The sequence below is a fragment of the Aquila chrysaetos genome, chromosome 21, assembly GCF_900496995.4.
Source record: "Aquila chrysaetos chrysaetos chromosome 21, bAquChr1.4, whole genome shotgun sequence".
Lineage (NCBI taxonomy): Eukaryota > Metazoa > Chordata > Aves > Accipitriformes > Accipitridae > Aquila > Aquila chrysaetos.
Genome location: NC_044024.1, coordinates 12,041,434 through 12,111,020, shown reverse-complemented (window position 1 = coordinate 12,111,020; position 69,587 = coordinate 12,041,434). Strand labels below are relative to the sequence as shown.

At 54.8% G+C, this 69,587-nt stretch overlaps 1 protein-coding gene across 1 annotated transcript; it reads left to right on the top strand.

Moving 5' to 3' along the window:
* Positions 1 to 33,135: 33,135 nt before the first annotated feature.
* On the top strand, positions 33,136 to 66,337 carry FRMPD3 (FERM and PDZ domain containing 3). The gene is made up of 15 exons (XM_029996560.2): positions 33,136 to 33,179; positions 34,137 to 34,299; positions 34,547 to 34,649; positions 35,032 to 35,077; positions 36,357 to 36,461; positions 37,526 to 37,633; positions 38,183 to 38,314; positions 38,861 to 38,980; positions 39,125 to 39,261; positions 40,079 to 40,202; positions 40,910 to 40,999; positions 42,528 to 42,707; positions 53,983 to 54,127; positions 60,954 to 61,775; positions 62,591 to 66,337. Exons 1-15 carry the CDS (start codon positions 33,153 to 33,155, stop codon positions 65,455 to 65,457), a joined length of 5,169 nt encoding a protein of 1,722 aa, XP_029852420.1. The 5' UTR covers positions 33,136 to 33,152; the 3' UTR covers positions 65,458 to 66,337.
* The last annotated feature ends 3,250 nt before the right edge of the window (positions 66,338 to 69,587 follow it).

The window sequence follows — 69,587 nt, the reverse complement described above, 5'->3', positions numbered from 1 at the left end:
ATACTAAAATCTAGAAAACCATTTGAGCTTTGTTATAGCTTCTCAATCTTCATTCTAGAAATATTTTTTAAAAGTTCTTTTCATAGCTGTATCTGTAAAGGGCCAAAAAAATGCCAACAGGTTTAAAATAGCCATGTAAAGGAGACAATTATATGTCAACAGACAGCCTTCAGAAGGTGCATATTGTGTTCAAACAAGGAAAATAGGAGAGGACATAAATTTGTGTGAGGTAGATGTAAACCTCTAGGACGAGACAAGTTTTAAGGTGGGACATGCTGAAAGCATAAAAACATGTAATGAAGGCTATACAAATGTCATTAGAAGGAAGGCAGCCAGTGCTGTGCTGGCTTGTTGGGTTTCTGTGGCTGCGAAAAGCTCTGAGATAGGGGCATCGCATAAACCCCAAATTAATTTCTTTACAGCAGTATCTGCCATGGAGGATGTTGGAAAAATTCACATACTGTGCCCTTTCCTATGGCAGATAAATCTGAAGAACTCTCTTAAACTGAAATGTCAAAAGAGGGTTTTGGAAAAATACTGGTGAAATGGAGAGCAAGGGATTGCCCAGATCAGGCAGGATTTCCCTAAGGGCTCTGGAGGAAGAGCAGCATGGAGCTACTGAGCTACCAATGGGGCCGAGTACCCTGCTGCTGAGATGAGCGCTGGTATTATACAAATGGGAGACAGCAAGTGTGACTGCAGTTTTTGTAAAAGCTTAGAGCCAGGAAACTATAGACAAGTCCAACTTCTGTACAGAGCAAGTGGGTTGCTTGAAGCTCTGATAAAGAACAGAACGGGGAGATTTGGAAAATGATATAATGGAAGCCAGTCAGATTTTCAAAGGAGGGATTCGTGGCTTGCAAATCTGTTAACATCCTTTCTTGAGGATGTTAGCCAGCTAATAGTGTCCTTGAATTCCCCAAATCCATGGTAACCTCCCTCCCAGCCCTCGTTTCCCAATCTTTTCACAAGAAATGCACACAAACCTCCTTTTGTGCATTGATAACATAGTTTCCTTAAGAGCTTTTGTTGATTTTTTTTTTTCCCCCCCAGATGGAGAGGGATGTTACCATGGAGTTACCTGTGGGCAAGCAGACAATCCCATGCATTTGGAAAAGAGGACGAAGAGTAAGGTGTCAATGTTTGCACATCGTACATAAGGTCTAAAGGTAATAACAATTAAAACAAAAAGCTAACGGAGCGCTGCAGAAGGGGCTCGTGACGTTGAGTGAGCGGATGACAAAATGGCAAGTGGCATTCGAGGAAAGTGCCACGGGCAGAGGGGCTTGCAGGCGGAGCAGGGCAGGCACAGCGGTGGCCCTGAAACGGGCTGGTGCTCGGGAAAGGAGCCTCCGCCGCCGCGGTCGGGTGCCCGGGCAGGCTGGCTTAGCACCCAGCAGCGGTGGGAAAGGCACCCAGGCTGCTCGGAAGGGGAGCAGGAGCCGAGCGGAGGTCTGCGGTGATCGCCTGCCGCTCTGCCTGCAGGCCTGCCTCCAGCGGTGCGGGGCTGGAGCGGGGAGAGCCCGCAGCAGGGACCGCAGAGGTGCTTCGGCTGGAGATGGAGCTGGCGGCGGGCGGCGTGAGGAGGTGGGCGAGGGGCTCCTCCGGTGACCGCTGATGGAGTCCCGGTGCCCACCGAAGGTGACCGTCCAGGCGCGTCCGGAAGGGAGAGGGGGGCACTGCCCGCCGGCTCCCCCGGCGGGGCGGGCGGAGGCGGGCGGACCCCGCAGCCCCCCTTTGGGGGGCTGCGGGGTCCGCCCGCCTCCGCCCGCCCCGCGCCCCGCCCCGCGCCGCCGCCGCCGCCCGCCCGCCCGCCCTCGCCCCGCAGAGCCGCGCACAGCGCCCGCCGCCGCCGGCCGGCCGGGGGGGGGGGACGGGGAGCACCGGACCGGGCCGGCATGGCGGGGGCGGGCGCTGCGGGGCGGAGGCAGCAGAGGCGGCGGGCCCCGGCTGAGCGCTGAGGGCGGCGGCGGCGGGCCATGGGGGCGGCGGCGGCGGGGGGCTGCGGGTGCCCTGCCCTGCCCGCCCGCCGCGCCGCGCCGCCCGCCGCGCCGCCCGCCTGAGGCTGCGGGGGGGTTTACGGAGGGAGCGGCGGCGGCGGAACCCAGGTGAGCCCTCGTCCCGGGGCTGGGGGGGGGGAGCGGGGTGCCTGCCGGGGTGCTGCGGGGCACGGCGGCAGGGAGACCCGTCGGTGTTGCGCTCCGTCGGGGGCGCTGCCAGTTCGCGGGAGTTGGCCGGCTTCCCCCGGGGATGCGCTGGCTGGAGCAAGGTGATTGCGAGGAGGCAGGAGGCCTGCCGGCTCCTCCCCGGCACTTCCCAGCACCCTGATGCCCGGCGGCTCCGTGTTTCCCACGGCGTGTCGGGAGGGATGCCCGGCTCCCCGGGCTCTGGGCGCCCAGAAGCCGCCGATAGCGCGGAGGTGCTGGAGCCGGGCTCTGCCTCGTCCTCCTGCGAGAACCCAGGCCGCAGGGTCAGCTGGAGACGTGCGTGTGGCCTTCTGCAGGCGCCAGGGTAGTGATGGGGTGTCCCCTTCCCTGCCGTCCCGCTGCCCTGTCTCCCTGTCACAGCCTCGGTGCCCCCCGGATGGTGTATCTGCGGGAGGTGCGCGCCTCGATGCACGGGAGGAGGAATCTGGTTTGGGGGCTCGCGTGGTCTGAATCGAATCAGTGGTGCTGAGCACTGCTCTCACCTGAGACGGCTTTCCCCATCCCAGGGCCACCAGGCAGGACAAGGCTGCGCAGAGAAAGTGAGGTGCAAGGCAGGGAGCTCCACCGCTGCCCCCCAGGTCACCTTGGCATGCTCCTGGGTGGCAGCGTTCCGTTATCGTGGCAGTTGCCATCACAGATCGTGGCTGATTGAGCTGAAAGAACAGAGATGAATGCACTTGGCTCCTGGCTTGGGGCTTGTTTGGGTTTTTTTCCTCATTTCCCTGTTCTAGAGTGATTTGGATGGGATGAGTTTTCCTCCTTGTCAGCAGCAGGACTGGTAGAGAGACATGGCTTGCTTTTGGGGAAGAGCGATCTGAAAACATTTGCATCTTTTTCTTCTTTCGTGACAACCAGTGAGCTGTGTGCCACCTTCCACCTTCCTGTGCCTCAGTTTCCCCAGGTCTACAAGGGAAGGGTGGAGGGGAGAAAAGCTGGTTTGCACCAGGGTGGGCTGGGATGTGTGTTCTTATGCATGAGAACCTCGCCTGGCACAAGACTGCCTCGAGGGCAAGAGCGGTTCTGGGTCAGGCCCAAGGGAGGCTGAGCCTGTGGCCCGTCTCTGGGTGGAGGCAGGTGCTAAGGGCAGGGGAGGGCTGGCACTGCCTCTGTTCTCGGCAGAGACCCGGGCAGGGTGCTTCCCTCTGTTTAGCAGCCCTCGATACTCATCCATGTCCCTGCGTGAGCGGCTGGCATCCATGTCGTCCTGCAGCAAGGAGTTCATGCCACACCTGAGCAGCAAACAAAACCCCATTTTTTTCACAATCTTTTTCTATAATTTTTTTTTTTTTTTTTTTTTTTTTTTTTTAAGAAGGGACTGCTCGACATCCCCTCTGGTCATCGCCTGCCCAGACAGTGCCCTCTCCCTGTGCCTTTGAGCACTGGCGTGTGGCTGAGCCTGCAGCCTCCTGCTCTCCAGCTGCTTGCTGAGGACCTACCTGCTGCCGTGCTCACCCCCTCGCCGCGATACTGAACTTTCCCTTGCATTTACTGACACACTCTCTGCCTCCTTTCAGTGTGGCTACCGCCACGCAGCCGCCGGAGCAGTGGGGACCAGCCGGTGCTCGTGTCTGTGAACAGCTGCCGGCTGGAGCTGGCGTGCGATGGTGCAAGGCTGCGGTGGGGTGGGGAGCGGGCTCTGGGGGCTGCGTGCACTGAGGAGTGCCTGGTGCTTGGTGAGGGCATCGGTCGAGAGCAGCTGAGCTCTTCAGGCTGTGTGATGCTGCTGCAGGAGCCCACGGGGGAAAGCAGGCCCCCTCGGCACCCTGGCATGGGTCCATCTCCAGTAGCGTGGCTGCTCTCCTAGTTTGGCAGTTCAATGTGCCGACTGCCCGCTCAATTGGCATGGCAACAGCCACCATTGTGCTGCAGCACCACTTCGAAGCCCCAACTTAAGCACTGTTGTGGGCAATTGCTGCAGGATCCACCCATGAAGGGGGAACAGGGTGCTGCTGGCTGGGTGGTCCAGTGTGGGTAGCACCGAGCTGCTGGCACCCCATGGTCGGAGCACGTCTGCCTCTTTCCAGGGCTTCGGCACTGCTGGCACCAAGGGCTGTCCCTGCAGCAGCCCCGGCTGTTGTGGCTTGTCCTGGTGTGAAGTCCCTGATCCTGTCCCGGGGGCCAATGCCACTGGCTGCCAGCAGCTGACTCGGTTTCCCAGGAGGCTTTCCCAGCGCGGGGGAATTGGGATCATTAGTTAAGGAAGGGCCTGTGGAGCAGATGCAAAACCACATCCTCTCTGTACAGTGGCAGGTGGGCGGAGCACACTGGGGATGCAACTGAAGCGGGCTGAGGCTTGGTCCCTCTGTAAGCCGAGGAGCAGGGTGCTGGAGATAAGCTCAGGGAAGGGAAGGGGTGCCACCCATGGAGTTAGGGTGGATAGGGACCCGTTGGCTTCAAGCTTCATGGGGCAGGAGGGCAGCCTGACGCTTGCAGTGAACAATGGTGTGCTTGTAGTGAGCTCTGGAGCTCATTTCTGTCATGAAGTAAGCTAGTTCGATCTTTGAACTGAAGCCTAAAAGCATAAAGCCCAGTCTAGTGCAGAAGTCCCCAAGTGGGCAGCAGTTGGGAGATAAGGCAGTGTTTGCACCAGCCACCTTTGTGTTTTGCTTCACCGCCTGATCTTATGGGACCTGACCTGCACACTGCGCGTGAGTGGGAAGCAGGGCTCTGGGACTTGCCTGCGGGTCTGCAGAGTTGGGATTTTGCCTCCAATCGCAGCCCTGTGATACCAAGAAGATTCTTTTATGGTTTGCTTGGCAGCTGTTCCCTGGCACTCTAGGGCAGAGCCTCAAGTCCTCACGTCTTCCTTAGCACTGGTCCTTCCCCCCTCCCACTGAAATCAGCAGCAAGTCTCTCTCTTCATTCGTACCTGTGAGTTCAGTGTCATTTCCCAGGGCAGCTCCAGCCCACAGGCACCACATTTCTGTAGTGAAAAAGTGTTTATATAATCATCAAGTTGGCTGCTGCCTTGAGGAGCCTCCAGCCTGGCTGGAACAAGGCTCAGATCATCTAGGGGTCTTCCACCGAATAAGCCCCCCGCCCATCGCTGGAGCCTGGGGCAGCAGGACTGCTCCCCTCTCTCCTGCTGTGGGACAGAAAGCAGCCCAAATGTCCTGGGGCTGAGATGTTTTTTGATGCCGCCTTCCCCTCCCAGGGCTCAACCACGGCATTGCTGGGTGATATCTCAGAGTCTGCGATGGGAGGAAGGAGATGAGCTGTTGTAGTGGGGCCTTTTGCTCCCTGGCAGAGCAGGGCTTGTTTGGATGTGCTCCTGTCCATCCAGCACCCATCCACAGCACCGGTGCTGTTGGGTTGCTCTGGCTTTGAAATTGGGGGACAGAGACATGGATCCACATCAGCCAGGAAGAAATGCTTGGGAACATGGAAGGAAATGTGGCACCATCCATCCTCAAGTTGTGCAGCTCGGGGAAGTGGTGGCCTTGGGCACTGCGGGCTGGAAGATGCCCCTGGGTTGTTGAAGGACACGTTTTTTTCCAATTGATCCAGCCTACCTAAAACAGAGTCTTTCTTCTTCTGTGGCTCCTGTTGGGAGTCTGTTCAGATCCTTGCTGCTTGGAGGGCTGGAAATCTCTGATCTGGCTGAGTATTACCTCTGGGCAGTGCAGTGGCAGTCTGTTGGTGTGGCAGTGCTGTCCTTTGGGTTCAGCAGTGCTTTCCCTTGTCGTTCTCCCTCGAATGCTTGTAAGGGATGGCTCTCCTCCACAGCGGGGAGAGGGATGGCTCCTTCACAGTCTTCCCGTGCGAGGCTGGGTGAGCTCTGCTCATCCCCTGCTCTGAGCTGTTCTGGTGGGAGTTGTCCTTTCCCAAAAATGGAGGGCCAGAGATGGGTTGGGGGAGGCCCTACATGCATCACAGCAGAGACTTCTGCAGCCAGGACAGAGACATGGTGGCCAGGAGCCGCCTTTGAGGGCTTGGCAGACAACAAGCCCCATCAACCCACTCAAAGTGATGATCAAAATACCAAGGCTGGGTCTGGGATGGTAGAGGGGTTTCAAATCTGGCACAGCCACAGCTGGACTCAGGGAATATAATGTCCAGTTTTAATTCGTGCATGGCATGAGGGCTCACATGCATTCACAGATGCGCCTTTTCTTCCCCAGGGGTGCATGGATCCTCAGCTGTGTAACAATCGGCATGTCTCTGCCTAGCCATACCTTGTGGTCTCTGCTGGATTTAAAGAGACCAAGGCTCTGGTCTCAGGTCACAGAGGAGTTTGGCAGTGGAGTTGCGTCCCCCTTAGAAGATGAGTCCCTGGACAGTCCCATCCTGTTGTAACCCAGAGACAGATGGCCCAATCCATCCCTGGCCCAATCCATCTCCGCATGCACAGCCTGAGCACGCAGGACTGATGCTTAGTGACGTTGGGAACACTTCAGAGCTCCCTCGCTGTTCTCTGTATCTCTCATTCAAATTAATCAGGAGCTGGCCTCAGCAGCCAGTCAATAGTGAGATTTATCTCTTAAATAGCTTTATTGATTGCCTGGGAAGCCTGTTTTTGTATTGATAGATACGTACACATGCAGACAAGCCCCGTGCCAGGTCCCGGTGGTGAAAGGTACAGTGTAATGTGTGGAGATGGCTTGTCGCAGGTGGGGATGTGTGTGTGTGTCCACGTGAGGGAGATGCAGCTCCCGATTAGAAAGCAAGGTGAGGCACCCCAGGGTCTTTGGGTACGAACCCTTTCACATCTGTCCAGCATTATTGTGCTGCCTTGACCACTCTTCAGCTTCTGCCCCTTTCTTCCTAATACATGACGTTGCGATGCAAACACCTCTGCCAGCTTGCATTGCCTCTTCATTTACAGGTAGGATAGGATGCTGTATCCTTCCTTAGGAGAAGACGTGCAGACATCTGCCCACAAATTGCGTGGTCTCCTCAAAGGTCACTGACCCTGCAGGGATTCTTCACGTGGGAGACTTGGGATAGATGTGCAAAACAAAGTCTGCCGTAGTATTGCCTGGAGTGGCTGGTTAGAGAGGAGGATGGATGAGATGGGCTGGACCCATCCTGCCAGGGAGGGTTTTACTTTGTGCCGCTCCCCGGGCTGGCAGTGCGGGCCGTGAGCCGACGCATGCGGGAAGCACGGTGGGATATGGCTCAGCTCCGAGCAGGTGGAGCCGTGGGAGTGTGACAGGGGAGACGGCTCGCTGCTGTGTCTGCTCGGGGAAAGGCAAAGTGTGCTGCCACTCTCGAGCCGTCTCCCTCCAGGTAACGGGGAGCGGGTGGAGGAGGGCTCCCATGGGCTGTGGGGACTTTGCCGGCTTCATCTCCTCAGGGCTGAGAGTGGCTCTTGTCCCTCGGAGGTGGCAGAATGCTTGCAGCAGCTGGAGTCATGGCACTCTGCTCAAGGTTCCCGTTGCCTAGCTGCCTGCACTGCACGCGCCTTTGTAGAGCAGGCAGCACGGTGTGCAGGCAGCCCCTAATGCGGGGGGAAGCGGGTGTCGGTAGCGCTGTAGGAGAGGGGCCAGGCACTGGAGCTGAGTGTGAACCAAGCTGTTGTCCTTTTGGTTTTGGGCAGCACTGCTAGACTCTCCCTGAAGCAGCAGCGTGTGCTGGGAGCCTGGCTGCTCTGTCCTCCAGGGTCGTGGAGCACAGCCAAGGTGCAGTGATGCTCGTGAGAGGAATTGCAAAACCTCCTGCCAGGTTTGCCGTAGCAAAGTTCAGACTGTGGCCGTTTTGCATTGGTGCGGCAGAGCCCTGCTCCCCAGCCTTGCCGGGGGCTGGGAGCCCTGCGGCTGCCACAGCAGCAAGCCTTGCTTGCCTCACCATGCGTGCTAACTCACGCTCGCTCTGTGTGGCATGACAGAGCGTGGCCCCATGTCCCGTACCTTGTGTCCAGCCTTGCTTCGGACTGCGCTGCCTGATGCTGTGCTCTCTCCTGGGATTAGCTAAGGCTGAGGAAAGTGTCAGCTGCGTTGGCACAGGCAGCTGAAATGGCACAGATGATCCGTAAGGTTGGATCGCCGAAGCCCGGCGGATAGGGGCTTGGAAGACCTGTGCGTGTGTGTCACTGTTTAGCTAATCAATGGGCATGGGAAGTTCTTGGGTGCTGTCATGCCTATGTGTACGTGCATATATATAAGTGTGTGTATATGTGTATGTGTGTGTATATATATATATATGTGTGTAGCACTATAGCATCTTGCTACTGTTTGGACCCCGTAAGTGTTTTTCTAGACAATGCCTGCCCGCAGCGAGCGCCCGGTCGCCTGATCTTAGCAAGCCAATCTATGCAGGGATCTCGGGAAAGAACAGTTGGGGTTTTATGAAGCTAGCATAATTTACAGCTAAAATAGCACACCAGAAATATGTCCAATCCAATCTCCTTTGTAATCTTGTTTTCATTTAAGCCTCCAGGGTGGTGATGGGGGGAGTAAGGAAAGCAAACTGCAAAGGGAGTTTATTACCCGTGCCAGGGAGTTTTGCGTGATGCTCTGTACCAAATGACCTCAATTTGCAGAGGTTAAAGCTGGCTGTGGTGCTCCCTGGCTTGAAGGGGTGTCTCCTGCCCATGCTGGGGGCCTTGGCTGCAAATCCTTTTGCAGATGGCTACATGGTGTGCTCGGTACCATCCATGCCATGGAGCTGTCCCGATGCCTGTTCCCGCGACTGGGCCGAAAAAGCAACAGCAATGCATCAGTGACCATCATGTTTGTGTTGGCTTGGCCTGCTCACCAGGAAAAGGAATGAAATTATCTCGCTGCTGCTGCCTTTGCAGGTTGCATTTCTCTTTAGTTTTCAAACCACATATTGTCCCAGATCTCCTGCCAATAGCAGGGAGCGAACTGATAATGCAGCTGCTATTAATAAAGCAGCGTTGTTACATATTCATATCAATCAGTCTTCTAATTCCACAATATTTATTAAAAAAAAAAAGGGCAGTGCTTCACCGAGGCAATGGAGGAAAGCGTCAGGTGGGATGGTGCTGGAGATGGGTTTCACCAGTGTTGGCAGAACCTGCTCCCTTCACATTTCTTCTGTTGGGGATTCCCACACTGAGCTGGCCCTGGAGTCCTCACCCACTGCCCCCTCAGCCTTCCTTCTCCCCGGCAGCGCTGAGCTAACAGGTGGGATCCCAAAGGCAGTTGCGGGATCCCCAGAGCACCAGCACCATGAGGAAACGGGAGCGGTGCGAGACGGGGGAGCACTGAATCCAGGCGGGTGGGTTGGCAGGAATGGCTTGGTGCTCTTCTCCATTTTATATAGAAATTTTCACATATTATGTAAATTAAAAAGCAAAGTATGGAAAATCTGGGTATAAATCTGGGATGTGTATATGTTTGTACCGCCATTAGAGAGGAAAGCATACCACAGAATCCTGGCCAATGGATAAATATGCTTACTCTGCCATTCCTGCAATAAAATATGCTTTTTGCCATGCTACAATATAAAAAAAAGTACTGTCTCCAAAACTGTAGCATTTTATGGTAAACCATAAATTGGAAGAGATACCTAATTATTCATAGAGTATTACAGAGGTGTCGGTAAATGACTTCACCATTAAGGCCGCATTGAGACTTGCTTGTTAAGCAAAACTCTCTCTCACTTCTTAATGATTGAATTCGATGTCCAGACTTGGCCAAATAAATCTTGCGAGGCTGAGTACGTTTTCTGTGAACGCTAGTCTGGAAACTCGCCCTTACCCTCTGGCTGGGAACGTTTTGAAACACAGCCGTGGGATCTCCGAGTCCTCCAACAAGCCCCATGGTCCCCGAACCTTTCCTGGCTCTCTCATCCCCAGTGCATTTCGGAGCTGCTCCCATCTCATTTCTGCTTCCTCCAGCTCCCAACGCATGCCAGGAAAGGGAGCATGGTTGTTCTGCGGGGTTCCCAGCACTGGCAGCCCCGGGAAGCGGGCTGGCGTCGAGCCCTCCCGACAGCGGCTTTTGGTCGCTGCAGCAAACAGTTTCCAAGCAACTCGGAGGCTGCTGGTCTAAAAGGACTCTTGATAGAGGCATGTAATATTAACTATAACTGGAGTTATTAAAAGGAGCAATGCTAAAAACAATGCGGGAAGGGCAGCCGACGCGGTGTAGCCAGTATCCTTCTGCCATCACTCATAACATAAGTGCTTTAACAAATCTGGAGGCATGTCTCAGCTGAAATGCCTATAGAGGCCCGGCAAGACTGCAGGCAGCTCTGGTTCCCAGCCTGCTCCTACGAGTGCTGCGGGCGGGCTGGGTACAGGGCACTGCTGTCCTGCCAGCTCTTCAGCTGGGTGCTGGGACAGATGCAGAGAATGCAAAAGATGTGGTCCCTACCCCAAAGAACTTTTGTCTCCAGCCTCCATCCAGCTTTGGGACCTTTTTTGAGCAGATCTGTTCCCTGGCGTTGCCCGGCTGTGGCATAGCCTACAGCAAGTGCTCTGCTCATCTGGGAACAGGTGGGAGAAGGCCAAGGGGTGCATCAGATGGGTCCGTCTCCCTGTGTGGATATCCAGCCTCAGTCCATGCCCTGCTGTGTGTTTCTTCTCTGGAGGCTTAACTGCTTCTTTCAGGTCATATTTCCTTGCTCTTCTCTTTATTTCCACTGTTTCGACGCTCCCTTGCATCCTGCACCCTGTTCTGTCACGGTCTGCAGCCACCTTTGAGCATCCATCCCCCTCTCTTCATCTTTGTTGTTGCTTACTCCTGTTGACTTTGGGCTGCAATGGAGGGGCTTGCCCGTGCGAAGACCGTGGACTGGTCAGTACTGAGAATTACCACGCAGCACTGCGTTCAGGTGGAGAGAGCAGCAGGAAGGCACTGTCCACGGGCACCTGAAGCAATCTGTTCCTCCATGGGGAATGGTTTGGAGGCTGCTCTCTCCATTCCTTTACAAGCACGAGCTGGAAATGCTCCTCCTGCTGCTGCCCACGGTCCAGGGAGGCTGATGCGGTGCTGGTGGGAGGTCGGCAGGAGTGTGCTGCCATCCGAGTGTACAACCAGCCCGCCTTGGCTGTCACATCCTTCCTCCCAGCTGCTGGGGTTGGACCCAGGTCTCTCTGGGGAAGACTTGAGATGGTGTCTGGGTGGTTATCTACCAGGGCTGGCTGCTCTCCAGCAGCATCCCAGGGGCAGACAGAGGTCCCAGCACTGCACTCTGGCCAGGGACTGGGAGTGATCTAGCAGCCCTTTGTTGTATGAGTGATGGGTGTCTCTAAGTGGGCTGGCAGCAAAAATCCCCAGACATCTCCAGAGGACCAAGATGGTGCCTGGAAAAGTTCAGATACAACCCAGGGGGATCTTACTGCCTGGATGCCTGAGCTGTTTTTCCTGAGGGCAGCGAAAATACAGGCTGCAGCTTGTTGGCGTGGGGAGGTGGGTGGTGTGTGGGCAGCTGAGCAGTTTGGGTGTCGGCAGAAAGCCCCTGTAGCTTTGCTGTATGTTCACAGGAGGAGGCACAGCAGGAACTCTGCCTTCATCCCTGTCAGCAAAAGCATGGGGAGGAGTGCCAGGACACTTCCCTGGGCCCAGCTGGCATCAGTGGGAGAGGCCAGCAGCATCAGCAGGGCTCCTTCCAGGTCTTCTGAGCTCCCAGGAGCCTGAGCCTGAGGGAGGAGAGACCCCATGGCAGGGCTCACCAGGATGTGAGCTCTGATCCCCAAAGCTAAGCCCTTTCTTTGGCAGAGCGAGTGAGTGTGGCTGGGAGGTGACAGGCAGCCAAGAACAAGTCCACCTTGTCCACACCTGAGGTTGGAGCTATGATCCCACCAGACAGACCTGCACACTCCTCCATAGGCCATCTCTGGTGTGAAGCCACACAGTGCCAGCATGCCGGAGCAGTGTCCTGCTCTTACAGCACTGGCAATGCTGGGGGGAAGGACAGTGGTGGAGCAGCCTGTGGGATGCTGAAGCAGGCAAGAGTGGAGTGCTGGATGGGAGGGAGGAGAAAGCAGGGCACTGCCACCCAGTCACTTGGTCCCCAGCATAGTGTAGCAGTCGAGGCCAGGCTTGTTCCACCTGAAGTGGGTAGAAACTGAGGTTAGTCCTGCTGGGTGGACTGACACCTCCAGCAAGCCCCTTGCTCCCCCAGCAGAGCACAGGATGCTTGATTTTGGGAGTTATGAGTTAGAGCTAATTGAGAGAAGTCAGGAGCTATATCAGTAGCAGGTGGGATTACTGGTGTCACAGGGGTTCTGCAGAGCACCTGTGCTGTTTGCTGTGGTTATATGTAGCAGGAGGCATCTGGCTTTCCTCACGTTGTCCACAAATTTAACTTTCTGTCTTTCCTGAGGTACTATGAGCTCAGGATGGGGGGGAGATAAGGAGGAGGTGGGTTTTTTTGCTGATCAAAAATCCAACACATACGTTGTTGTGACAAATACTGGCATTGCAGGAGTGCCAAGAGGCCAAACACGGCTTTCTGTGGTGGAGGAGACCTGCCCAAGGACAAGGTAGGGTTGGGAAGTGGCTGGGCAGCCAGGCAGGGGCTTGCAGAGCAGCTGGTGGTGAGATCCATCTCTCCCTGGGCATGGGAAGAAACTCCTGGATTCTGGAAATATCATTGGGGCATTCAAATCCAGAGATGGATTTGAAGAGGCAGCTGCTGTCGTGGTCCAAGTGGGCAAAGTCCCGGTCCTCAGGCAGGCATTTCACCATGGAAATGGAAAAGGCTCAGCTGACTTTGCAGCTCTTCCTGATGCTGGCTTGGGTTGGGCTCTGTCCTGCTGCCTGAGCCCCTGGGGCAGTTACGTGCACCAGGGCAGCAGCTGGAGGAGCCACGTACCTCCTGGGCAAGCGATGCCACTGGTCTACATGTGGCACCACCTGTGTATGCGATAGCTGCACCAGGCTGTTCGCAAACAGGCTGTGCTGGAAAGGTGCCCAAAGAGGGGCTGTGACAAGAGGAGGGAGGGCAGGGTCTTCCTGCAGGACCAGGAGCACAAAGAGCTGCCTTGTGGCGTGGCGTCCCACATGCCAGGACAGCCGGGCCATCGGGAGCAGCCGAGGAGGGGACTGGCTGTTTGCTGCAGTCCAGCATCTCCTCCAGTGCTCCAGGGCGGGTGGGGACCCAGATTTTGCAAAGTCCACTTCATGGGTCCCCTCCACCCTGGAGCACCGGAGGAGATGCTTAACTATCTCTGGCCAGCCAGTGCTGGCAGCAGGAGTGGGTCACTGGTGCTGCCCACGGAGACACTCGCACTGGGGATTTGCTCCTGCCGCTGGCTGCAGGAGGGGATGCTGGGCTGCCGGACCAGCACGGCAGTGCCTGCGCTGCTACCATAAATCTGCCTGGCATTGGTGCGTGGGGACGATGCAAAGAGCATTCCTGCTGACTTATGGCTTCTTTGCTCCGTGGGGATAGGAAATACCATCGTGTGGCTGGCTCTGCTGGCATTTACTGCATCATGAGTCGTCCTTCCTCCCTGTGCAACATCAGTGGGACTTGGCGAGTGACTACTGCCAGGCAGGTGAGTGTGCATGGGGCAGGGGCCGGTGTGCCGGGAGCTCAGACCCACGTGAGGGTCTGGTGGCTCCAGTGACGTTGTGAGAAGCAGTTGTTCCTGCTCAGGGATGCTGCATGGTTATGGCATGGCGGTATCGTATCAGCTGTCCCTGTTAGACCCACCTTGCACCGGGGGAAATGTGGTGGCCAGGCATGAAATGGTGCCACCGCTGCTGTGCTGCCTGATGGCCCCTGTCTCATGCGTCACCCTCCATCCTTCCAAATCAGCACTTGATCCTTCCAAAGCTGCCATGCTTGCAAGGCTGAAACAGCTGTCAGGGTCCTCCACCGCCACCAAGGATGGCACCACGCTTCTGGCCCGCTCTGCTCTCAGCAGCAGGGTAGCCATGCTCACCCTTGTGGCTCTGGCACCAGCTACGCAGTCTGCTCGAGGGCTTGGGGTTGCAAAATTGACCCACCGTGTCAGCGGATGAGGCTGGAAGAAACCTACAGCAGAGGAGCATGGCCAGGGCTGTGCAGCGGTGGGTGGCATGCTGAGCCTTGCTCCTCTCCCTCTCGAGCCAGTAACGTCAGGCCTTGGGAACACCATTGCCTCTGTGCCAGGGAGCATGTGCTGAGGCAGGGCAGTGTCTGCCCATTGAATCAAGACTCACCGGTGCCCCCTTAGCCCTCCCCTAACCAGCCTCCTGCCTGCTGTGGTGGCCGCTGCTGTCCCAGCCCATCCTGAGTAGCCCACAGTATTTTTCCCCAACCCCATGCTCTTGTTGCCTCTCTCAACACCTCCGCTCCACGCAAAGCCGACACTGGCAAGTCCGACCCATCACACCACAGCAGTGAATGCCAGCTGCCCAGGAGCGCTCATGGGGGGAATGGGAAGCAGTGGGGTGCCCCGCTCTGTACCCAGCTTGGGGCATCCCAGCAGCAGCACCTTAATCTCTTCTCTGTCTCCACACGCTGGGTCTCAGTGGCCAGGTGTCTTCTCCTTCTGTGCCTTGGTTTCCTTATTCTTCCAAGGGGAGCACCAGCAACAGCTCTGAATTGCTTTGGGAGGGAAGGGAAATGCGAGTGCTGTCTCTGTCTGTGGTGTGACGGTCAGTGGGCTGTGGTGGCCTCCTAAAGCCCCTCTGCCCGAGAAGGCCCCTTGCCGCCTCTCAGTACTTTGAAGAGACATGATGGAGCTTTTGGCTAAACGAATTTTCATTCTCTGTGGCTCTTTTCTTTCCTACTCAGCATTCAGGCAGCATCATTTTGGTAACCAAGGTATTTGCATAATTTGTATTTTGTGGTAATTGCTCCCTTTCAGAAGAGGTGCTTATCATCCCATCAGTTTTGGGGGAGCTTGTGCTCTTTGAGGCCAGGTGAGGATGTGATCCCCAAAGGGGGGTGGCTGGGCTGCTGCCCTGTGACTCGGGTGATGCCTCCCCCAGGGCGGAGAGGCTCAGGGGAGCCTTTCGCCCATGGGCTTCTGCACCATCAGTGATCTCCTGCTGCAAGTCCCTTCCTCGCCTCGTGCCCTCACCTCGTGCCCTTACCTCGTGCCCTCAGTTTCCCTTTAGCCCCAGAGCCTCCAAGCTGGGGGGGTGGGGGGCAGATTTTCTCACACCGCATGCCTCCATGCAGCCGGACACGGGGTCTCCGTCTCTGCAGGAGCTGCCCTCCCAGGGCTGCTCCCTCTCTCCCTGATGCCGTGGAATGGGAAAGCAGCTTCTGGGAAATGCTTTGCAGTGCTTTAGCAGCTACCAGAGCGCAGAGCAGGGCGGGAGGCGTGGGGCTGTCACCCAGCCGCGGGAGGTGCTGCTCCATGGGAACAGACTGGCTTTCTGCCCCGTGCCACCGTGGCGTGGCACCTGGTGGAGTGGGGGGTCTCGGGGGGCGAGCGGTGGCCGGTGCCTGCCGTGCCCGCGTGCCGCCCTCACCCGCCCGGCAGCGTGACTCACTCCCCAAGCGGCAGCTCCCACGCGGCAGCGTATCGTTTCCAAGAGACATGGGAGATGTCTCTGAATGGCGACAGCTGAGCGGGGAGCCCGAGTCCTTGTCCCTGGAGCCTGGGTAGGGCATGCGTGTTCCCTTGCCACCAAGGAGAGACGGGAAGCGGCTGGCTGGGGGGCAGGACCCCTGCACCTGGGGTGGCAAACCAGGCGGCCTGTGTTGGAGTGGAAAAGCAGCAAAGCCTAGTCTTGCCCAGCGTTGGCAAAGGTTGGAAAGGCCATGAGGAGGCTGCTACTTGCCGGCTGGGATGTGGCAGTGAGCAAGGGAAATGCCTGGCTCCGAGGGCTCAGCCATCCACAATCCCGGAGAAGGAGAGGCAGGCAGCCAGCTCTCCGCGGGCTTGCAAGCTGGCTCTGGGGTTTGCTGCCCATTAAGCGGGGGAAGCAGAGCCTATTCTGGTCTTGAATTATTTCTGTGGCTTGCTCTTGTGTAGCCCATGTGTGCTGTCCACAAGTCCTGGGATGCCTGTGGGTCTGGGACAGGCAGCAATGCAGAAACCAGCCTGGCCCACGGTGCAGAGGTTAAACCATCCCTGCACTCTCTGACTGCAAAAGAAAATCCAGCGCGTCCTCTTCCAGGCGCCCAGGTGGCGTTGGTGCTGCCTGACCTGACTGCTAAGCAGGGGCTGAGGTTTCTTGCAGCACCGATTTCAGTGTGTGCTGAGCCGTGCCATTCCCCATCCTTCTCTGGGTGGGAGCAGGGCGCTGCGTCTGTCCCTGCTGCCCTGCACCAGCATTGCTCCCAGCATGGCTCTGCCATGCAAACTCAGCTCCTCTTTATTGCCTGCTTTACCCTCCAGGCCTTGCTTCTGTGCTGCCATCAGCCAGGTAGTGGAAGCTGCTCCTGCTCCGGCACCGATCATCTCCCTGGCTGTATTAAGTCTCAGTTTATCTGTATAAAATGTCATTTATCTTCCTAAAGGCTAGCAGGTAATTCTGTAATCACCATCCCTCCTATGGTGCTGGTCTCTCCTCTCCCCCTGCTAGTTCGATATCCTCTTCAGGTTTAATCCCCTGGGAGTTTACATTGTCTTTGCAGTCCCCAAGGAACGATGCTGCTAAATCCGGATCCCAGTGCCAGTCTCTCTGGGAAGCCCTTAATTCCCTTTCCCATTAGTAGGATGCCCAGTTAACAACCCCTCCTGGCTCCTCCTGGTCCTTCTCCCCGCAGAAGTGCTCCGGCTGCGGGGCCTGGCTGCATGGGGCACAGGGGCTTGGCTGTGGTGGGGTCCGTGCCCTCTCCTCCTGGCAGCTCTCACCTGGCCCCAGCGCACGGCTCTGGCGGAGGGTCCCCCCATCGCCAGGCAGCCAAACCCAGGGCCAGGTGAGCCTGGGGTGCTGGACGCTGCGGCGGTGTTTGCCCCACACCCTGCAGACGCCCAGCTTTGATTCCTTACAGGGGGAAGCGGGTGATACCTCTCGCATGAGGTAGGGCTTCAAAGTACTTGGCACCCAACGCCTTGCCTCAGAGACCCCATGGACCCCATGGAGGTTTCTCTCTGCAGCCCCCCGGGAGGCGGCTCATTACCATCTCACAAGCAGAGTAGGTGGTGGGACACGGGGTGGGGGGAGGCTGCCCTGGGAGCATCTCACAGGCTGTGAGCTCTCATGGGCAGAGGATCCTTTCTTCAGGTTAGACAGAGGATGCTTTGAAGTGGTCCGTGCTCCGCTGGTAAAAACCAAAGAGTGCTTTCCTTTTTTTTTAACTCCCTTTAATGGGAATTGTATTCTGTGCGTGGAGCAGCTGGTAATTCTCCTCATGGCTGCTGCTGCATCACCTCCAAGCAGCTCTCGTGAGACTCCTCTTTCTACTGGCTGTACAGAGAACTCGAGCAGAAGAGCCTTGGGTCTGCTCCTGCTGTAACCGTACTGATTAGAGAGATGTTTCTGAGAAGGTGTTAGATACCTGGTCCTGCATGGGGTGGGGGCACAGAGAAGAGACCTTGCGAGCAGCATCCCCACCCCGTTGGCTGCAGTCATCAACCTGGGGTTCTGTACGATTGCAGACAACACAGCACAGCATGTGCCTCACTGATGCTTAACAGCAATAAAATGCTGATTTTTTTTTTTTCTTTTTTTAAAGTGGTTTTCCCTAGTCAAAATCGTCTAGTCCCAGAGGGGACCCAGGCCTGAGCTGGGAGAGGGAAGGGAGTGTTCTGCAGGGAGTTGGGGCCATCCCGGAGCTGTGGGTTCCTCCAGGGATGAAGAAAGACCTTGTGGCTGTGGGAGAGAAGCTGGATGCTCTGGTCTCAGCTCTCATCCCTTGGCTCTGTAAGAGGAGGATGCCGGGGTTTGCTTTGTCTCAGCTCTTCAGAGGAGATCTCTTTATGGCAATGCCTTCCCTTGCTACCTGTTCACACAGGATGAGATCCAAGTTAGACAGTCTCCGCTAACACTGATACTAATAACTTGCCTGTGTTTACCTGCCTCCGGCAATATTCTTGCAAATGAGGTGTCAGCAGGGATGCTGGCACATGTGAGCTGCTGTGTGGGGGTTTTACGGGACCAATAAAGCAAGACTGGGGCGTGTGGTCAGGAGGAATCACACTGGCATCCAGCCAGAGAGCCAGTGGCATGTGGGGAAGGTCCATCTCCCAGGCCGATTTGAGATGACAGCGTCTCATCACTTGCTCCTTCACCTGGCGCTTGTTCAACAGAGGGTCCTTGTGGAAGTGGCTAGAATTCACATGTGCCTGCTCCTGCAGGCTCCTCTGCTGAGAAAGTGGCAGTTTATTACCCCAGCTTCAGTGCAGGTTGCTTCCCCAGGAATCACTCTGCTTGGCATGACAAGCAAAGGTCAGGTATAACACCTGTGGGTCTCCTAATCCCTGTGTGATTTGGCTGCAGAGCCTTGCTCCTGCCTGTCCATGAAGGAGCTGGGCCAGATAAGTCTCCGATCTCCCAGTCCCACACAGGGTGCAAGCAACGCCCCCAGCCACAGCTCCAAGGAAACTAGGAAGCATCTCTCAGTCAATAATGCTACGTCTCTGCCTCAGTGGCCCTAGGCGTTATTTGGAAACTGCCCCTAGACCCTAAGCCTCTTATTGCCTGTAGCCTCTGATATACCTTGACCACTATGTCTGCAGCAGCAGGACTGGCAGGGCCATAAGAAGGTGACCAAGGACTTGGGAGCATCTCATCTCTGTCCTGCAAATTTGCAGTACCACCTGTCGTTACCGAAAGCACTGCTGTGTAATCCAGCCCAATGTGTGAACGGGCTGGCGGCAAGCCATGCCTCCGGGAAATCTACTCCTCCTTCCTCTGCTGTGGGTGCTGGCTCCAGGATTTGCAGATGCTCTGGGTCAGAGGGTTTTGTCTCTCCTCCTTTTTAATTACAATGAGGATAACTGGTTTTGTGGTTGAGCACAAGTGCGGGAAGCCTGTGAGGTGTCATTCCTCCCCAGCACCCATGCAGCTCCCTGCCAGCAGTCAGGGGTGACCAGAGGCTCCTCTCCCCCTGCAGCTCGGAGGAGCTGGCTAGCTGAGTGCCGGAGCGCTGCCAGAGCATCCCAGTGTGTTCAGCAAGGGTCTGTGCTAGCCACCTTCCCCTGGAGCCAGGCAGGCTGCCTGCTCCCTTCCAACCTCATTGCGACCCCTTCCCATGCTTGCAAAGAGCCCGTTATCATGCCTAGTTAACAGGCAGGGGGAGAGGCTGGTTTGTATGGATTTAGCACCGAGACAGGTGGGCCTGGAGCCCAGCTCCTCTTTCCTGAGGTCTTGCATGCACCTCCCTCCCAGGGCACCTCTGCCCGGTGGGTAGCTTTCTGAGTCTGAAGAGTTTGGGGGGGCTGTTACTGATCTTCTCCCAGGGTGCCCTTTGGGTTGGTGGCTTTCCTTCCAGCCATCCTGGTGGCCTTCCATCCTTTGTGCTTCACTGCTTAGAGCTATTATGAAAAACATTCCCCTCCCATGAGGGCTTGGCCACCACTGTAGTCATCGCTGAACTCCAGGGCAGGAGCTGAACCCCCAACCTGTCTCTTCCCACCCCCTGCCCCAGGAGCCCCCCAGATTTCCCAGATGCATGTCCATCCTAGCCCCAGGACAGAGCTTGTAGCTCCTGTCTCCCTGTGACAATGAGCTGCTGGCAGCCAGGAGGTATTAAGGACCAACTGGCTCATCTGCTGAGAGCGTTTGATTGTTGTTGTTATCATTTTGATTACCTTTTTTATAGGCTACCAGAAGAATTTTAATCTGGACAGTGAAGTAGGAAATGGGAGAAGCTGTGCCTGGAGCTTGCTGAGGAGGCAGCAGGGGCTCTTTGTCCACGTCTCTGGGAGGTGATTTTGATGTTCTCAGCCAAACTAGGAGTGTCAGGGAGAGGCGTTCCTGGCCTGGCCTCATGGGACTGCAGCTGCCCCTTGTGTTATCCATGGACCAGCTGGTGCCCAAACAGCCCGTGATGCTTAACCCTGGCCTCACAGCTGCCTGGAGCTGGTCGCTGCCTCAAAGCATTGATCCGAGCAGGCAGAGGAAGGGGCGGCAAGCTCCCAAGGCCAAGCTTCAGCTCTCCCTCCCATTTCTTGTGACTTAGGACAAAGTAATCTGATGTGTTCCCGCGAGCGGCTATGAATTGTCATTCACCAAAAGTGCCAAGGTGACAGCTGTGGAGAGCATGGGCAGTGGTTTTGCTTGCAGATGAGAAGCAGCATAGATCCTGGCTCTGCGATGCTCTCCAGATGCTAAAACAGCCGGTGTGAATGGGCAAGGCAGTTTAGGGAGTTGTCGCTGCCGTGCTGGGCTGTGCCACCTCTCCACTGAGGCTTGGCCACTGCCTGGCAGCAGGTTCGACCTGCCGCAAAATGGGTTTGTTTCAACACCCCTTGGTGAAAGTAAAGTAGTGGTGCTGTAGGCAGATCTGTTTACTTCACACTGGAGTGGCTTGGGGGCACAGACAGGGGCAGATAGCAATTGGCAAGGGAGAGGATGGGGGTGAGGAGCGGGGCTGTGTACCAGGGGACTCCGCCAGCCCCACCGAGGCTGGCATGGGGAGGTGTCTTGCCCCATCCCGAGCCCTCTGTGCCACCACCAGCTTCCTCACTGGGCACATGTTTCTGGAGGGCTGTTGCAGTGTGGGTGTGAGGTGGCCCAGGGCTGTCACACGGGACCTCCATCACTCCCCCTGCTGTACTCACAACCCCGGCCCCCTGCCCTGCTGTGCCAGCCTCAGCTCCAGGTGCTCGAGTGGCAGCCAGTTGGTTGTTTCAGCCTGATCCCATCGGTCCATCATGGTCTGCAAAGCCCATGGGCAGCAGACTGTGGGCATCCCCCTGCAGAAGAGATGCAAGAGGCCAGGTGACAAAAGCGGTGGCCGGTACCCCTTGGCTAGGCGGCTGCCCAGAGAGGTAATGGAGGGGAAGCAGCATTCCCACACGCTGGGGGCTCTGGGTGCTGCAGCATAGCAGAGGTGCCACAGCCCTGGGGTAGTGCAGGTTGCAGGGTGCTGTGCGGTAATGTGTTGCAGCTAATGCTGTGTGACAGTTTGACAGGCCCTCCTGGGACAGCCGGAGCTGACATGCCATCTTCAGAGCTGTCACTCTTTGGCTTCCGCACTACAGCATTTATTGTAAACAGGCAGCGTGGGTAACTGTTTCCCCAGTGTATAAGGAGTGAGAAGGGCTGTGGTTTTATTTGCATGTCCTCAGGAGGATGCTCAGCCCTGTGTTAATTGGCACTGGGCTGTATCCTCCAGAGATGGAGCTGGCTGGTGGGAGGGTGGAGAGGAGGGGGGTCTAACATTCCCCTGGTCTGAGGAGGTGATGCTGAGCAACTCCCTTAGAAGATTCAAGGCTCTGGTAGGAGCTGAGCATTGCTATGCCCTGCTCTGGGGCTCGCCCCCACCCAGCCCCAGCGAGGGGTTTTGCACCCACTTGGGCAAGCCACAGCTGCCACAGCATATGGTGCTCACGGTGCCATGGCTGGGGACCGGGTGGGAATGGCATCAGCTCCTTGGGGCTGGGGTAGCCACTGACCCCTGCCAGGCTCAGGGAGCTGCTTTAGGAAGGAAGGGGCTAAAGATGCTCATGTGGGGGCTCACCCAGAGAAGGCACTTGAGGCAGCTCCTGCCCAGCCCCACAGTTAACCCTGGAGCTGGATGTGGAGTTTCACATGTAAAACACAGGAGCAGAAGGACATATTGCTGCCTTCCCCAGCCCCCTGAACTTGACCCAGGATGTAAGCAGCATCCTGTACGGACCGCTGTCCCCCTGGCAGGAGTTCTGGGGCACGAGGTGCCATCACAGACCACCACCCTGGGGGGATGCCTACGGTCCCGTGCCTTCCATTTCTCTGCTGCACTGGGTGCTCTAGATGCTTTCCAAGAGCAGTGAGGCTCCCAGTGCTCAAACCCTTTCACTCTCGTAGAGAAACAAACTGGGAACATGTATGGCAAAGCAGAGTTACCGGCATGTCTGGAGAGGCAGGGAGCTGGAACAAGACAGGCTCTGACAGCTGCTTTCAGGACGTCTGCAAGAGACTGAGCAACATGTCAGCCACGCATAGCTCATCCTGCAGAGCATCAACCCCTGTTTTGCCCGGCTGCCTTTTGGCACGCACAGCCTGTCCACGTCCCAGGAGCTGCCTCGCTCTACCTGTCCTGGCTGTGAAATGCATTTGGGGTGGGCACTGGGGCAGCAGCTGTGGGCTGCTCCCTCGTGGGACAGTGGCTGAGCAATGGGGACGCACTGGTCCCGGCGGTGAGGCTGGGAAGTAGCATGTGTTTCCAGGCTGAGTCATGCTGAGGACTGTGTCTTGTTCCTTGTTAAGAGTCCAGATACAATATTTGCTTGGCAGAAGTCAGCTCATCATCCACCTCTGCCCACCTGTCTGTCTGTCCATCCATTTCTCCCAGCTCCTTCACATAGCAGCAGAGTAGCATCTGTAGGGAAGAAAAAAAAAAAAACTCCACCTGGAAGATTTGGGTTACTCTGCAGGGCTGTAAGGTTGGAAAAGCAAAAGCTGGTGCTTGCTATGCAGAGCACGGAGCCAGCATGCCGGGCAAGCAGGTACTTACTCAGCTGCAGCTGCGAGGGCCGGCTTTGTACTGGGGTGGGGGCTTGCATCCATGGGAGGGGGGAGATGACGCTACCAAGGCCAGAAGGGGAGCAGAGGAGATTGAGACAGGCTGAGCTCCTGGGTGGGACTCGCCGTCCCCCATGCCATCTGGCCAGCCAGGCAATCGGAGCTGCGGAAGGGGACAGGGCACCCGCACTGCTCTGTCCCCCCCTCGCCACGTCTTTGCTCAGCTGCTCTGTGCCTAGGTTATTTTAGCTTTGATTCAGTTCTGAAATTGCTTTGGCTGAAACTCTGTCTCTATTGTTTTCAGTCTGCAGGAGCATCATTGAACGTGTCAAAAAGATAAATTGGAGAAAAAAGAGAAAAGAAAAAAAAGAGGAGAGCAGTGCAGTTGGTGGGGAGAGCCGTGCCGGTTGTGGTCTCCCAGGGCAGCTGGCTGCTTCAAGCACATGCTCCCTACCCAGAGGCAGCTCCTTGCCCTGCTGCCCAGCTCCCTCCCCACAGCTCTGTCCCCTTCTCTGCAGAGCTGAGACACCCTTCTGGATGTCCCCCTTCCCTTCTGCTGGAGGGGTTTTCCCCTGGGCAAAGCTCATTTAGACTTAGCATCTGCCCTGTGCAAGCCTGGTCTGGGAGCAGCAGGAGTGATGGGAGCACAGCCTCTGAGACCTGCTCTCTGTACTTGCCCTGGCTGGGGCTGAGACGCCAAGTCCAGCCCAGTGGACAGTGAGCTAAAGCCCCTGTAGATCAGCTGAGAGCACCATAGCAGGGCTCTGGAGACGAACAGAAAAGAGGTAGGAGGGAGCGAGACAAACCCAAGCAGGACAGACAGCGAGAGGGGTCCTGGGCCCTGGGCGGGGGCTCCGGGCAGACCTGTGTGCGTCCCCAGGGGTTTTACTCGCTGGTGGGCTTGTGCATGTCTCAGGGTACGACATGCTAATACACCTGGTCCAGGGTCCATGGAGCTGGGGAATGTCTGTGCAATGCAGACCGAGTCTGCATGGGTTGGCTTGGGCTCCAGCCCAGGCTCTCTAAGGAGTTCAGGGGACCCCTGTCCCAACCGTTCGAAGAGGGTTCAGGCTTCTGCATCCCTGGAAGGATCAGGCCTGAGCAATGAGGTTTGGGGGTTATCTGTCCATTTGGGGTTATCAGTCAATGCTGGAAGACATGGCACCGTCTAAGGGCTCCTGGAGCCAGTGCTGGGGATGCGGCATTGAACAGCTCGGGGCAGGTTGCTCTCATAATGCCTTCGCCACTGCTAATGCGATCAGCCTCCTTCAGGACACAGCTGTAAGGGGAACCCCTGCCCTGAGGGCTCATTAACTGCCAGGCAGAGAACGACCATGTTCCCAGGGGCATCGGGAGGGTTATATCCCACCGAGGCACCGGGACCCCTGGTTTGGCTCCTGGGAAAGGTGCTCGCGGCGAGTTATGGGAGGTTGAAGAGGCAGTAGTTAGTGCTGCTGGGGACACTGGGGCAAATGAATAGCCTATTAAATAAAATGTCAGCCAGAAACAGATAAGAACTGGCATTGCATTTGCAGCCTGCACTTTACAAAATGAATCTCCTTGTGCGTGGTTGATTTGCATATTCAAAACAGGCCACGGTGGAGGGGCTCTCCTTCTGAACCCGCTGACACCAAGGTCTAAATTGTGTAAATTTGCTTATCCAAATGCTCCTCTAAATGACTGGAACAATCTAACGACATAATCCATTGCCAGAGGAGATGGGTTTTCAGAGCCTAAGCCCCTTTGTTTCTGGAAACGACGTCAACTTGTGTGTGAGAAATGAAGCCGAGAAATTGCCGGCGAGCACTGAGCTGAGTCCTGTGCTGGGGCAAGTGAAACTGTTCCCTGCCCCAGTTGCCTTTCACACCTGAAATGGGGAAGATTGATCTGTGTGAAAACTTCAGGAGGCAAATACTGAGCAGATCCCATTGAGTAAGGCTGGTTTCAAATAGAAACTGATTTGCCTGGGCTGATCAAGCTAATTACTACAGCAGAAACTCAGGAAATCATCAGATTCTTACGCAGCAGGACTGCTGAGGTCTGCTGCTATGAAGCTTGGTGCGTAGATGCCTGCCAGCATTACCGTGCCTTCAGCAGTAGCCACACGGGCATCTCCATCAGGAGCCGTGCATGGGACGTGGCAGGCGTGCTGGCTCTATTTGAGGTGGTCGCTGCTTGCCTGCCAGCAGCAGCCTGAGCTTTTGCTCCCCCTCATCTGACAGGGGAGGCAAACTCATGACATCAATAATTTATAAATCATTTAGTCTGGTTTAGAAACCTGTTGGGGTGTTTCTCTGCATTACCGATGCTTTCCAAAGGCCGTGGTATGTGCAGAGCCTGACGGCTCCACGGAGCAGTGCCTGCTGGCATGGGCAGAGCCAAGCCGCTGGCAGTGGGGGGCACCCACACAGCACATGGGTAATGAGCATCTTGCTCTTGCTGGTAATTTGGTCCCATCTGGTACGCCGGGGACGGAAAGGCTGCGCTGGCATCTGCGCTGCTGCTTCTGCCAGAGCCGGGCAAGTGCGACCTTGGGTGCTGCCTGGAAGCCGTGGCAGAACACAGGGGCCGTGTGCCAGTGGGCAGGCAGCTGAGTGGGTGACCGGCAGGGATTTGTGCCGTGGGCAAGCGGTATCTCTTTGGTAGCATTTGGCCTGGTGGAAGGGAGGTCCCTTGGGCGTTCCCAGCACTCCTGCCTGTGTCCCGCAAGGGACTGTGTGTGCACGCATCCCATAGGAATCCCAGGTGCCTGTGTCCCGTGGGGGACCATATGTGTGCACATCCCAGAGGAGACCATGCATGCCTGCATCCCACAGGGAAGCATGTTTGTGTGCATCCCACAGGGACACGCGTGTCAGGTCATGCCACCGCAGGAGCAGCTCCGCATCCCCATGCCCGCACCATTTCCCCAGGCGAGCACCTTCAGGTGACTTGTGGGTGAGGAGGCGTGTGGCTGGTGAGATGCACATCTCCTGTCGACAAACAGAGAGACGCCGTCTCCCGAGGCTGCTGGTTCAGTGCAACGTTTGTACACACGTGTAGAAAACAGAGTACGTGTGGGCGGGTATGCTTCTAAATATAGGCTTGGCTACCTGGGAAGTGTGCTGCACTCGCAAGCCCACTCGCTGCAGCTTGCAGAGTCCCTTCCTCGCCCTGCACCCCCGGGAGCACACTGGCACAGGCAGCAGAGCTCGGAGCAGGTTATAAAGAGATTATAAAGAAGTATAAATTAAGCCTCTCTGGTAGAAATGCTGGCAGCCCCAGGCTGAAACATCGCGCTCAAAGGCTCCCTCTGCTCTTTTGCTTTTTTCTTTTTTTAATGGTTTTGCCTTTATCTGGCATCAGCTCAAGAGCTTTACTGAGCCTCAGAGCATGGAAAGGGGTCCCAGAAAAAGCAGGGGTGGAGGGGCATCCAGTGATGCTGTGTTTGTCAACTCCCTTAAGCGGGTTCCTGTGTAACTCTGGTGAAGGCTGGTGACAATATCGGTGGCTTGGTAGGACAGTCCTCACTGCCACACAGGCAGGCTCGTGGGCCAGCTGTCATGGCTTGCGGGACCTTCTCGCCAATGTTGTGCTGCCAGAAATGCTCCAGGGTTTGCCACCTCTACATCAAGGTGAGCTCTCGCCCTGGAATGACTGGCAGGGCTGAGCCGTGGGTTGCTGGACCACACTGGGAGGTGCTGGGTGAGTTCACTGGGTCCAACTCACGCTCCCTCTGCACCCAGGGGCTGTCACGTAGCCATCTGGGCTGGGAATATTGCTGTTGTTTCTGCGTCCTCTGTTGGCATCCCTTCCCCCAGGCCACTTGCCTGCTCTGCGCTGCACTGGGTGGAGATAGCAGTCCCGAAACCTCCAGCAAGTCATCAGCTGAGCAAATTGCTCTCTGTAAATCCAGAGTGAAAGTCCTGGGATTCGTGAGGGCCCAAAGGAAAGTGCTTGATTGGATTTTCAAGCCTCTTTCTGCGGCACTGGGAGAGAGGGGTTGTCAGCCTCCCTGAATCTTCTTCACTGTCGCCTTGGAGGGGTTGCAGACTGTGCCCTCTCGCTAATGGGATGTAAAGGTTCTGTAACTCTCCCCCCCTTATTTAACTCCGCTCTGGACTTTGTATGCAGCAATAAACTTCTCCTGCAAATCCTTGGGAGCAAGGTGGGCAGCTACGGGGTCCCTCACCTGGTGCCCAGGCAGGCATGGAGGGAACTGTGCTCCTCCTGCCTCGCCGCCAAAGAGGAGCCGCCACACCATGCAGCAACCAGAGCCTGTCCCTGAGGACCACGAGGCTCTAGGGACACGCTGTGTGCATTTGGGGTCTCTTGAGTGAAAGGCTCGGTTTGAGTTCAAGCTGCCCATGCCAGCATGAGAGGGGCAGGAGTGCCTGGGGCTGGCACCCGTCGCCCGGTGTAAGCCCCCTCCTCCCCATGGAGCCCAGAGTGTTCGTCTCCAGTACCGCCAGAAAGCAAAGTTAATACAACATGAAGGTCTCCCAGGTTAAAATCAGAACTCAGGAGCTGAGTGGTTCAATCAGCAGCGGTAACTGAGTGGCAGAGAGCGGCCAGGCTTTGGTGGCGACATGGTGTCACTCCAAACCCCCATTACGCAGCTGAAGTGTCACACAAATAAGGGAGAAGAGTGCTGCAAATTTTATTCCATTGCTCCTTATCTCTGATTAATCCTCTTACATGTTCATCTCATTTTAGCCCAGTGTTGACTGTCTGTTTACTGTATTTCTATAGTCCTCGCAGAGATAAAAATCCCTCCGAGTCTGTAACGTCTTCCCCAGCGCTGCCCTGGCTGGGCAACAGGGGCTCCTGCCTGCTGACACCGGTGGAGCGCCGCGGAGGAGAGGACCAAGGTAATGTGCCCGTGGTCACCGCGGCAGATGGTAGCAGAGGAGGGGCTGGAAACCAGTTTCTCCCAGACCTTAGATTAGTGCCCAGCCACTTGGGCATCCCTGAAGGGAAAGACAAACACCCTAAAAAAATTGTCCCATGGCGTGGCTTTGCAGCCCATGCTCAGGGCATGTGCTTAATGCACTGGAGAGGAGACAGGCTTTCCTCTCACCATCCCTCTCCCATTGCAGGCAGATTTGTTAGAGCCCTGCAAGGGAAGCCCTGCCTGTCCCAAGTGCCTCTCCTCCAGCCCAGGCTCTCCAGCTCAGCTCGGTTTTGCCGGCAGCCCCGGGGTAGCAGCTCCCGTGCCTGCTGCTGGGTGAGGCAGGAGCACAAGCCTTCTGGGCCTGACCCTGTTGCTAAAGGATTTTGCTTTGATCTTCTTCTCGGCAAGGTGCTTCTTCAGCTGGGGAGAACAGAAACCCTTTAAACGGCCAAAAATTGTAGGGAAAATTGGAGGAGAAAATGGTGGGAACCCCCAGGTAAAAAGAGTTTGCATTTATAGAACAGTGTCTGTAACAGCAAGGAAATCCGCACAAATGAGGCAACCGGCTGTCTTTGGGGGCATTCAGACAGGATGCACAGCACCCCAGCATGTCCCCAGTTTGTGCGGGCAAGGCCAGGCTGTGTGTGCGGATACCCTGGAGGTCTTCATCATCTCACGCTCAGCATCCTTCACTCCCGCAGGTACCCGATGCCCCGCAGCGCTGCTGCCGAGCGCCTGCCTTGGAGCCCTGCTGCCTCCTGAGGGTACCTGGCAGCACGCTCGGGCACGTGCAAGCGGGGTCCCATCTCTGCCACGCTCACACATGCCTTGGGGAGCCCATGCCAGTGGCCTGACACACGCAGGTGGGTATGCACCCCATCGGTGTGCCGGAGAGGTGGGCTCAGGTCCTCTCTCCTGCTGAGTATTGAGGGAGAGGGCTCATCCCAATCAGACTCTTCTTGGTGTAAATTATCCCAGGATTTGGCAAGCTATAGCATGGGAATTTTGGAGGGCTCTGGCTTGAGTAGCTGAAAATTGCTTTTCAAACCCGGTTGAATTTACAGCCTCCCCAGCATCCTGTGGTGGCAAGCTCTAGGCATTAATTGGCTCTTGGGTGGCAAAGTCCTGCCTTTTCCATGTGTTAAACCTCCTTCCACAGGTGCCCTCCAGTTCTCATGTGGTGCTAGCTCCCTGCCCTATGTCAGGCTTGTTTTAGGAGCCCCAACACAGTCCCTCTTCCTCTTCTTTCCAGGCTGGAGAGCCCAAGTCTTAGATGGGGAAGATGATGTTTGTGAGTGTTTGCCTGTGGAAGGTGCGATCCAGGCTGGGCTTCAGATTCTCGGTGGTGCTTCTGGCTTTGTCTCACAGGGCTTGTTTCAGGACAGTCTCTTCCTGCACAGAAGCTGTTTCTTCTGTTGACCTGATCATGTCTGGAGGTTGGGGTGCAGGGTCTTTGTTAGCCATGCTCGCACTGTATTTTCTGTTAATAAGCAGCATTACCTTGGGAATGGCCCCTCTCGCCCTCCAAGATGCAGCTCTGAGCGCCAGGTCAGGATGGTCCCACTCCCTGCCAGGGGCCTGAGCCCCTCTCCATCCCTCTCTGCCACCCCTGGGGTATCACAGGTCCTGGGATTTCCACCTGGCCCCCATCCTTCCCTGCCCCTCTGCCTGTGTTAATTTCTAGCTGAGATGCCAGGACCGTTTAAAAAGCTGCAGGCTGAGCAGCAGAGAGCTGCGGCTGCTGCTCGGAGCCAGGCTGCGGCTGCTGCTTCATTATTTACAGCTGCCTTTGGCTGCTCACTGGCTTCTCCAGCAGCTCAGCTCTGGCTGTGCTGGGGGATGCTGCTCGCCGTCTGCTTGTTCCTGCGCTGAAAGCCCAGGAGTATTTTTGCCCTCAAACGGTTGCCATCTGGCACCTGACCTCTGTACCAGCAGTGTACCTGGTGTACCTGCCAGCTCAGGACAGACCCAGTGCCAATGGTAAAGCTAACCCTTGCTAACCCTTTTGAAGAGCTCTACTGATTTTAAATTGCTTCCTAATATTGACAGCAAATCCAAACTGGAGCACAGGGGGTAAAGTCCTGTGCCATATGGCAGAGCCGTATGCAGGCTGCAGTTCTCTAGGCTGGGTCCATGAAGGACTTCAGCCATGTAGGCCTGGGTCATGCTGCTGCCTTTAACGTTGGTCTCAGCCAGGCTGGCACCCCTCGGTCCAGCCCTCCTTGCTTCAGCCAGCCGTTAACTGCTGCCAAAGCAAGGGCAGCCATTACCAGGCCATCAAATACTGCCTCTGTGTGCACTGCGTGTCTGAGCAGCTTTGTGGTGGTCTGGAAATACATCTTCTGTTTGCCCTTGCTGGGGACATCTGACATGTTAACGTGGTCCAGATGGCATCTTCCAAGGTGACCTGATGCTTGCTGGGCACAGATGTGCAGATCTGATGGAGCAGAGATGCATGTTGCAGTGGATCCTGTGCCAGCCAGCTCTGCCCCCTCTGCTTTTGTCGCCGCCGTTGGTCCCCCCGTGCCCTGGCAGCCCTACGGGCTCTGTCTGAGATGGAGACCAGCGTGCAAGGCTGGAGCTGCCATATGCTCGCCATAAAAACACTTCTTGGCCCATTCCCCGGCATTTCCTGCCGCTGCCACACGTGCTCAGGATCCCACATGCCTCGCAAGCCGTTCACCAACTGCAGCCCAGCAGATGGAGGAGCTGGGCACAGTTTTGCAGCAGGAGAGACAGGAATCCACAGGCTCTGTTTGTTCTTGGGGTGTTGATGGCAGCAGAGGAAGGGGGAGGAGAGCTGGCACCCACCCCTGCAGCACCATCTGTGCAAAGTGCCCCTCCACAAAGGGCTCAAGACCTTTCCATACCCACTCATCGTCCTGGGACTCAGCCATAAGTTAAAGGTGGTTGGAAATGGTGCGAGTGTCCTGGGTAGATGGAGACCATTGCTCCACCCAGGCAGGTGGTACTGGCTTGTTCTGGTGGTGTTTCCCACTAGCAGAGATGGTCAGTCAGCACTAAAAGCAAAGGGAGAAAAGCAGTCCTCAGAGGGAGCAGAGATTTATTGCAGCAGGAAATTAAAAATGTATGCATCAGCTTTTGGAGTAACTGTTGCTCTGCCTTTACCTGTCTGGGGGGGAATAAGGGCACTGGATTCAGCCCTGCTCTGTAGCGCGGACGTCTGAAGGTGCTCAGGAAGCTGAAGGCACATCCTTTGGTGGCATATCGTGGTGGGGAGTGACTGGACGGAGCTGATGTCTCTCTTACCTTGGGCGGCAGAGCATGACTGGATCGGTGTCTGAGCTCTGAGCGCAAAAGATGAGTGCCTAAGCCCCAGGAGAGGGGATATCTTCATGCCGTGTTGGTCAAGACACTGTAAAGAGCCAGCTGAGGAGCAGATGTCCTCCCATAGGGGCACATCCATGGTGGGCTCCTACTGCTGATGGGCACAGGGGGGTTTCTACTGGTGAGTCCTTTCGCCTTGTGCTGAGACATTTTCCAATGACCTTGTGTCTCGGTGGCATTGCGCCATGGTGGTCCCCGGGGACATGAGGGGACACGGTGCAGCCTCTCAGGCTGCAGGCGGGCAGCAGGCAGGCAGAGACATAGGCAAGGTGGGGACACAGACATGAACGGCCATTTGCTCCCTGCGGTGGGATGGGGTCAGCGCTGGTATGTGCCCACTGAGGGGGGTGGTGGGTGTTTTCCAAGCAGCGTGGCCCGGATCACCAGCTGCTGAGCCCAGGATGGGTCTGGGTTTGGATGCTGCTGATGGGGCAGAGCTGCTGAGCTCCGGGGGTTGTTTTATAGCCCCAGTTCCGTGCTGCAAGAGCAAGGCTGAGAGATTTGCAGCCCAGTGCACTTCTATGCTTGGGAATTAGAAGAAGAAACACAAAAAAGAGGCTTCAGGGAAACAATGGCTCCTGCGGTCCTGGGGTGCAGCCAAACTGTAATTACCAGTGTTAGGGAGAGTGTTACCTGCTGCTTCTGCTGGTTTTCTCCGACCTCTAACTCTGGTCCAGGGCAAGCACATGTTGTGCCCCAAGCCCAGCGTGCAGCCCAGAGAAGGCATGTCGTACCTGCTGCTGAGCATATTACTGCTTCTCCAGAAGTGGATAAGTCCTGCTTACGAGGACACTGCTCCTCTTTTATTTAATTTCCCGGTAATGCTTCTGCAGCATCAAAGTCTTTTCAGGAGAGGAGCAGCTTAAGAGCCTGGTAAAGGAGTTTTATTGTCAGTATCCAGCTCTTTATTCCCCTCTTCCCTTTAATGCTGGACAGCAGGCTGGTTGTGGCTGAAACGAGGTGTGCTTTCTTTTCCTTTTGTCCATTTAAGCTGCTAAACTTTTCTGATGGTAACTCAGCTGCACGAGAGGCTGCTGTCCCTGGGCAGTCATCAGAGGGTCATGGCTTGGTTGCAGGCTCCGTGAGGAGGAGCAGGGTTGAGACCGACTCCCAAATTGTGCACAAAAGGACAGATGTGGGGACACACAGCTTTAACTGGGCAGCTGTAGTCCAGGACTTGTCATCCACTTGTCTGTGACTTGGTGAGCAAACCCCTGCCTCGGTTCCCCAGAGCAATCGCACTGAGCTCAGCCACATCTCTGAGGCATCCCAGTGCTTTGAGCCTCACAGTTCATTCTCACATTCATGCACTGTGGGGGCTTGTTGGATGGGGGGCTGGAGTTGCTGTGGGCAGTTTGGGGGGAACGAAACAGGGGGGTCTCCCCTGGGAAGCCAGCAGCTTGGTGGCTCTGCTGTCTCTTGGCACCCAGCTCCATCTCTGCAAACAGCTGGCATTCTCCCCAGCCATGCCAGGCATGCGGAGACGCAGCGCTATGTTCAGTCCCCTTTTCAGCCGCAGACAATGGCTTTGGATAACATACATTTGAGAAAATTGGTTGAATCGTGTGATTTTTTTTATTGTTGTTCCTGTTGCTCTTTTAAATGCTCATGGGAGTAGCAGAGCAGCTAATGAGACGGCGTGTAGCCAGTCACAGGGGAGATGGTCTCACCTGCGCTTTCCCACAGCTGCACTCTCCTGGCAATGCAGCCGGCCCTGCACCCCGCGCCTGTGGGTGCTGCACCCCTGCTGGGACTGCTGGCGGGTGCAGGACTCCCCACGGCCCCGGGAGATGCCCGCACCCTTCTGCTCCTCAGCAGTTCCCTTCCCTGGGTCTCACTGTTTTGCTTCTCCAGCCATGTGCCGCTGCATGAGGGAGGGGAAAGCCATGCGTACCTGTCCGGTTAGGCACCAGGGATGGGTCAGGGTGGACCCAGCAGTGGTGGCATCCCATCACCACAGAGCGCAGCTCATCCACAGCCAGTGATGTATCCCTGACACTTTGTGGAGGCGCCTGGTGCTCAGAGCCCTCCTGGCTCCCATGGGAGACAAGGCAGCAAGGACAGGGACAGACCCTGCTCCCGTAAAGGATGTCGGGACAGGTCACCTGGGGATGAGGGCCGGCACAGGGCCATCTTTCCTGGCAGCAGTGTGCTCAAGCCCGAAGCTGTGCGTGTGCTGGCATGGAGCTGCAAGAAGGTCCCGTCCTTTTTTGGCCCCGCGTGCCATCCCTCTTCACTCTGCAGTGGGTGCCAACATGCAGTGCTGGGAGCGGGCTAGGGGGTGTCGGAAATGCAGACAGATTGCATTATATGGATGATGCGTCAAATCCTAAACTGGTAGGAGTCAGAACAATTGATGTGTTGCCAAAAGGCCAGGAAGGATATTTTTTTAAGCGGGCTAAATAGTCTGGACAGGAACAAGCAATGAGCAGCACAGAAATAATGGCACGTTCATCACTTTTTGTTCTTCTGGTTGCGGCCATGCACGTTGCCATCTGTCTGTGCTGCGCTCTGCCGCCATCCCAATGGTGCTGGGATTGCTCCCTAATAGCAGGCTCGCAGCCCTGCCAAGCAGCCTGGAGCCATGGCTGGCATTGCGCTGGGATTCCAAGGGCAGGTTTGGCACGACCTTGTCCTGGGCTGGGTCTTCCTGTCTTCTGGCTGTCAGTGCTTTGAGGAGTCCTGGGGCTGGCCATGGAGACTCGGTCATAGGGCCAGCAGCCATGGCTGAGCCTGCCTTAATCCCAGTTTTTAGACTGGCTGAACTTGTTTCCACTTATCTCTAATATTGTGCAGCCCTGTTACACAGCATGAAAAAGCCAAGCATGAGTTTGCTCTTAAACCTCCGCAGAATGGGCAGAGAGACAGCACTCCAGCCGTGCCAGGGCTGCTGTCTCTGAACCTCGTGGTGGTGGCATCCCTCAGGTAATGACCAGAGTCACACCACCAGGAGTTTATCCCACACATCTTCCACCTAATGAAGTGAGATGCTGGGACAGGGTTGGGACAGTGAGATGCTGGGAGAGGATGACATGATTTACCCTTGGTGGGTATCTCCATGAATGTCCCCTGCCTCAGCTGCTGGTGCTGTGGCAGACAGGCACTGAGCAGCACTGCTCTGCAAAGGAGGATGGGGGGCTGCGGATGTCCCGGCAAGCTGCTGGGACCTGCCGTGCTGGCAGCAATGCAGGAGGCAGGTGGAGCGGGGCTGCCCTCCAGGTTGCAGAGGGCTTGGGGTGAGCAGGGAGGGCTGCCATGATAGGGTGCATGACAGCCTGCCCCTCCACTCTGCAGCGCAGCCATGTGATGCCGGAGGAGCGTGGTGGCGATGATATGGAATGTGGGCAGCTGCCTTCGGACACTCTCCGACAGGTGACGGTCCAGCGCCACCCCGACTACGGATTCGGCTTCGTGGCCGGCAGCGAGAGGCCGGTGGTGGTGCGCTCAGTGGCAGCAGGTAAGGTGTGCGGTGGGGGGATCCCTGGACGCGGCCCCAGGGTGCCAGGAAGCACAGCGGCACCTTCCCCTGGTGGGACCCCTCCCTGGGCTCCTGTCCTCTCCTTTAGCCTCCCGTGGACCTGTGGGGTGCCCTTCACACCCACATACATGGGCAAACGCTTTGGGGGTGCTTGGGACCCTCCTGCTTCCCTCCTACCCCACAGCCCCAGGATGCCTGGGCTGGCCCTGACCCTCTCTCCTGGCAGGCGGCCCCTCTGAGGATAAACTCCTGCCAGGAGACCAGATCTTGGCCATCAACGATGAGGATGTGAGTGAAGCCCCCAGAGAGAGATTCATCGAGCTTGTCAGGTGAGGACAACACTGGTCCCTCATCACCTCCGGGGTGGGGGCTCATGCCGGGCTGCTGTGCCCCGACCGGAGCCTTGGGGTGTCAATGCACAGCCCCAGGCTCTGCTGTCACCAGTGCTCACTGCTGGCATGGGGAAGCCTCAACTTGAGCATTGGGCGTGCCTTGGAGCAAGTGCCATACCTGTTCCCAGCTGGCCAAGGGGTCTGCAGTTCTGGGAGAGTACCCACAGACATATCACCAAGCACCCCAAGGAGCTTACGAAGGTCCTGGCCACCAGTGGGCTGGGGATGGTGGGATGTGCTCTCTTGATAGCCAAATGGACATGTTGAGGTCCAGCACCATGGAGGTCCCGTCCACCTTCACATCTCCTTTCTGTCACAGGAAGGCCAAGGACTTCATCATCCTCACAGTCCTGCACACCCACCAGGTGAGACCGACCGGGCCATGGCCAGCACCGGGGGAGGCAGGACAGGGGTTAAGAACCCTTTGGGAGACTGAGGTGGGGTCCCTGGAGACCCCGGGGGACCACTCAGGCAGCTCAACTGAGGTGTTGGACTGGTGTCCCACCACCCCAAGGTTCTTCCAAGCAGTTGGGTCTGAGAGCTGCCACAGCCCCACAGGGTCAGTGTAGGCATGCAGCCATCTCCCTCTTCTCATAACTACCTCCTTGTAGGAGGGAGGGAGGAAAAATATCCCCAGACCCATACAGTTTGCTAAGGGCATCAGACACGTCTGATGAAGTGACCCATCATGCCAGAGGTGGAAGGGAGGGATGTGCCGTTGCCATTCCCAGCAGGCTCAGCCAGGGAGTCCATGGGGAGATGGGAGTGCAAGACTGCGGGCCCCGAGCCGTGTGGCTGGCGGTGGTGCTGGCACCGCGTAGTGATGGTGCACTGGGGCTCGGTACCTGTGGCGCTGGAGCAGATTGAACTGTCATGCCGGCGACGGTGGTGGCAGGGCATCATTTCTGCTTTACTGAGCCCTTTGATGTCAATGAAGGAGATAAGTGTGAGAGCTCCCCTGTGCTTCCCTCCTCTCTGGGAAGGAGATGCCACCACCCAGTGCTGCTCTGTCAGGAGTGGGGCATGTACCAGGCTCCAAAAAAGCTTTTTTTCTCCTGGTCCTGGATGGCCGCCAGCCAGGACAGGCTGCTCGGCTAATGCCGGCGCCCTCAGATGCACACAGCTCTGCGGCACAACTGCCTCCATGTCAGAGCGTGTGCAGGCAGAGGCTCCCGGGCACCTGGCACTGCCACCAGAACGTCCCGCAGGGCTGCCTGGGGTCCTGTCGTCTCCCAGCCACTCAGCTCCTCCCTGCGGCTGCAGACCCACATTCGAGGGGCTCATCTCTCCCATCCGAACCAGTGCCGGTGCCTCCAAGTGAGCCCTGGCTCATGTCCGCTGGAGCTCAGCCTGCACAGGGGATGCCGGGACAGATGTGCCCACTGGGGGTGCAGCCTCTCCCATCATGCTGAGGGTGCTGGTGTGACTTCAGGGGCTGCTGCTCATCGTTCTGGCCCTGCCTGCAGCACTGTATAACCACAGCAAAGGGGACTTGCTTTCCACCACCCCCCATTTCATGGTTCGCTGCCTGCTCCCCATTGTCATGATGGCTTCAGAGAGGATTTCTCTGGTCCCCTTGTCTGGCTTTCCCCATGCCACAGCTCTGAGGGCAGGCAGGTGATTTACCCAGTGCTCTCTTTCCAGTCTCCCAAATCTGCTTTCATCAGTGCAGCCAAGAAGGCGAAGCTAAGGTCCAACCCAGTGAAGGTCCGATTTTCAGAGCAGGTGACAGTCGGCGAGACAGACCCAGTAAGTCCTTCCCTGCCTTCCTCTTGTGATTCAACCCCCTGAGGCATCCCCGGGGCCATGGGGCGTGAGGTGGCTGGGGGCCGCAGGGCTCCTCTCCCCTGATTTGGGCTCCGCGGGTGAGAGCAGCCCTCTGGCCCAGGGAGTCCCGCAGGGCAGATGCCCTTGGGCACACTCAAGGCATTTGGTCAGTACTGGGGGGACATGCCATGGTCCTCCCCTGTCCCTCCATCTGGATAGAGCCCCAGAAACTGTCCTTGGAAACCTGGTCCCACCTCAGTCCCCCTGGGCAGCAAGGGTGACATCTGGCCAGTGCCAGCACCTGCCCTAAGGAAGGTCTGTGGCTTCCAACCTGGTGCCAAAGGCTTTGCAGGAGCACCCATGCATAGGGCAGGGTGACCAGGGCACTGCTGTGTGACAATGGAAGCTGTTATGCTGCAGTAGCATTCCAGCCCAGTGCCATTATCTCCTAATTGCAGAAAGGCTTTATTAAGCAGCATATAAAAAAACCCCAAAAACAAAACATAAAAAAACCCTGTAAAGTGCTTCTAGCAAATTCTATTTTTAGGCAAAATCAATTAAGTAATTATCTGATCTAAATGCTTCTTGCCAAATAAAATCGGCATTCACCCAACTTCCTGCACAGGGCATGTGCAAGGTTGAGGTGGGCTAGGCTTGTGTTAAGGGTCAGGAAAGGGGTATCAGCTCTGAGCCACCCTGGCCATCGCCTCCCCTCTGGGACACCAGCTGGCAAGTGGGACAGGCTGCCAGGCACAGGCATGGCTCTGGGATGTGCCGGGTGGACTGGGATGCTCCATTCCCACTGCAGCTACTGGGAGCTGGGAGGTGAATCTGTCAGCTCTGAATCGCTCCAGCTCTGCGTTTCTCAATGGCTCAGCAGAGATGCTGGATTTCAAGGGAAATGTGCCTCTTAGCGCATAAGCCCAGAGAAGCGGAGGATGCCGTAACCATTCCATCACTGACACTCATTCTCTCTCTCCACCCTCCCTCTGTCTTTCCATCCCCCCATCCTCCTTGCCTCCTCTGTTGCCGGCCCCACGTGCCAGGACATGTTGAAGAAAGAAGCTCTCCTCCTCATTCCCAACGTCCTGAAGGTTTTCCTGGAGAACGGGCAGATCAAATCCTTCACATTTGATGGCCGAACCACTGTGAAGGTGGGCCCCTCCGCTCCCACCACGGCATCATGATGCTTCTCTCCTCCTGCCTGCCCGATCCATTTTTCCTTGTCTCCTGCTTCCTTGCACAAACACCGCAGCGGTGCTTGGCTGGCTGCAAACTGCCACTGCATGATAGATAGCCCCTCTGCCTCCCTGGGTGACACGATTTGCAGCTAGCAGGAATGGGTTTTTGCTGTCTTTCTCCCACTCCTAACTTTTCTCCTTGCTGTGAGCCTGCCCTCCAACCAGGATGGAAGCTCCTGTGAGTCCCCCTGCCAGGGGCCAGCTCCTTGCAGCCCCCCTCCAAAACACCACAGTGTTACCCTAGGTGCTGGGGGTCTGGCTGCTGGTCACCTCCTGCTGTGAGGTCACTTTGCCCAGCAGTGGCTGGGTACTATCCCGCAGCCCCTCTCAGCACTGCAGGGCCTCATCCTGCACTGGTGCGACCCCAGGTACCAGGGAGGAGGGGGGTCTCAGTGGGGTGCTAGCTCCCACCCTAGGAGGGAGCCAGTGCCTTGTACCCAAGCCTGTCTGTGGTGTTTGCAGGATGTGATGGTGACATTGCAGGACCGCCTGTCCCTGAGGCACATCGAGCACTTTGCGCTGGTCCTGGAGTATTCCAGCCCGGAGCAGAGCCACCGGTTTTTGCTGCTCCAGGACAAGCAGCCACTGGCCCACGTAAGCCGCTGGGTGCGGGAGGGCATTGGGATGGCCGTGGCTGGGGCACAGGGACACTCTTCTCCCACCAGCGTGGGGCTTCACCAGGGTTGTGCTATGGGGTGGTGTAGCCTCTCCTTGCCTCTGGCATGGTCCTGCAGGCTCAGGGGTGCAAAGGATGGCCAAAGAAGGACACAATCAGGGTTTTACCCATCCTACCTTGACAGCACCGTGGAGCTGCTCTGTGCTCCAGCCTGGGTAGCTGCAGACAGCATTCGTGAACAACCTTGGCTTGCCCAGCAGAGCCAGGAATCTGGCACTGCACGGGACCAGGGATAAAATGGGGGTTGTGGAGGAAGCGTTAGCCTTGGTGGCATAAACCCCTGCAGCACCAGGCAAAGCTCTCACACCAAGGAAGGCTGGGCTGTTCCTGGGATGAAAGGATCCGGCAGTGCATGGAGAAAAGAAATCAAATCCCCCCCCAGGGGAGAGGAGAGGGGCTCTCCTGCCCTGCAGGCAAATATACACAGCTCCTGGGCTCACCGCTCCCCTCTGCTCCTGCCACAGGTTGTGCAGAGGACACACTACCATGGCATGAGATGCCTCTTCCGTGTGAGCTTCTTCCCAAAGGACCCGGTGGAGCTGCTGCGCAGGGATCCTGCAGCTTTCGAGTACCTGTACATCCAGGTAGGGGACTTGCCCTAGGAACTGGAAGCTGATGGTGCTTGTGGCCCACATGTCTGCCCAGGCTGGGCCCTGTGGAGGCATCCCTCAGGTGGCGGGTGCCCTGTCCCCATGGCTGTCTGAGGACACCTCTCCTCCCTCTTGCAGAGCCGAAACGATGTGATCAGAGAGCGCTTTGGCACAGACCCCAAGCCAGAGATGCTGTTGGGGCTGGCTGCCCTCCACATCTACATCACCGTCTCAGCCACCCGCCCCAGCCAGAAGGTCTCCCTCAAGAACGTGGAGTGAGTCCTCCTCCTTCTCCCCACACTGCCGCACAGCCCTCCTGTGTGCCCCCTGCCTGTGTTCCTGCTCACAGCCCCAGTGTAACTGGGGTGCTCCCAGCAATGTTTTGGGGTGCTGAGCATGAGATGCCCTGGGAGCCCCCCTGGAGCTGCTGGTGCCTCACTGGCTTGGCAGCAGTGACACGCAGCCCCTGGTCCCACCACGCGTAAGACCCCCGCACAGACATCCAGCCACACACGGCAGCCTTGCCAGGGCTGGCAGGGATATTTGCTGTGAGCCCAAGATCATTTCCATGGGAACTCGGGCTGATTCTCCACATGGCATCCAAGGCAAGGAGAAGGCACTGTGGCTGTGTAATCTCAGCCCGCCACCAAGCCGTCCCTCCTGCGGCTCCCGGTGGTCTTAAATCCATACAGAGTCGATCTGTGCAGGCTGGCCTTGCCCAGTGTGCACAGGGAGGAAGGGGGGAGATGGCACCTTTTGGGGAGGACCCCAAAAGAGGTTTGGGAATTTGCCCTGCATCCCTTAACCTTGCATGAAGATGAGTGGGAGCTGGACTTGGCTGCAGAGCCTGGCACTGCTGCATTCCCCAGCCCAGTGCTGGTGGCTGTGACACCAGCTGGGGGTCCCATCCCCTTGGGTACCCAGGCTGGGGGCTGCTGCTGCTCCAGCTGTGGCACCAAGGAAGTGCTGGTGTGGGTCCAGCTCCCTCTGATGGCAAGAGGATGCTCTTGGGCAGCATCCTTGGTTTCTGGCCCTCTCTGCCCATCGAAGGGCCTCTGGCCTGGCTGCTCAGGCAGAATTCCCTCCCTGCAGGAAGGAGTGGGGCCTGGAGCCCTTCCTGCCCCCCTCGCTCCTGCAGCTCGTCAAAGAGAAGAGCCTTCGGAAATCCCTCTCGCAGCAGCTCAAAGTCCACCAGAACCAGCCTGGCGGCACCAAGGTGAGCCCAACCAGCGCGGCCATGGCTCAGGGCTGGTGGGGTTGCAGCATGCCCTCCGCCCCAGCCATCCTGTTGTCCCCGGCTGGCCAGGGACTCCTGTTATTGCTGCTTAAATCCCCTTGCATGGGAGATAAATCCCGGGGTGACAGCCAGGCAGCCACTCTCTCTCCTGAATCCACTTCCAAGAGCTGATCTGGATTTTGGGGACTGCAGTGTGGATCAGTGGGGTGAGATCAGCCGAGAGCCAGCGCTCAGCTTGGCCAAAGCTGCACACATCAGTTAAGCCTGTGTTTATTGTTATCTCTGCTTCTGGGCTTGGAAAGATCTGGAGGAGGCTGCTGAGCCACTGCCTTGGTCCCTGCAGCCGTCAGAGCTCCCCAGGGGGGATTATATATCCCCCAGGAGGGTTATACATGTCTGGGGGGATTATACATCCCCCAGGGGGGTTATACATCAAGGATCTGGCCTCCTCCCTGGCTGTGCCTCTGCTCTGAGTTACCTCCCAGCATCTGCCCAGGACAGCAGGGGAGTGGGGACCCCCTCCACCCCAAGTCAAGCCCCCAGGCTCACTGCCGGCAGAGCCCATGCCCTGAGCTGCCTGCCAACACACTGCAACATCTGCTTGGGAGCTTCCAAGTTTGTGCCAGCCTTTTGCATTTCTTCCCCCTTGTGCTCGTGGTGATCACCTGTGTGGTGTGTTTTATCAGGTCTCCACGGCCCAGGCAAAGCTGCAGTACCTGAGGATCCTGAACGAGCTGCCCACCTTTGCTGGGGTCCTCTTCAACACAGTGGGACTGGTACGGTAATTCAGGATGGGCTGGGAGGTGCTTGGCACTGATCCTGAGTGTGTGCTGGAGGGGAGAGCCAGGGGAGGTGTGGCTCCCACAGAAATTACTTCCCTCAGTCTCTTGCTTTGCTCTGCTGGGGTCCAAGCCCAGCCTGAAAAGCCTTCAGAGCCTCTGCTGACAGTAGATCAGATCTTCAGCTCCACAGGGTCAGGGTCAGCTCTGTTCTTGCCAGCCTTTTGGCCAATGAGATGACCTGCTCATTGAAGTTGGAGTAGTTTCAGACACATGCTTATAGCTCGGTACTGCCCTGGCAGCATCCTGCCATCTGTCTCAGAGGAGGGCCACCCTTGGCAAAGGCCACCGCGTTCATTGCTTGTCTGTGCAGGGAATAGCCTGGCTGGCCTTACTGTCTCTGTCAGTAGTGGTCCAGCCTGACCGCTGCTTGGCAGCTGTCAGGAAGCTGCCACCGCCACAGCCCACTCCTCCCTCATTCCCATCAGAGGCATCTCCACCCCTCACCCAAGCCACCTCATTTTCTCCACGGCAGGAGGAAAGCCACCAAGCCAAACAGGAGAATGGTGGACCTGCTAAGGCTCCCCACTGCCTGGCTCACCTCTCCATCCCTCTTGCTCTACCTCCCATCCAGGGGTCTCCATGTAAGTGTCACCTCTCTGCCATCCTTCCCTTTACCCCCACCCAAGATCTCAGCACTTCCCTGGCTTCCCTTGCTTTGCCTCCTGGGTTCCATCTCTTGCAGCCATTGATCTGCTCTGCTTCCACCATGCCTCAGAGCTCCTCACCTTGCAGCTCAAAGGGCTGCCTGTAGGAAATTGGTAAAGGCAGAACCACATGGTGTCTGGTCGGTGCCATGGCTGAGTGGTCAGAGCCTGCCTCCAACACTGCCTGGGTGTGCAGCGCTGGGCAGCTCACCTCTGATGTGGGTGCCCTGCCTTTTTTTCATCTCTCACACCAAAGCCATGACTCAGAGCCAGCCTAGGAGTTGAACCACATGAAAATGGTAAGTAGTATTCCCTTATTCTCTTCTGCACTGGTCTGCCCAGCTCCTCTTCACCTCCAGGTCTGGCTCGAAGCATCCTTCCTGGGCAGACCAGAGCAAGAAACATCTCTATTTTCAGTCAAGGCTTTAGTCTTTCTTCTTTTCTAAAATACATTCACTCACTTCTCTGCTTCCTTTTCTCAGAGGCAATGTCAGATCAGGCAGATTTGTAATATGCTCTTACTTTTCTGCAGTGACACCAGCACGCCTGAGTATTTCATGTGGATGGTCAGTTCAGTGCTTTATTTTTAAATGGCCTTGGCATCCTGCACACCGTTCCCAGCTCTGCAGAAAGGCTCAGGGAGGGGGGTTCATGGCACCAGCTTCACCTGCTGCTCTGCAAAAGCCACCCAGCACCTGGCTGAGCTGCTGACATCGAGGCTTGGCCCCACGCAGAGAGCCAGGCACAGCCCATGCAGCCCCAGGGTGCATTTATTCACTCCTGTCTGTCTCTCTTTCTACGCATGCTCATGCTACCAGGATGAGAAGCAGCCAGCCACCACGCTTCTGGTGGGACCCCGGCACGGCATCAGCCATGTCATCGACCTGAAGACCAACCTCACCACAGTGCTGTCGGAGTTCAGCAAGGTCAGCAAGATCCAGCTGTTCAGGGAGAACCAGGGGGTGGCCCGGGTGGAGACAAGCATCCTGGATGCCAAGGTAAGCAGGGGTGCCCCAGAGGCAGGCTCTGGGAAGAGGGGCTAGTGCAAAGGCTGTAGCTGGGGGTTCCATGCTCACCTGTGAGAGAGTTCAGGACACAAGGGCATGTTGGAGCATCTGCTTGCAGATTTCTAGGGACTCAAAAGCCGCTTTCACATTGCGGTCACAGGGCGCATGGTCTGCAGCATCTCCCCTGCCTGACTGGCTCCTTGTGCTGTAGAGGCAGGGACTGATGCCAAGGGTGCATGGTGCAGGCATGGTGGTGTTCTGGCCATGATCCAAACACCTGCCCAATGGTTCAAGCAGGGTCGTTAGAGCAGATGGGGATGACACAGGCCAGGCAGGTAGCAGGCCCCATTGGAGGCAGGACAGTGCCTCGCCTCTGCTCAGGGCTGGAGAGGAGCAGTCCATGGCCATACCTGGGCTGGATGCAGGTACTGGAGAGGACTGGTGGGGTTTTGTGTGTTAGCAGCATTTGTGGAACTTGTCAAGCCATGCAGGATCATTGAATGAACTGGAAATGCTGGGACAGGGGGTGTCAGGCTCAGGGTGCAAGAGATTGCTGGGCATCCCTGGGCATGGGTGTCCCTGGCTCCAGTAAGCCACCCCCTGGGTATCTTGCCAGCTGCCTCCGTTATCCTCCCCTTCAGCCCATGGAGCAGTCTTGCCACTCCTCGGCATGCATGCCCTCCTGGGCCCTGTGCATTATCATCCTGCCATCCCCTGCTAGTTGTTGCTCGGTGCAGTGCTTGTTCTGGCAGTCGATCCCCATGGTCAGGCCCCACCACCCCTCCTGGGTCTCTCCTGGGTCCCAAACCCTTCAGAAGGACTGTCAGCAGTACAGTAAGAACTTTACTGACTTCTTTGGTGTCTGGTTTGGCAGCCACAAGATCCTAAGGACATCTTCCATTGGCCTTTGCTCAGGTTTTTAATAAGCTAGGACACATCTCCAGCAGACGTGCAGGCAGGTAGCCGTGTGCCTGCTCCAGGGCATCCTCAGTTTCACTGCATTCCCTTGCCCAGCTCTTCCCTGCCCTGTAGGGAAGGACAGAACTGAGAGGCAGCGATCTGACAGATCAATGCCAAGCCTCATCCTCTCCTCTCCTCCCACCTTGAATTTAACAGGACAGAGTTAGGATTGAGTTTGGGCCAAATTAGACAGGAGCAGTGCTGTCACGTGCCTTGACATCTGGCACAGTGCAGTTGTGACTGCTTTGGGGCATGAAGATGCTGCTGCACAGCAAACAGGGTGTATCTGCACAAGCTCTCCAAGCCTTTGGCTGTAGGTCAGTTTTGCTGCCCCCGCATTCATCCCTTTTCCCTCCAAGGCTGATGAAGCTGAGCTGCTTTGCTGGCTGCCTCCATGTTTCCTCACCTCCTGCAAGGTCTCTAAGCCTCAGCCCTCTCTGCAGCCCTTTCCTTGTGCTCTCTATTGCAGCCATAGCCTTGCAGATGTAATCATGGTGGATTTGTTTAGGATTCTCCTGCTGCCTCCTCTCCTGGTGGATTTTAGCACTTCCTCCCACCAGACTCATTAATTCCCCCAAGTCTGTTTTCCTGCTGTCGCTGTGCCTGGTCCAGTAGCTCTGCTGAACCGCAGTAACACCCCGGTAGCCTCTGCCAGAGCCATGCTCATCCTCATCCCCTCTGCTTCGGCTGTCCCCTCCAACAGCCTCATCGATGAAGCCCTTTTTTTGCATTTGTAATTCAGTGGGTATTATTTGGTCAACTGTAGTATCTGTAATATTCCCTCTTCTGCATCCCACTGAGGTCGGTCGTTGCCCAGGTGAAGTCCTGGTGTCCTGCTGTGCCTGTCCCTACCCTTCAAAACCCTCAAACCTCCCACCCTGCAGCCTGTGCAGGTGGAAGCCCTCCTTGCCCTCTGGCTGCCTGGGCTGTGCAGGAGCCCACTGGGTCTCCTCCTTACTGCTTATGGAGCAGGTATAACCAAGGGATATAGTCTGCACCATGAGCAGCCCTTCTGGTTCCTCCTGGTGCCCGAACCCCTTGGATAGGTGTGTATAAATCATGATATTCATACATTAATAATAGGCTGGTCACAACCCTGTGAGCGCTTGGAGCACAGTGTGTTCCCACTGTCACATAGTTCCATGGCCATCTCGCTGGCTGCGAGTACTGCACAGGAGATGTGCGGTGTTAGCTCTGCTCCACACGGTGCTGCTCAGCCCCGGGAGTGCATCGAGCTCACGGTGGCATGCACAAGCCTCTCTGGTGTCGTTGTCCCTTCTCTGGCGTGGGAGAGGGCAGTTGCCCCCCCCGGCACAGTCCAGTGTGCAGCTGAGACTGGCCACAGGAGTGGCAGGTGTGATGGAGGCTGAGGTGATGCTGATGTCCATCTGTTATAAATTAGGTGGCAATTCCCACACGGCTTCTCCACAGATCCTGCAGTGCCGCTCCCCTCAGCCATGCTCTGCAGCAGTAATTAACTCTGTAACACCACCAGCCCTTTCCTGCTGTAGGAGTAGTCTTTCTCCCGTGTCCCCTCTATCCAGCCTCCCAATTGCTGGATAAAAGGCAGCTCACATACAACTTCCCACAAGCACGTACACATGCATGGCAGCTTTACTTCCCTGAGAAATTCCAGGCAGCTGCCTACAGCCACCAAAAGCCCTTCTGCCTGCCTGGAGTGGAGCGAGCATCCCATTTGTGAATCTCAGCAGGCTCAACAGCACCCTGCCAGTGCAGAGGCTGCTGTTATCTGTCTTCATTTAACCATTATCCAAAAGGCTGGGTTTTAAAGCCAGAATGTCTGCTCCAAAATGAGGCATATGCTAATCCTACGTGGGACAGCGATAGATGAGGCAAGGCTAAGAAAAGCAGGCAAAAAGATCATTACTTCGCAATGCTAATCTGCCTTCTGCAATTATTCTATTGCACTGAATGTGTCGCTGGCTAAAGCCCTGGGCTGCAAATAAATCTGTTTCTGCTGTGAGTCTTAAACCATTAGAGGGTTGTGCTTGAAGTAGTGTCCCAACAGCTCTGGGGTCCTGCACTGAAATCCATATCACCCCTGGATTGCAGAGCAGGTGGAGGCGTCCCCAGGGGCTGTTGCACTGTGATGCGTGGCGCTGCATTGCGGGATGCTGGTGCTGGGGCAGCTCTGGAGCGTTCCCCAGGTTATGGCAGGGATGCGGGTGAGCCAGCCTGAATCGGTGGGGTGGTGGCGGCCGATTGCAGCTGCTCTCTGAGTTACTGTGGAAACAGCAAATGGTCAGTGACGGTTAAGGGATTTGTGCAGTAAGGCCATTTTGCATTTCTAAGCACCAGGTTTATTGATGCTGTGTAGTTGATCCTAAGGGTTAAAAAAAGGGGTCAGGTCACGGAGCAGCCATCACCCAGGAGGTCTGCACACCCCGACTGCACCAGCCAGCACTGCCCAAACATCCTTATCCGCTGCTTGCCTGCAACTGCAGCTCAGACGCACCTGCCAGAAGGAGCTGGGGAAGATTTTCAGGTAACAAGCAGGCTTGAGGAGATTGTAAAACATTTGCATTTAGTTCAGGAGGAAGAGAAACGGTGTTTGTCTCATAAATTATTCACTGGGTAGTTAATTGGTTTGCTTTGGAGCTTGTCCATCCTGGGCTTCAGTTTCTGTTTAAAACAGCCCGTTTCAGATACAAACCCAAGGGCTGATGTCTCTGCTTTGCTTTCTTTAGCTGTTTGCCACTGCAAGGGTGGCAAGGCAGGGGCAAATGCTGGCAGGACCCCTTGTAGAGGAGCTGTGCAACTTCAGGACAGAGGAGCAAAAGCCTCCAGGCCTCTGCTTCTGGGTCCAAGAAGGATTTTTATTCCCTGCAATGTCCAAGGGAGCTGCTGGGAGGAGAGGAGCAGGTTTCATCTTGACAGCCACAGAGGGAGCAGGGCAGGTTTGCTTGGAAATGCTGAGAAAGTTCACAGCACATGGCTGGAGGCAGGACAGTGCTTCCCCAGCTGTGCTGCAGCGGTGCAGGCATTTTGCAGGATTGTGTGGTCATTCCCACCTGGCCAAGTCCCCTCTTTGCTGGGGCCGTCACTTCTCCGCTCTTCCTCCTGTGCTCTGGACTCGCCGGTGTTTGAGCATTGATTCTGGAGTTCATAGATTCAGTGGGGACAGGATGGTGGCATGTGGTATCATCTCCTGTGTTCTTTATGCATTAAATGCAGCTTGTCTCGGTGGTCTGGGTGCCCCGCAGGACTGCATCTCCTGGGGGCTTCCCCCTCCAGCTGCCTGGCACTGCTGGGAGCAGCATTTGAAAGCACCCAATGCTTCTGAGCCAGCTCAGATTTGGGCTTCCAGACATGCATCTCCCCTCCTCCCCAGCGCAGGACTGCAAAGTCCTCTTCTACCTCCCAACATCCCAGGAAGGGCAGTGTCAGCATCTCCTGCCCGGCATCTGGGCAAGCCCAGCAGCACCAACGGGGTCCAGAGGAGGCAGAGGGGCTGCTGCTCACCACGCTCACCCAAGCTCCCCAGTGCAGATGACGTGGGGAGAGCTGCTCAGCTCCATGGGCACACCAGAACCAGCTCCTGACGTCCAGCCAGGTGGCTCCACCAGGTCGCACCCTTGGCTGTGTGGCTCTGCAGCTCCTGCAGAAGCAAAGGTTTTGCTCTTACTGAAATGCCTTTTCAAATGGAGCATTTCTCCTTTTTGATTTACACAGCTACACACCACTGGGCTTTTTATTATTAACAGTCTTAACACTGGCAAAAAAGCTGCTGAAGCCCTCTGAATGGGAATGAAAGAGGAACGCTCGGGGGGCAGCTGGATTGCCTGAGCCCGGAGAAGCATCTGCAATGTAACGGAGGAGCTGTCCCAGGCTGCACCTAGTCCCTGCACTGGGCTGTGGGGCAGGAGCCCACGGTGGCTGGCTGCTCGCTAAGCGCAATTCAATCAAAGGCAGTGGGGTAATTGACTTCATGCCTCCCAGCAGGGCCTGCAGCCAGCCGGTGCTTTAGCTGAGATCAAGATTCGACAGAGGAAAACAAAGGAAAAATTAATTCAGAAAGGTCCTCGGCTGCTGCTGTGCCTGGAATCTGGCTATTGATGACAGTGTCCCAGGGGCCCTGGCATGCTTCCAGCCTGCCACGGAAATAAAAAGCAGCCGTGCATGGCTGGGGTGTAGCCTTCTCCTCTTCCCCTGGAAGGAGCCAAGTCCTGCCCGCCGGCCGCCCCTCCCTCTCATCGGCGATGGGATGGTGACCCCTCTGCCTCCAAGCCTTCCCTGCCGGAGCCCGCAGCAGCGGGTGCTGGTGGGGCCGCAGCTGGCCCTGGGCCCAGCGGTGCTTCCCCAGCTGAGCGTGGCAGGGATGCACTGTGGGTGCCGAGGCCGGTGTCGTACGTGCGTTTGCCAAATTGTAGTCTGAAAACAGTTGGGAGCCCCATCAGCTGATGAGGGCAGGTGAGGCCAGCATTGCTTCCGCTCGTGCAAGCAATGACTGAAGGCCGTTGGATTTCTCCTACACAAAGACCGAGGTTTTGGAGTGATGATGGACCTAAAGGCTCTGGTTCCCTAAGCTGAATTCATCTTTATTTGCATTAAGCCATTCTGAAATGCTGTCATCTCGTGGGAGAGAGGGAGGGACTGAGGTTTCCTTTGGCTCAGTACCTGGGGCGGGAGGGGCGGATGCAGTGTCCCCCCCTCGCAGAGCCTTTCTAGTGGGATGCAAAGCAAAGCACGTACCAGCGTGTGGTGCCAGCCCTGGCACCACCCGTAGTGCTGCCCGCGGGCACCCGGGACAGGAGCCAGCCGGAAACACGGGAGCCAGCCAGAAACACAAGAGTCAGACAACATGTGGAGAGGATGAGTTTCCAAGCCTGCAAAGCCAGGCTGATTTGTTTATTTCAAAAAAAGAAAGAAGAAAAAAACCCCAACAAACAAGCAGACCTCAGGCATCCAGTGCTGTGGGCGTAAGCACAGCCCGATGGTGCTGCAACCTTGGGAGTCCTGAGAACTTGCTTCAACAAATAGGAAACATGGAGGATGCCAAAAGTTCCAGGAGGCTCTGGTTACTAGAAATCCCACAGGGAAGAGCACGAGCCCTTTGAGTAGTCAGGGGGAAGATGAAAGCCAGCGAGGGTGGCAGCTGCAGCACGATGAGAAGGTGTTGGCTGGACCTGTGCCTTCCCCCAGAGACAGCAGCACCACAAGGGACACAGCATCATCATCAGAGTGGAGAGAAGGAGACACCTACAAATTCGCAGTCTATAGTGGTACCTCTCCCTCCGCTGTGACATATTGTAGGACCTTGCAGGGAACAAGGAGGGCATTCACCCTCCTTGGTGGCTGCTCAAGGTGGTGGTGGCTGCTCAAACCCTAAGGAAGGAGACGCTGCTGCAGAAACCTGAAGGTCTGCTGCTAACAAAGGCAGGAGGTTTATTGATCAACAAATGGGAAATAATGGTCGTAATCACAAGCAGCCTGGTATTGATAGAGCTGAGTTAATAATGCTTAAAGGGAGGGAAGGAAAGGTCAATGTACAAGTGAAAAATTGACTGCTGTCTCATTAGGCCCCAATGCCTATATTATAAAGTATAAAGTTGGCAGCGCATCTCAAGTAAACCAGGGAACATAAATTATGTAAATTCATCTCCCACCTTTCTACTGCACTACATTAAAGGAAGCAGGGTAAGACCCAAAGTACATGATAAAGGGGGGAGATTAAAAGGAAATGCACATAAGCTTAAGGGTTATAGTGTGCACAGATTGGGTCATAAATTAATTTAAATATGAGGACTGTTAAGATCCTCTAGCATAACCCTGGCCATAAAATTTGCTTCAGACGTTCTTCTATGAAACCTTCACCTTTGTCTGAAAAAGAGAATATCCTCCAGAAGGACGTCGAGGTTTGATTTAAAGGCAGGGCATAATAGAAAAAGCACTATATCCTTAATAAGCTAATGGAAAACTCATCTCTCATATCCAGTATAAATGTATTTTGTTTTACTTTCCAGAGAGACTGGTTGCCAAGCAGGAAACTTTAAGTGAAAAAATGTCCTTTTCTCATTATGACTAGAAAATCTAGAAAACCAATATGAATGAAAGATCAAAACATCAATAATTTCAGGCTGGTATTATGCATTTAGATGTAGAAAGAGCATTCTCTTTAAAATTATCTTCTTTTCATGTTGGCATATTACAGGTCAGAGATGAACTTTTACCTGTTTGTCCCGCTAGGAATCTGATGTTTGGCATCTTTAGAGCAGTAGGATTATCCAAGTAAGTCTGCTTCCGTGTAAAAACAGCTTTCATCCTAAAGGTGCTGCTGCCCTGACAAAAATCAGACAGGCATTTCTGCTCTGGCAACCCAGGGAAGCAGAGTCCTCGGGACCACCAAGGTATGAGCCCCTGCTGCTGTCACGGCGAGAACATGCCGGTGAGGAGGAGGAAGAGGATGGGCTGCTTCACATGAGACATGCCATCAGTGCATGGCAGGAGGACAACCGGAGGGTTATCCTAGTTAATAACTTGTTCCCCATCAGTGATTAACACCATCTCCTGATTAACAGCTGGGAAAGAGGTACTGCATTTTGTGGCCACCTCCAAAAAAATCAGTGCCGACGAGGCAGGGAGCAGGTCTTAGAGGAACGACACCAGTTTTGCTCCTGCTGCATGCTTCCCTGCCTTCCAGCTGCTCACAGAAGTCTCTCTGCTCTACCACACCACCGGGTTTAGAAAACTTATGAAGATTCATGCTCTTTCAGATTGCTGCCGTTCTGTCAGATCTGGTTGAGATTGAGCAGTGAGTTAAAAAAATTGCAGGGGGAGGCAGGGATGTTTCATGGGCCCCAGCCCCTTGGGGACCAGGCCAGTACTGACCACAGGCATGAGCCCTTACTGCTCCTTGCAGGATCTTTCCAAAGGAAAGGAGGTCAATCCCATTTGCTGCAAGACATGGGTATCACAAGGAAGCCCAAAGCACAGACTACAGTCCTGCATTGTTGTTACTTAGAGCAGGTCCCTGCAAAGCTGCCCTGAATTTACCATCTAAAACCCTTAGCAACATTAGTTGGAAATTTTTCATGCAACTGTTCAGAAAGTCAATGTCTGCTTAGCTCGCCTGTGCCTGGCTATCTCCGTGAGATCTCATTTGCCTTGCCTGTGTGGAACAGGGTGACCAAGATTGCCGATGTCTAAAAATAACATCTCCGTTAGCTGCCATCCCTGTCACCTCCTCTTTGTAGCCTGATTTCCCAAGGAAACAAGGCTGCTATGATCATGTTGCCTCTTTGTCTCTTGACCCCACAAATCACTTTCAGATCTGTTGGCCACTTCCAGGGAGATGTGGCAGCAGGGTGGAAGTCTCAAAGGCAGCTGAGCTGCTGCAATCTCAGCAAAATTATCTAGGTGCATGGAAGAGAGATTCAGTCTTGCAACCCCACATGGGAAAGGGTTACAGCCAGACCTCTGTTGGTGAGAAGCAGAGAAGCCACTGAGGCCAGGAGAGACGCACAGTCCAGCTGCAGCAGCTTAGCTCACATTCAATATCTTTTTAAATAGCCATTAATCCATCAGCAGGACACAGAGCCCCTGTAGCATGGGATCCCAGACCATAGGGAGCTTGCTGGAGCACTGCCGGCAGCGCGGGTGGATGGCTTCAAGCTGCCCCTGAATTGATTTAATCCCTAATAACAATATTTGAATGCTTGACAATTAGAGAAGAACTCTCACACCGCTTGCTTGCCAGGATGTGAGAGTAATTGTTTCTAAGAACCCTTGCTAAGCTGTAATGCTAATCAGTATTAAGATTCCTCTTTTTCAGAGCAGTGTGCTACAATTAACCCCAGCATGCCACACACTGATTACTGGAAGCTGGTCTGGAGGCTGGGCTTGCTCGGAGACCTGGCAGGGAGCTCACGGCATCTTGGTGCGTTGCCTGTGTTTTATTTGTAGGCAAGAAACACCAGTCAGGGTGGTGGTGTCTCAGTCCTGTCTCCCTTCAGGAGGACTGATCCAGGGGCTGCTTCTTGCCAGCAAGAACCTACAGTCCCATTTCTGGATAGGTGGGTGCATCCTGAAGCAGAGGTATCTGAACAAAGATGGAAGTAGGGCTGGATCTCAGAGTTACGGGTACCCAGCTGGGGTACTGGGACTGCACTGTGGGCTGAACGGTGAGTGCTGACAGGGAGGCAATGAAGATCCATGACTCTGTGCCACTCAGTCCTGGTGTCCCTGAGACACACTAGCTGTGAATCTCTGGTGTGTGACTCATGTGGTGGAAACTGCCCCCCATAGTTTTCCTTTTGAAAGGGAATTCTCAACCCACCTTGGCCTCTTCATTTAATCTCCCAGTAGTGGATACTCATCAGCAATTGCCTCCCTCCCCTTGGCGTTTGCTTCCTTTCTTGTTGCTAGCTAGCACTGAAACCCTCACTGCTGCATAACAGAGGTGGGAAAATGCACACATGTCTCTTTATTCAACAGATGGCTTGAAAAACCCAAGAAGGCTTAGCCCTATGTAGAAGGCACTTGTTTTAAGGATGCTTCATATGGCAGAACTGGAACACATGGTTTCCTTTCATCACTTATGTCAAGACTGGAGCTGGGCTAAGAGGTGTCACACCCCCCCCCCCGCTACCGCTGCATGCCTGCCTCCTTCGAGCTATGTGGAGAATCTCTTCTCTCCTTTCTCTCTGTCTTGATACTTTCCCTTTGATCTGTGTCATCTCAGGTTTATTTTCCATAATGCAGAAAGAGCCTCGTCAAGTGGGCAGGGGCAGAGCCTCTCAGCAGAGTGTGTTCGCTTGTCAGGTTATTTCTCTTCTGCGTCGGGTTATTTCTTTTCCTTTCTCTTCCTGCGTAGCAGCCAAGGAGGGAACTTCTTTACCCTGGCCCTAGGAGGAATCACGCTCCTCCGCAGCTCTGCCCAGGGCTGATGACTTCACACCCAGGTTAATTGCGTTGTATGGTCCAGAGCGTGATGTGCTGTAAAGCCGGGTCTTCCTTTGCCAGAGTTGGCTTGTTCGCTTAAAAAAACAAGTGTTGAGCAGAGCACAGAACTGGCCAGTGGGTACCAGGGACCTCCTGTGGTTATAAAACAAGAAAACCAAAATAGCTTTAATGGTTTTCACACTGCATAGGCTTAAGTGGTTTTTAAAACATACTCGGTTTGCCCTGGATGTGGTAAACAAGCTCTTCTGAGTCCTGGAGGGTTGTCAGTGTGCAAGAGACTGAGCATGGCAGGACAGGCAGCCCGAGCCACAGCAGTAGCTAAACATCCCCCAGTTGCCTCAGATAAGCCCTGTACCTGGGTACAAATGTCCTTTAGGTAGGGGTGCTTTGTGCAAGGGGTAGATGAGGACTAGAGCTGCCATGCAGTAACTTTATTGAAGGCACTGTCATTTTTTTTCCATCTCATGGGTCCACCTAGTGTGGTGCTGGGGGCTCAGACCAAGTGTGGACTGCTCGACCGAGGTATGCTGTCGTAGGCTGCTCTGCCCAGGTGGGTCCCAGCAGTGCATGGGACTTCACCGGGCAGGTAAGAGAGTGGATCCAACCCCGACAGCTTCCCCAGGCTAGCTAACCTTCTCCTTGGGACAAGCTGGGAGTCGGGGAGTCACGGTGCCTGCCACTAGATTGTGCAGTGAGGTTATACGTGGCACACTGATTGTGTCTGATTTTTTCTTCTCTTTAAAGCAAAGACCTTTTTTAGTGTGTGAATAAATGCTCTCCTAAAAGAGAAGACACCATCTGCTCCTAAGCACAAATTTAATTTTCCAAAGGGTTAGATTTAAATAAGATCCACAGGCTCAGAGTGGTGGCTGGGGGAGCCTATAATGGGTTTTTGCCCCTTCTGCATCTTGCTGGAAGCAGATGTCTTAGTTTATGGGAGGGCAACATGGTGCCTGCAATGAAACAGGGGTTCTGGCAGCTGGAGACTCCACAAACTCCCTGAGCTCCCCAGGGCCTGATGGCTAAACTGGTGATTGCAGGTAGGCTTAGAACATTGACATGCAAACAATCAGGAGCCAGTTGGTTGGGGACCCTGCCATGCACAGCCTGTGCCCTGCAGGGCTTCACTTCTTTCATCATCCTTAAGAGAGTCAGCAAGCAGGAATTACCGCTGCAGCAAGGCGCTTTCTTGTGCACAGCGATTTGTTGGGTGATCTGGAGCAAGGATGTGCACCTGGCTGGTTTTTCCTGTGTGGGTGCTAAAAGTGCCAGCCAGCTCACAAGTTACACCAGTGCAGGGCCCCAGCGCAACCCCTTTGGAGCACTGGTCCCATGTCGGCTGAGCCGTGTGGCCCTCATGTGCTCTGCTTCTCTTGCCTTCCAGCCGCTGGTATTGCTGATGGAGTGGCCTGAAGCCACCAACTTCGCCTGCCTGATCGCAGGCTACTGCCGTCTCCTGGTGGACTCCAAGAAGATGATATTCTCCAGGGCTCCCAGCCAGCCACCCCCACCTCAGATTATCAAGGCAGGTACGTTTCAGCCTCTGCTTTCTGTGCGAGCCACTTCCGCAGCCTCCTGCTCCTCCTCCTCCCTCTGCCCAGGGCTCTGCAGCATTAGAAAGGAGAAGGGTTTCTCTGGCATCTCCCCTCTGCTCCCATTCCCCCTGCAGAACCAGCAGACCCCTTTTAACCAGAAAACAAGGAGCAGGGAAACAAGTCCTCATTTTGGATAAGCTCTGACTTGTGGTGTCAGCTGGGGCCCTAAACACTCACTGCAAGTGTTGTTCTGGCAGCTCCTAGAGCAGATCCAGGAGGTGCCGTTTGAAAAGACTTGTAATGCTGCCAGCTAAATGCTGGGTCCTCGCAGAACAGCCTGTGCGTTGCCGCAGGGATGCAGTACATGCTCCTTGGCCAGCAACCCGGCTCCGGAGACCAACATGAGTTTATGCACTCAGCCAGGAACTGCGCTCCTGCAGCCTTTGGATACTGCTGCCTTCAGCAGTGGGGGTCTGGGCTCCAAAAGCAGCTCTGCAAGCACAGCTGCTCTGCTGATTTCCTAAATCAGGAAGGAAACTTTGGTGTCCCAGCTTTTCAGGTGCCCAGCCTGACGCAGGGAGAAGAGGGCTGGTCTGGGCACAGCAGGAGACCAGAACAGCTAAAGACAGGTTCTGTCCCACCAGGCACTGATGCTCTGTTCCTTGAGGATGGATTGCAGGTGCGAGTCATCCTCAAAATGATCGATGATTTTCAAGAGTGATTTCAAACAAAAGCCAACCATCAGCTATGTGCTGTTGTTCCATGCAGGTGTTCACAGTGAATATGTTTTGTATAGGGAAATATAAAATACAGGATCAGTGGCTGGAGATGGGCAAAGTACCAACCCATCTGACTCTGGAAGGTTGCCTCTAGACCTCCTGAGTGACACTGCAGCTCCAGAGAGCTGTGACAAGTCTTCAGTTTAGCTGGCAGAGTGTCAAAACTGCCTCCTCAAGATGGGACTAGCTGGGCGAGGTGGGAGGAGTGCTGAGGGCTAGCAGGGTCCTTGGGAAAGGACTCGGTGCCTCTGAGGTCTGAGGAAGGCACCCAGACAGAGGCTTGGCACTTGTGGGAGACACACTCACAAGAGGCATCAGGAAAGCATCTGCGGCAACCTCAGTGAATCCAGGGAAAGACCTAGCAGGTGATGTTGGTGTAAGTATATGCGCATGGTTTCCTTTTGTTTCTTCAGCTGCACCTCTTACTGACAGCTGTCACTGTGCTCTCTGCTCTGGGTGCCCTACAGAAACACATTTAGTCACATTTTGCTATGAGTGGAGGGTGTTTCCAGCTTAACTGGCTATCATGAGAGTGGTCCTTCCCTGGGTCATGTCACCCTGAGATGGGCTACAGGGACACATGGGGCACATGGCTGTGGGGAATCAGAGGAATGCGGTGGGAAGTGGAGAGCATCCCAGAACATCCCCAAGGCCTCAGAGGGAGGCTGGCGGCACCCACAGTTACTGGTCACTCAGGGGATGTCTCAGCATGTGCGAGTGGTGCTTTTCCACACTCTAGCAACAGTGATAATAGCCAGCATTTTTCCTCGGGGAGATTGTGCTTTGTGGGCATGGTCCAAACATATGCCAAAAGGGGTAGTAGGTCTTGCCCTTTTCTTGACAGTCTCAAGAAACCAATGTCACTCTGCAGGGGGCTAGAGTGAGTGTGAGGGAAAGTGACAGTGTGGAAGCGATGGAGCAATCGATATATGGTCTTCTTACCAAAGAGCTAGCCCCTCTCTAGATGGCCTGGTCTATCCTCAGAGGTGCAATGAAAACCTCTCTGACTAGTGGATTGGAACAGTTTCCCTGCAGACTCAGTACAGTTGGCCCAGCCACTCAGGCATTCTTCAGAAGGTGTGAATTTAGTGTGTATTGAGAAAACAAAGTCTGCTCACAGTTCTGGTCTCACTACAGCTGCAGGCTGAGCTGTCAGGAGCTAGGCAGATCACAGGGAGCAGGGACTGCTGATCATTAGCACATCTCTGCAGGAACGATAAGAAAGCCCCACTGGGATGAATCAAGTTAGCCCAGGCTTTGACTTTTCCAGGCTTCAGGCAGGCTGTGCCAGAATCTTAAATGTAAAATCAAGCCCTGGCCCATGCTTTTTGCCTAGCAGAGAAGCTTATCCATCTTCCCTGAGGCCCATTAAAACCTCCTGCTGAACTGCAGACATTTTTAGAAATGCATGCTCTGTCCGGATGCTGTCAGTTAGATCCATCTCTCCGCATTTCCCCGCGGAGCCATATGCCAGATCCTTGCCCTCCGCAGGAAGGGTTGTGTCATGCTGGAGCTGCGCAGGCAATTTGCTTCCCTGTCCCTTCCTCTCCCCGCTCCCACCAGCAGCCATCATCAGCCAAGCAGCTCCATGTCCTTGGTTGCTCTCAGCTCTTCGTCAGGACCTTCTTCCCCAGAGCAGCCAGCAGCTGGATTATGGATTTTAGGATTTTGGCCCCATTCGGCAACAGGCCCTGGCTTGGCATGGGCAGCCAGCGAGGCTGTCCAAGCGGGGCAGGCTGCTAGCATGACCCATCAGAGATGTCTGGCTTTGGGAAATCCTCTGCTTTGGTCCATGCCACCCCACCGCAGCCCAGTGCTGAAAGCACGTCCCCAGCTGCAGCAGCCTTGTGTTCACTCACACAGCTGCCATTTCTGAGTACCAGTATGTCCATAAATGAGAGAGAGATTGTTTTGATTGGGATTTTAGCATTGCAGGTGATGAACACTATAATACAAACATGTGTTTGGGGAGACAAATTGTCCAATTTGTTGAGCTAATGAATTTAATTAGGATTTATTTGATTTAATTTATACTTGGTAAGACAGAGCCTGCATCCCCTTGGCAGCCGTTCTCAGCACAGCTGCACAATTCAACCTGTAATGCAGACAGATGCCCCTCCTGAGGGCTGGACCACTGGCCAGAAGTTCGAGCAATATTTCAGCCGCTTGCCTTGCACAAGGGAGCAAGGGGAGGCTGTTGCAGGGAAATGTTTAATAGCAGGAGCAGAGGGCTCTTTCGGAGCTAGCCTGATCCAATAGCTGTCAGCTAGACAGAAACAATGCATGGATCTTGGGCAGTGAGGGACAAGAGACTAGGGGGGTATCTGTCACTTAAAGTCAGCCAAGCTATGTTGGATGTCTCCCCGGAAGGCAATATTGCACCACGTTTAGCAGTGTCCTAAGGAAAACTGCTTGGTCTGGCCACCATTATGCAAAAATGGTGACAACAGTTCCTTCTTGCCATGTAACGTGTGAACTGGCAGACTGAGGCTGAAGGTCCTCATTCATGCATGCAGCCAGGCTGCTCCCATTGCCCTCTGAATATGGCTGGTGGCTCCATGATGCAGCATCTGCATCCCTGTGTCTCACTGCCTGCTGTGCTGGCCAGCCCTCCTCTGGTTCTGCCCAGCTCTGCCTCCCAGCAAGCTACTGGGATCTTGCTTCCTCTCCCTGCTGCTGTCATGCAGCACAGAAACAAGACATTTTCCCAGGTAACCAATGTGGATGGAGTCCAGCCCAGAGCAGTAAGAAAGCTGAGACATTTAGGAAACAGACATGTCGGGAAAGGTTAAAGGTATTTGCTGTGGTTAGTCTAGAAAAGAGATAGGTGGGGAGATGGAGAGGGAGGAACAGGGCAATATTTCTGATGTCTAAAGGTCGTTTGTAAAAGGGCACTGATCAGTTGTGCTGCTGGTCCACAGTGTCATTGATCTAATTCCTCACAGAAAACAGCTTTAGGGTCAATACTTTCTTATCATAGATGTCATAATATTTAACTTTATAAAATTTATATGATTATAGCACGTAATCATTTTGGAGACAATGGAGCAAACCACACGAGGAGCTGGCCTGCTCCATCAGTGTGTCACAGGACTTTTGCTGGCTGGAGCTCAACTGCTTCTAAATCCTGTCCTGCCACCCTCTAGGCTCTTCTGGCCTCTGTCATCACTATAGCCCAGCCACACCTAAGGGCCTCACTAAAACACTTTCAACAGTTCTTTGTTAATGGGAATCCAGATTTTTATTGATTTAGGAAAAAAAGGCATGTCAGCTTCTTCAATACCACGTGGGCTTTTTTTGAGCTGGCCATCTTCCACGTCTACCATGTAAATCTCTGTATGTCCCTCTTCCTTCTGCCTCCTCCAGGTCTTCCCTTCTCTCCTTATTGCAGGGAGGGGTTGATGTCTCAGAGCCAGAAGGTCCCTTGACTTCAGTGTCAGCAGTCGCCTCCTGCTCTTGGTGGCAACATGCGTGGTATCCCTCAGGGCTGAACCCTTTCCTCTAGAGAGACCCACGTACTCAGGTAGGGAGGCCGAGGCAAGTGTGGCGCATACAGAGCAGCCCATGGGAATGTGCTCCCCTCCATCACACACACATTTATGAAGGTTGCTTTAGTTACGGTTTTCCTGCCTCAGAGGTCGGGTACAGACAAGCTGATCACCCAAAATCCCTTCCACCTCATGATCTGTTCAGGGAGTTAGCCAATAGGACCCCCTGGGAAACTGCCCTCAGGGACAAGGGAGCAGAACAAAGCTGGCAGGTCTTTAAGGATGCTTTCCATAGAGTGCAAGAGCTCTCCATCCCCAGGTGTAAGAAATCAGGAAAGGAAGGCAAGACACTGGCATGGATGAGTCGAGACCTGCTGGTCAAACTAAAGGGCAAGAAGGAAATGTACAGGCAGTGGAAGCAAGGACAGGTATCCTGGGAGGAGTATAGGGACGCTGCCTGGTTGTGTAGGGATGGCGTCAGGAAGGCCAAGGCGCAGCTCGAGCTGAACTTGGCAAGGGATGCAAAGAATAATAAGAAGGGCTTCTACAGGTATGTCAGCCAGAAAAAGGTCAAAGAAAGTGTACCGCCCTGATGAACACAACTGGCAAACTGGTAACAATGGATGAGGAGAAGGCTGAGGTACTCAACAAATTTTTTGCCTTCACTGGCAACCTCTCTTCCCACACCTCTCGAATGGATGGATGCGTGACAGAGACTGGGGGAGCAAAGTCCCTCTCACTGTAAGAGAATATCAGGTTTGTGAGCACCTGAGGAACCTGAATATACATAAGTCTATGGGACCTGACAAGATGCATCCCAGAGTCCTGAGGGAATTGGCTGATGTAGTTGCCAAGCCACTCTCCATGATATTTGAAAAGTCATGGCAGTCAGGTGAAGACCTCGGTGACTGGAAAAAGGGAAACACTGCACCCATTTTTAAAAAGGGTAGAAAGGAGAGCCCTGAGAACTACCAACCTGCCAGCCACACCTCTGTGCCTGGGAAGATCATGGAACAGATCCTCCTAGAAGCCATGTTAAGGCACATGGAGGACAGGGAGGTGATTTGACACAGCTAACATGCCTTCACCAAGGGCAAGTCTTGCCTGACCAGCCTAGTGGCCTTCTATGATGGAGTGACTACATCAGTGGACAAGGGGAGAGCTACAGATGTCATCTGTCTGAACTTCTGTAAGGCCTTTGACACGGTGCCCCACAACATCCTTCTCTCTAAATTGGAGAGAGATGGATTTGATGGGTGGACTGTTCAGTGGATAAGGAATTGGTTGGATGGTCGCATCCAGAGAGTAGTGGTCAATGTCTGAATGGAGATCAGTGATGAGTGGTGTCCCTCAGGGGTCCATATGGGACCAGTACTGTTTAATAACATCATCAATGACATAGTGGGATTGAGCGCACCCTCAGCAAATTTGCAGATGACACCAAGCTGAGTGGTGCAGTTGACACGCCTGAGGGACAGGATGCCATCCAGAGGGACCTGGACAAGCTTGAGAAGTGAGTCCATGTGAGCCTCATGAGGTTCAACGAGGCCAAGTGCAAGGTCCTGCACGTGGGTCAGGGCAACCCCCAGTATCGATACAGGCTGGGGGATGAAGGGATTGAGAGAAGCCCTGCGGAGAAGGACTTGGGGGTGCTGCTGGATGAAAAGCTGGACATGAACTGGCAATGTGCGCTCACAGCCCAGAAAGCCAATCGCATTCTGGGCTGCATCAAAAGAAGTGTGGCCAGCAGGTCAAGGGAGGCGATTCTGCCCCTCTACTCCACGCTGGTAAGACCCCACCTGGAGTACTGTGTTCAGCTCTGGGGCCCCCAACATAAGAAAGACATGGGCCCGCTTGAGTGGGTCCAGAGGAGGGCCATGAAGATGATCAGGGGGCTGGAGCACCTCCCCTATGAAGACAGGCTGAGAAAGTTGGGGTTGTTCAGCCTGGAGAAGAGAAGGCTCTGGGGAGACCTTATTGTGGCCTTTCAATACTTATAAGAAAGATGGGGATGGACTTTTTAATAGGGCCTATAGCGATAGGACAAGGGGTAATGGCTTTAAACTAGAAGAGGGTAGATTCAGACTAGATATAAGGAAGACATTTTTTATGATGAGGGTGGTGAAACACCAGAACAGGTTGCCTAGAAAAGTTGTAGATGCCCCATCCCTGGAAACATGCAAGGTCGTGTTGGACGGGGCTGTGAGCAACCTGATCTAGTTGAAGATGTCTCTGCTTATTGCAGGAGGGTTGGACTAGATGCCTTCCAACCCAAACCATCCTATGATTCTATGATCTGCATGTGCAGGACTGCAGGTCCTGCCTTACTGGCAGGTAGGCCCAGCAGGTTGCAGAAGATGGTTTTTCAAAAGACAAGCCAGGAGGCCTGGCTGTGCCACAGGGGACACACATGTTCCACTGCAGTCTGGCATGCCAAGGGCTAGAGGGCAGAGAACACGTGGATGCTTCTCCAGGGTGAGCAGGAGCTTCCCTATGCTGTTTTCCCTTCTCCCAGATGCTGCTGCTAATACGCCTGTTGTGGTTTTTGTTTAGATTACATCAACACACACAACCTCCACCGGCCTGCTGCGGCGGGGCACACGGGAAAGAAAGAGAGCGGGTTGGTGGGTGGCTCTGCCGCTGGCACCGGAGCAGCTGGGGTTCCAGCTGCCAGGGCTTCGGACTCAGAGCTCATCAGCTTTTGCTACCTGCACATGCGAGAGCAGAGGAAGGAAAGAGAGAGCAGGACAGATATCAATGAAAACCTGATTTTTTTTGAGGAAACTCGTCCCAGGACCAAATCCGACCCCACTTCCAAAAGCTCTGGCCAAGGCTACAATGGGGCAGCTAACCAGTATGACCCAGATGGCCTTGACCAAGACAGGCACGCAAGCAGGGCCAGGGCACATACCATAGACACCCACCTGCGGAGCGATGCCTCACACTTCTACTGTGAGTCCTGCCAAGCCAAAATCAAGAGCCGGCTGGCCTCATGCAAGGGGGGCAAGCCTGGCAGCACCCGGGACAATATGGTGGACTTGATGTCACTTCCCCCTCCCGGGAGCGATGAGGAAGAAGACGAGACAACGTCCCTGCTCCCTGCCATCGCTGCCCCCCCTCCCGGCTTCCGAGACAACAGCTCAGATGAGGACGACCCCAAGCGCCGGGCAGCTGCCCAGAGCCAGGAGCAGGGCCGGCACCTCTGTGGCATTCTCTATGACGAGATCCCTGTCACGCTGATAGACAACGTGCAACCACGGACGGTCCGAGACCATGCCCAAGAGCTGGACGATGCCCTGGTGTCCACCCTGCAGGCACTGGAAGCCCTGGCTGCTTCAGAGGATTGTCCGCATCCCCCACCACAGCAGACAGCAGGTATTTTGGTGGCTGTGACTTTCTTTTTTCCCTATAGCCTTTCTTTCCTATGGTACATCCTTCCCTTTAGTCTCCTTCTCCCATCCTATATGTGATTGTGGAGCAGCTTCTAGTAAAAACTAAGTTGTAGCAACAGGCTCTAGCAGGAGCAGCCAAGCTGCTGCTCAGAAGATTTCTAAGAAGCTGAGGTGGGACTCCTCTCCCTGACAGTGGCTGAAGGAGTCTCTTGGTTATCCCATATCTGCCATGGTCCACGTGCCACAATGCTGGCATGAGGCGCTAACAAACCAGTACTGTGAGCATGAGTTCCTCCCTGTTGTGACCCCACTCAGCTGGTACCTTTGGCCCTCTGTCTTCACAGGTTCCCACCCAGGTTTTGAAGTGTGTAAGCCCTTCACAGGGCAAACCTGCTGTCAGATGGGTGTCCCTGGAACCAGCCTTCTGACAGCACAGTCCTTTGTCCCTCTCCCCATCTTGGTTGCCCTACTCACTATGGCAGAGTAGCTGTTGCCCTATTTTCCTTCTCACTCCAGACAAGTCCCGGTAGCTCTGCTATCGCTAACGCTGGAAGGCTTCCCAGGACCTTTTTCTGGGCCAAGAGCTCTTGCTGAATTGAGCTAGCAAGCCAGCTCAGTGCTGACAAGTGATCTCTCGTAAAAGCATTAACTCTTGGTTGCGGGAAGTCACTAAAGTTTTTCCGATGGGATGCTGTGTCTTCCATTCCTGGGACCCTCCTGCCGCTTGGAGTTCCCCTCTTCTCTGTGTACCAGTGTGTGTGGATGTTGTCGTGGGGTTTTCTTTGTGTCCCTCCTCAGGTCTTATTGTCCTGGCTGCCATCACTCCTGAGTCATCCTTGGATTCTGGCCATGAAACCAACTCTTCAGAGCTAACTGATGTCTCAGAGATGGTCTCTGCTATGAAACAGCATCAGAACGCAGCCTACTTCCTCGCTCAACACATCAACAAAGAAAACCTCCTGGCCAGAAAAGACCTGCCTTTCCGAATACAGAGCTGTGCTGCCCAGGCTGTTCTCACCTCACCCTACTCCCTCAGCCACCAAGAGCCAAGCCCTTCATTGAAGCCAGCCTTCCCTCACCAAAGCCCCAGCCTTAGCAATTCCAAGAGCAAACAGGAGCAGCAGCATGCTGATCGGAGCTACACCTTGGCTGTCCAGCCGATGCTGACCCCCCAGCTTAATGAGCAGAACAGGGGGGCTCCAGTGCCAGGCTCTGAGTGCAAGGGTGCAGGCCACACAAAAGCTGCCTTTGAGGTATCGCTGCATGCCACAGCAGCCCCGAGCAGGGAGCAGGCACAGGATCTACAAGAGAAGATGCTCAAAGAGGTCCAGACGAGCTCCAAGCTCCTCCTGGATCAAAAAAGTGGTGTAACTCCAGCCATCATTTCAGCTGCTCTGCAGCAAGTGGCAAATGCAAAAGGCTCAGCTCCCCAAGTGGTAGCAGCCTCAAAAGAAGACAAGAACATGAATGGTACCAGCAGCTGTGCATCAGCCAGCAGCAAGCCTTTGAAACTTAAAGGAGGTCCACAAACTGCAGAGATATTATGCAACTGTCAGCAGCAGCAGCAGCAACTCTCTCCGCAGCAGCACTGTGAAGTTTCTCCAAGTGCTAAAGAAGCTCATGGCAGTAAGGCTGAAGCTTTCCACCTCACCTCAGCAGGTGAGGAAATGATGCCTGGTAAGACTTTTGCCTCTAAAAGCTACCAGCAAAAAGTGAGTAGAGATGCTTCAGGAAAAGCCACAAGCGGAGAGCCAGGTCAGAAGGCAGGTGGGGAAGCCACAAGCCTCGTCTTTCAGAAACACACAGCTCCTTCAAATCAAGGACAGAAAATGCAACAGGAAAGTTCAGCCAAAAGCTTAAAAGCTGAGAGTAGCAATCTGCACTCTCCATCACCTGGTAGCGCTTTCAGGAGCACCAGTGAGGAACCCAAAGGGCCAGTCCAGCTGGTGCCCAGATCTGAGAGCCTGCAGATCAGCACTGTGCCTTCCAAAAAAGAAGAAAAAGTCCTGGAGGTAACCCAACAAGATGCTGATGTCCCAGCTAAACCCAAAGCTCCAAAAGCTCCCTTCAGGTTGAGGAACCTGTTCTCTGCAACATTTCCAACTCGGCTGAAGAAGGAGACAGATGAGCGGCAGGCCCAGCTGCAGAAGGTGAAGCAGTATGAGCTGGAATTCCTTGAAGAGCTGCTCAAGCCAAAGAACAAAGGTGACCTCCCACCACAGGAGTATCTGCACCCTCCTGCCCCTGGGCGCTGCAGCTGCCAGCTAAGGAGCAGTCCTGTGCAAAAAGTCCCAGGGATGTCCAGGGAGCAAAGGCGCAGCTGCGACTGCAAGCGGATTTGCAGGGGGGTGAGGCCACCCCCTAACCAGCTGGTGATGCCAGAACTGGAGAGGCGAGGAAGGGATAAAGTTACTGATGACCAGAAGCAGGCAGAAGCCATTAGGTTAACAAGCGTGAGCAGCCCTTCCAAAGGCAAGCGGATACGATCCACAAGTTTAGAGTCCAGAGACTACCGGTCAGATCCAGAAAACAGTGTTTCCTGTTTGACAACATGCACTTCCCAGGCGGAGTGCATGGGTGCTCCCCACTACAGAAAGCTCTTGCGTCGCTACAGTGTCAGTGAAATAGATAAGACTGATAGGACATCCCTGTCCTCTGACATCTACCAGAACATCTATACAACCAAGCAGAAAGGCCCCCAGAAAGAGCCTGAGCCCAGCATCCTTTGTCCTGTTCTGAAGAGCAAAATCCAGGAAGCCTCTGGAGTGGCTGACCCCTCCTATGTCCAGATAGCACAGGAGAAAAAGAACCAGAAGAGTTCAGCAGTGTTCTCTGTCCAGGAGGAGATGTATCCAAGTCCTGCTGAGCTGCGGGATGAAGACATGGAGGATGAGAAGTGCTGCTCCATCCGGTACTGCTTCTACTACAGGAAATGCGATGTTGCAGATGATGGGAGTGAGAAGGATGAGCTGTCCTATTCCATCCCCATGCAGATACTCCCAGGAATGAAGCTGGACAATCAGATGGTCCCAGTCATGAGCAGGACTCTTCAGGTCCTAGATGCAACAGCCTGCAGCAGTCCCAATGACAGTCAGACCCAGGAAATAGATTTAAGGACCTCCAGTTTTGAGGGGAGCTTGGCAAAGATCAACACCCTTCGAGGCCATGCCTACAGCTTTCCCAATGGGTTTCTGCAAGTGCAGCTGGATACCAATGAGCTCCTGACTATCCTGAGGCAATGTGTGGTGAGCCCTGATGTCCGGGACTGCAAACCCTACATATCCCAGCTGGCTGAGTACAAGCAAGAGCTCGCCCTCAAGTTCAAGGAGTTTCGGGCATCCTGCCGCCGCGTGGCAGCCGTCGACAAGAGTCCTACCCACATGCTCTCTGCCATCACGAGCAGCTTCCAGGTGCTAAGCAGCCTCATCGAGACGTTTGTGAGGCTGGTGTATGTCGTGCGCTCGGAGTCCCAGCGCCAAGAGCTGCTGACAAAGGTGGAGGAAGTGGTGAGAAACTACACCTTCCTCCTGAAGGCTGCGGAGGAGTCCACGGCCAGAACGCTGAGCCACCAGCAGACCGTGGAGCAGCTCGCCCGCCAGTCAGCCACAGTTGCGACTGTCATGAGCACGCTCACACGCTCCCTAAAGACGTTGATCAATAAGTAAGCCAGCTATGAAAACCAACAAGCCAGTGTGTTGGGCCATGTGCTAGCGATTCTCAAATCACATAGGTCTGGTGAGGATGCGTGTCTACAGGCCCACATCTACTGTGGTTTGCAGTAGCCAAGATGCTGTTTTATCTCTGCAGAATGGATGGTTGTGTTGGTGGTATTTTTGAAGGGTAAATTCATGCCCTGTCGCAAGCTGTGCAACCAGCTTGTCAGGGGTCTCAAGCAGCTCCTCTGCTTGCTTTCCCATGCTGGCTTGTTGGTGTCGGTACTTGCGGGGCACAGTCACCCCATCTCCCCGCTAGTTTGGTTTCATGTGGTTCTGGGCCTCACTTGTGCAAAGACCTTTGTCACAGTGTGTGGTAGACCAGTGAGTTAGCAGTAACTGAGCCAAGATCTGGCTTCACTTAGGCAGTCTGGACCCAAACCAGTGTCTTGCCATGTAAACAGCTCTTCTGCTTCCAGGGTGTTCCTGGCCCACAAATGCAATGTAATTAGCAGCAGAATGATCTCTGGGGTGCAAGTCCCTGCTGCTATGCTAGAGCCTCGGAAGTAGTCCTAGCACGGGCAGGATGCCATAACCCTGGGGCAGAGCTAGGTCACCCTAGAAGGCTCTACTCTCACAGCTTAGGCAGCAGTGCCCTAGTCCTGAGCACAGGTACTGCCTGTGCAAAAGGCGAGGGCTTAATGCCTGCGAATAGGGAGGATCCAGGGAACTACAGGCCTGTCAGTCTGGCCTCAGTGCCAGGGAAGGTTATGGAGCAGATCGTTTTGAGTTCCATGACACGGCACATGCAGGACAACCAGGTGATCAGGCCCAGTCAACATGGGTTTATGAAAGGCAGGTCCTCCTTCTACAAGGTGACCCACTTAGTGGATGAGGGAAAGGCTGTGGATGTTGTCTACCTAGACTTTAATAAAGCCTTTGACACCATTTCCCACAGCATTCTGCTGGAGAAATTGGTTGCTCATGGCTTGGATGGGTGTGCTCTTCACTGGGTAAAAAACTGGCTGGATGGCCAGGCCCAAAGAGTTGTGCTGAATGGATTTAAATCCAGTTGGTGACCAGTCACAAGTGGTGTTCCCCAGGACTCAGTATTGGGGCCAGTTCTGGTTAGTATCCTTACCAATGATCTAGGTGAGGGGATCAAGTGCACCCTCAGTAAGTTTGCAGGTGTTGCCAAGTTGGGCAGGAGTGTTGATCGGCTTGAGGGTAGGAAGGCTCTACAGAGGGATCTGGACAGGCTGGATTGATGGGCCAAGGCCAGTTGTATGAGGTTCAACAAGGCCAAGTGCCGGGTCCTGCACTTGGGTCACAACAACCCCATGCAACAATACAGGCTTGGGGAAGAGTGGCTGGAAAGCTGCCTGGCAGAAAAGGACCTGGAAGTGTTGGTCAACAGCTGGCTGAATATGAGCTGGCAGTGTGCCCTGGTAGCCAAGAAGGCCAATAGCATCCTGGCTTGTACCAGAAATAGTGTGGCCAGCAGAACTAGGGAAGCGATCGTACCCCTGTACTCAGCACTGCTGAGGCTGCACCTCAATACTGTGTCAGTTTTGGGCCCCTCACTACAAGACATTGAGGTGCTGGAGCATGTCCAAAGAAGAGCAGCGAAGCTGGTGAAGGGTCTAGAGCACAAGTCTTATGAGGAGCGGCTGAGGGAACTGGGGTTGTTTAGCCTGAAGAAAAGGAGGCTCACAGGAGACCTTGTCACTCTCTACAACTGCCTGAAAGGAGGTTGTAGCAAGGTGGGTGTCAGTCTATTCCCCTAAGTAACAAGTGATAGGACGAGAGGAAATGGCCTCAAGTTGCACCAGGGGAGGTTTATATTGGATATTAAGAAAAATTTCTTCACAAAAAGGGTTATCAAGCATTGGAACAGGCTGCCCAGGGAAGTGGTTGAGTCACCATTCCTGGAGGTATGTAAAAGACATGTGGATGGGGCACTTAGGGACATGGTTTAGTGGTGGACTTGGCAGTGCGAGGTTAACAGTTGACTCAATGATCTTAAAGGTCTTTTCCAACCTAAGCGATTCTTTGATTCTATGATTCTGTGTTCCCCTTCCTCTTCTGGATGGCTGTGTCCATGCTAGAGAGCCTGCAAGGAACCCAGATTGATCTTTGACCATTGCAAGCCAGAAGCTGGGCTAGCAGCTGAGAGGAAACCTCTTTCACACCATTCTCCAGAGGTCAGGTCCATGCTTCCCAGGCTGAGCCCAAACCCGCTCCTATTTCCTTTCACCATGCCCATTAGAGAGGAACCCCAGAACAGCTTTGTCTGTGAGCCATGGCTTGCCCCTGAGCCAGGCAGTGCTACTGCCATCAGCCAAAGGAGTTGCCCTCCTTGCCAGGGCATTGGGGTCCTTTTCCTGCTTCCACCAGACTGACTGCCATAAGAAGCATTATTTAGTAGTGTGTAATAGTTATTTATTTGGAGTTGGGGTTTTTGGATTGTTTTTTTTTCACTTCCATGTGAATGGTAAAATGATTCCTAATTGCTTCCCTTCTCACCTCGAGGTTCCCCTCCGCCTCCCAGTCTAGCTTCTAGACCTAATCAATCAGACCACCTTAAGTGGTGCTTCACTGCAGTCACCCACCCTCCAAAACAGAGCAAGGAGAAAAATGCAAGGTTACACATTGCATTGCCCTTACCCTGCCACCCACTGCACTTCACGCGTGCACAGGGAGAGCGGATCCTGCTGGGATCCCTGCGCCTCTCCCCGTTGCACCCACCTCCGGCTGGAAAGGGAGATCGTAGCATCGGCCTCATGGCACCAGGAGTGAGACCGGTTGTCAAACCCAGCCAGCTTGCCCCAGCGCTTGGGGATGATCAGGGATCTCCGTATGATCAATCGCTTCCCATCTCTATTATTTTTTATAAATATGCACATTCAAAATCTCTCGTTCTTCCATAGAAGTTATGGAAATGCACAATGTGCTTTTAACATGCGCATCCTCTACCGAGTGCAATAACCTCCCCTGGCCCATGGCTGTCCCGGACTTTGGCCATTGCTGTCAGCAAGGCAGAGAGGATCCTGCTGTGGGGACAGCCTCCTGCTTTCAAGAACCATGTAGCAAATATACAGTGGAAGAGCCAATTCAGATTTCAGTCCGTGGTGGGCAAAGCCTGTTATAATGCTGAAGGCCGACAGGGAGCCGAGTTTTAATTTAACCCGTGAATTATCTATTGTGAAACTCTGAGTTTCTTTGAGCTCCCCGTTATGTCTATATCATTCCTCCATAAATCTCTCAGTCTAATACAGAGGAAAATTTTTTTATTGTCTGTATATAGTATATATAAATTAAAAATATATAAATTATATATATACACAAATTTATGTCTTGTTTTACAAACAAGAAAGATTAAATATATTAATCTTAATATCCAAACTAGCATTTGTGTCTTTTTTTAAGAACTTTGTGGAAATTCTTAGCTGTACAAAACACTGTTCATAAGCAAAACCCCCTATTTTTGTAGCTATAGAAATGCACGTATTGCCATAGTGGAAGGGCACAGCTTAAGGACTCCACAATGTCGCTGGACTCCACAGCAGTTAAGTACCAGGCTATGAAGGAAGCCATGAAGCAGCAAAAATGCAGGTTTGAAATGAACTGTTTGACTTGGCATGGTTTTGTGTCACTAATGAACGTTTTGGCTTAATTCCCCTCTGGGAGGGGAACGCCTCCAGTGGCACTCACCCCTTCACCGCTGGTGCTGGGCACTGCAGCCATGCTGGGGAAAGTGTGGTCCTCCTGGTGCCTGCAGGACACCCTCCTGCCCTAAAGCAGGGGAGAGCCGGGACATGCTTTAACCCCCCTCTGTTAGCAAACTCCTGCCTGATCCCTTTCTGATGAGCCAAGCTGAGCATCCACTGACCAGCTCCAGTGCGTGTTTTCAGCCAAGTCAGAGCCTCTGCCTGGCATCTGCTCTTCTGCCTGGGAAGAGGTGACAGCGTGCGACCTGCCATCAGTGGCCTGATGGTTCTGCTGCCCTGTGGGACTGCTCTGGTGTGTCTGCAGGGGAAAGCCCAGCACAAGTATAATGCCAGGCCTGGGGAGAAATCTGAGCAAGGCAAACAGTTTGCTAGCTACTGATGATGTTTCCAATATCCTGTTCCCTCTGAGGA

What these genes read in the sequence shown, in the direction of transcription:
- FRMPD3 (XM_029996560.2), top strand. Translation starts at nt 33,153, where the DNA reads ATGGATGATGCGTCAAATCCTAAACTG. An exon ending in TCGAGTACCTGTACATCCAG is followed by an intron (nt 38,981 to 39,124) that starts GTAGGGGACTTG and finishes TCCCTCTTGCAG; the next exon opens with AGCCGAAACGATGTGATCAG. An exon ending in ACCTCAGATTATCAAGGCAG is followed by an intron (nt 54,128 to 60,953) that starts GTACGTTTCAGC and finishes GTTTTTGTTTAG; the next exon opens with ATTACATCAACACACACAAC.